The sequence below is a fragment of the Galendromus occidentalis genome, unplaced genomic scaffold (assembly GCF_000255335.2).
Source record: "Galendromus occidentalis unplaced genomic scaffold, Mocc_1.1 scf7180000075894, whole genome shotgun sequence".
Classification (NCBI taxonomy): domain Eukaryota; kingdom Metazoa; phylum Arthropoda; class Arachnida; order Mesostigmata; family Phytoseiidae; genus Galendromus; species Galendromus occidentalis.
In genome coordinates this window covers 28,622-99,574 of record NW_003803884.1, presented here as the reverse complement: position 1 = coordinate 99,574, position 70,953 = coordinate 28,622, and the positions used below count along the sequence as shown (strand labels likewise).

The window sequence follows — 70,953 nt, the reverse complement described above, 5'->3', positions numbered from 1 at the left end:
AACTTTTGCGGCTCGGAGACAGCGACGTCCGCGTTGACGAGCATTGACAACGGAAAACAAGCCATCGATGGCTTTTTCTACCCTCGGAGCTTGGAGGTTCCGAGAAAAAAAGTCCGCCGCAGTCGAAGCCGCGATTCTAGTACCGTCTTACTGAATCTGTTCGAACGGGAATCGTCCACCAATTCATAGCGCCATCCAATCAGAAATGCACAGCCTAGCGTAATGGACGTGTTCCGGAAATCTCCAGATGGCAGCTCGCGTGTCTCGGATGCAGAGACGGAATTCGCGACTCGATCCGACAACACTTCTTTCCGTTTGTCACTTGCGGAGCGCTCGACATCTTCACATCATGCGGGTGAGTTTCCGTGCTCCCACTTATTTCGAGACCAGTTCTCGACAAGTTCGTGGGAAGACTCGATGGCAGGCGCTGCCATTCCTCCTTCGCTATCACGTTCTGTCCTGAGCTTAGATCCTGGTCTCTTCATGGGGTCTCGCTGCCGTACGATACCCGCGGACGATCTTTTCTCTTCTTACGATTTTCGCAGATTCACAGGGGGAACGAACAGCATCGATATGCACCGTATGAAATTCTACTCTGGATCCGAATCGTCCTCATTTATCCGACGAAGGCTCTCTAGTCCAAGAATGGTATCGCGCGCAGCTTGATATGTTGCCGGGAAAAACGATTGATGGAGGATTCCCTCTATGTGAATGAGATATCACAATCAGCCAGTATTCTTGGATGAACCCACATGCGGGCTCTCTCTCTCTCTTGGTCTAGTCCGGCGTGGACGACGCGGGCACCGGCTGTCTCATGAAGGGGGTTCTCCGGGTGTTTGCTTTGTTTCTTCTTTCTGCGCTCCGTCTGATGGTCATTCAGACCGGTCTGCTGCCGTATCTCGACGTCCTTATCTGGCAGTTCCTTCATTATCGTCGCATCACGGGAAGTCGCCCTGTATCTCCCCAGATTGGAATCTCTTCGGACAAGTATTTTACGAGGCCATCCGGGCGGTTCGGATCGAGCTCTGTCGGAGTCTGTGAGTTTTTCGGCAATTCCAAGGGGCGCATTCGGGGAGCTGCGAGGATTGCCACAGTGGGCTCAAGTCCAAAACTGCGGAGGAGCAGCGAGAAAAACGAGCATCGAAGAACGAGCTCCATCTAGGGATGCCCGATCGACATGGTTTTCTCCCCAAGTTGCGTCAACTATCTGAGAAGCATCTGCGATCATCGATTGTGCAATTAGAATTCTAAATACCTACCCAGTCCCTGAGCGCGAGCGAAGTCCCAAGAGCTCGGGTTCGACATCGAAAACGAAATTGTCGCGATCGCTCAGACGCCCTCAGTCATAATGATTCACACAAATTGTGCTCCCGAGCTGTTCTCGATGGTCGCGCCGACCGAATTCGTCTTTCGTCCAAAGCGACTCTCGTCGCCTCGTCCACACAAGGGGAGGCAAGAAACGTATCCTGCATTGAAAGAAAAAACTCCGAAACATGGAGGTTCGCGGATGCGGAAATCTGCGACCATTTCTTTCCCGTGAAGAATTTCTCATGCTTCAGATGTTGCACACAGCGAATCGTTCAGAGGAAAAAGCACGACTTCAAAATCACGTCGGTCGGACCGTTTTGGATCGGTCCCCCACCATTCGAACAAGATCGTAAACAACATCGTTTATGCAGCTTGCGTATGATTGAAGACAGCGTATGGCGTCAATAGAACCCAATTGTACGTTCAAGACAGCAATTTTTTAGGGTTCGGGGAGCGGGAAATTCTCGATCGGTTGTGGAGCCTGCGAGTCAGATCGTGGTTTACGATGGCTTTGATAGAAAGCCTCCGCTCGATATATCATTCTAGTCGATGACACTGCGTTCGGCAGTTCATTCATCAAGAAAATCGAATTTGTGGAATGATATCATGGTCAACTCCCTTGCTACTGAGTGGACAGCTTGCCACCGAGTCTGATTAAACATCATGGCGATAGCGTACCAGTGAGAAATCTCATATAAACGATAAGAGAGCACTATGTCGGGTCAGCTCTATGCTGTGCGTATCACCGCGCGGCGCCGGCCAAGGCACGAACATCATTTGCTTAAGGACGTGTCGGAGCCACGGTGGGGTGCGTGCGAGTCTGCCTACCGGCCAACCCGGTATCTTTGCTTCATCCTCCTCTCATACATCCAGGATAGGTCGGTTGATTTCAATCGAGACTTACACTGAATATTCCTCAGGATGGGCCCTAACTCGGGAGAACGTCTGGTTGCGACGGACACGATCATATATTCGTGTTAGCGACGTCGGCTTCCATTTCTTAGGACCACGACGGAGAGATGACACCCGGGACCTATCGGTTCTGATGATTTCTCCATTTTGAGGGAAGACTCCATCGACGTGATGGGTGGATTCATCCTCGAGCTCCGAGTGGGGGTAGCAGGAGATCATCCCGTGGTCCCTCGCTGTAGATATTATGATTGGGTAGGAAATCCGGGTGGGATCTCGTTCTGCTTGGGATTTCGGTCGTCCCGAAGACGTGATGTAGGGATGCGTATTTTCGATGGAGCAGTGGACTACGTGCCACTCGGCGATATGAACTCCACTTTCGGCATCTCCACCAAAAACAAGAAAGTGATACGAAACTCAGAGTTTGAAGCCTCTTCCGCGAAGCGAAAACCGCAAAGAGCTTGGATTGCAAGCGCTCAAGATGCTCGTCACGATTTACTCATGAGGCAAACTTTCTCGGTCGTTCTCTTCAGCGCAGGCATCAAATTATGGTCTGGGAGCCTGGAGTCACTGGAAGCCTCCCACCAGTCGCTACATTGAATCCGTCTGCGCGAGAGATGTACATAACGTACGTACATTGAGCGCCAGTCGACTTTCGCGGGGAAGTGCTGTCCCGCTCCTCGAGCGCTCTCTGCATGGAATCTCATTTGTCAACTTCCACGGCCTCTTCTGTGGGGATGAAGCGTCAATCGTAGCGCAGTTTACTTCTCGTCGACAGCCGGTAGAGGTTGTGGGTTGCGGACTTGCTAAACGGAATTCTCACGTTGGACGCACGAACTGAAGAACGAGCGCCGGATAGCCGGATCAGTTAAGCCCTCGCTCGAGCGGAAAAGTCCGATGGAGAGGATCACCAGTCCAGCGATATGTCGGCGTCCCCAGCCGAGGCTCGTTCCACGGTCAACACGCACGTTGGTCGAAGGATAGGCTCGTTTGCCCGGGTTCAACCCCGGTCGGTGTCCTTCGCGAGTCAGAAGATCCGATTCCTCAAATTAAATCAGTCAATCAGCTTTCTCAGTGACTTCTGATTCCGCTGTTCTGCTCGGAGCATAAGTCGACGTGGTACTCAAATCGCATTTTACGGGAGAACTCTCTCTCGCAGCTGTGCGAGAGTTTCCAAGTCCGTTGCGAAACCAGGCGCTGCCGAGATCGTCGGACAGGCAGTCCTGGAAGCTGGCTCTGGACAAAGTCGAGAAATGAGAATCCTTTTTTTATCGACAACGAGCTTGAATGTCGTAATTCTCCACACGGCCGACAGCTTTCTTCTTCGAGTTGAGTTCCGCTCCCACTAATCCGGTCGCCAGACTGGGACACAAATGAGTCGAGGTCTAGACGTCGGATCGAATCGAGTTTCCTATTTCATCCGACGAAGCTTTCACCGAACGAAAGATCGAACGAGAAAGTAAAAATTTGCTCTCGTGGCAGCTAAGGGAGTCATCGAATCCACCCGAATTAAATTCAAGAGTTTAGGAAGCGACTTTATTCGACTGTCGCTACTTGCTGCCTCCGAGACTGCGGCCTTGCACAGAGTAAGTATCTTCCGAAAAGCACAGGAACTGCATCACGATAACTCAAATATTCGGAACCGAAACGCGCCAAGTAAGTGGTCCAATGGGAACCGTTTATGACGTAAGCCCACCACAAAACTTATCCTGTGGGAACGCGTAAACTCACATCGAGCACGACCAGCGAATTGTTGACGATCCCCTCAGGAGGGTAGACTCGTGTATCTGGAACGATTCCCACAATTTCACCGAAACCGAGGGCCAATGCCCCGCGATAACGAACTTGCTGATGAGAGCATACGCCGGTTAATAAGTCCTGAACACGACCGACAGTACAGTAATTAGGGAACTTCAGGATGAGCGAAGTGCGAAACATCTGCGAAAAAAAGGCAAGGGATCGAGGGAGCCAATATCGGGAATTTGACGCGCTGGAAATTTCCAAAGGCGACCCGGAGCTGCCCGCGGAAGACTCATTGTGGTCCTGCGAGATCCCTACCTTGCATCAAAACCGAATCACCGGTCGTCAGCCTCGTCCGTCGAAAACTGATCACGGATTCCAGGGAACAACATGCAGGAATCGAAGCCGGATTCCGGGTTTTCTGGATTTAGGGTTTTCGAGATTCAGGGTTCTCGGGATTCCGGGTTTTCGAGATTTAGGGTTTTCGAGATTCAGGGTTTTCGGGATTCCGGGTCTTCGGGATTCCGGGTTTTCGGGATTCAGGGTGCACACCTCGAGAATCACCAAAGACCGAGACTCTTAACAGAAGCATGTTGAAAGCGTACGAAAACTCCATTCACTGTTCATCTGTACTACCTAGCACAGCCATTCTCTTGAGATTCTAAGGTGGATACCAATCGATAACCGATGTCTTTTTTTTTGTTTTGCGGAAGGCTTGCAAAGGGGTGACCCTATAGTTCTCAATAGATATTGTGAGTGCGGAAAGGGGGAGGGGACTGAGGAGAAGGTAGGAGGAAGAGTTAAAGTAGCCATAGGGAAAGAATGCACGGACGCACTACCCAGATGTGTGGGATATTCAAATGCAGTGTGGGTTCCATGTTAATGATACCCCCAAAAAAAAGGCTTCTTTGAAGGCCTCTCTTTCTGTAGGGAAAGAGCGGATAGTATTGGATTTGGAGAGTTCAGGATCATACGTTGAACCGAAGACATGAGGGAGGGGGAAGGGCATTCCACGAACGAGATGTGGGGGGTGAATAGGTGTAGGCGAAATGAGCAGTACGATTGGAAAAAAAATGGTCAGAAGTCAGAATAGGGGTGCTGCTTGGTACTCTTCCTGGTTACACGGGCGGGGCCCGAAAAGGCAGGGTCGGAGGAAGAGATTTCATCTGAGCATTTTCCATGGAACTGTCGATGAAATAGGCAGAGTTCGGTAACTTTACGACGAGAGAATGAAGATTCGAGACAAGAGGATATGGCCGAATTAGGATATCAGGATATGGCCAAAGAGACGGATAGCACGTTTTCGAATAGAGTCCAGGCTAGAGAGGGATGAAGCACTATGTCATTGTGCATTTTAAGATTTTGTGAAAGGCACACGCCCAAAATAGAAATTTTCGGTAAAGGAGGTATCGTGTCGCTGTCGAAAGAGATGGTTAGAGTAGAGGATCTGGTTTTCTTCGTGAAAAGAGAACGTTGCGTGTTCAGTGAGCTGACCAGGATTAAATTAGTTGAGCTCCATTCCAGAATCTTCCGGAGATCGCAATCGATGGAGGACAGCAAGGTGCTTCGGGAGGAATTTGTTTGGGTGGAGGTCGGCTGCGTCTCGAAGGAGTAGCCAGTATGGGGTGTACTGTCGTCGGCGAAGCTGTGGATGGGATTTGAGGTGGAGGCGAGAAGATCATTGGTGTGCAACGGAAGGAAGTTGAAGTGAGTACCGGTTCAGGGGTACACCTGCGTTCATTGAGGAAGATCTGGAGAGAGCGCCATCGGCTATAATCTTAATAGACCGGTGACTGAGGGAGCTTGAAATCCAGTTGCAGAGATGACGGCTTTTCCCATAGCCTGGATAGATGGGGACGAGTCAAATGGGACGATAATTGGAAGGCGGCGACTCGTCGACTTCTTTGGGGACGAGTTGGGAGAGGACAAACTTTCAGCAATCAGGGAATACGCCCGACTCGAAGGAGAGGAAAAAGTCTACGGAGTACAGAGGTGAGTTCAGTCCCCCACATAAGCCGATCTCAATGTTCCTCGCGGGGAGTCGCATTGGAGCGCAACGGGGACGCTAGCGTATAGTATAGTTTCTCAGATATCACGCTGAGGTCTCGACATTTTTCTCGCCCTTATCAGATCTGGGCGAGAGTAAAAGTAAGTGAAGTCCCGCCTCTGAGGGACTTTCCGGATGAAGGCTCTTGCATTGGTGTCTTTGGGGAATGAACCCCCTTCTAAAATGGGGCGTGTTGGAAACACAGGCCTTCATAGACGGGACTTCAAAGTATATGTGGCGGAAATGGGTAAGACTCGATATTATGTATCGTTCAGAGTTTTCCGACGGGTGAAGGCTCTCTCGTAGAATCCTCTGAAGTGGCTGGGCATCGAGGTCATTAACGACCGTCGAGTTTCCGCCTCCGTGTTCAGATCGAGGTCTCGAGAAAGTTTTTCCGCCTTGGGTAGTTCCCCCGCTCGCATGAGCCCATGTCTCCGGAAAACGATGTACCTAATTACTCAGTGAAATAGAAGAGGCTCCGGCTCCGCGGAGACGGTTCTATTGAGAAGAATAAGCTCTCAGAGGGTCCGGACCTCCATCGAGAATCCATTCCAGCATTCCGGCTTATTCACAAATGACCACCCTCGATCCTCCACATGGACTGACTCCGGGAGCGGTACTTATCTCGCTATTCAACGATCCTAACGTTCGTCGCAGGAAAAGGAATATCATGATGAGTTTCATAGGCGGTCGACCTCTCCCACGGAAACGGAGCGGAGCGACTAATGCTTGAGAAATTCCCGCGACCCTTACCAATGGCTCCCGAGGGGACCTCGAAACACATAGGTACATATATAGAAGCTTGTTCGAGGATCTCAGGTGATACATGCTGGCAGAAGTTCGCACGACAGTGACAGCATGCCAAGGCATGCTTAATGCTTCATTAACGCGGAGCGAGCTCAAATGGATGGGCATCTCCTCGAGGCCGGAAGGCTTGATCTATCTGCTCGGCTAACCCCCCCCCCCCGAGTTCCGGAGCGAATTCTTGAACGAGAGATGCGTTCACTTCAAATAGTTCAGATCTTCGTTCGTTCGGCCGTGAGTGTTCGTAGGTTGTTGAAACTTTTCCTCATAAGTCGGAACAGGAGAACTTCCATGATTGTTTGGAACGGAAGAACGCTCTTCGCCGGAAAGCCAGCTATTCGTTCAACTGTGAAGGAACGTCAAAAAGTCAACGACGACGAGTCCTTTGTTCGGTGACCTCGTTCGCCGAGTGGATCGTGCTTCCTCGCGCTTCTTGGGACAGAGTTGCGACACTCAGTTGCTTGATGGAATCTCCTAGAGTTGGCGGCGGCGGCGGCGGCGGGGGAACTGGGAGCCTCACAGGTGTACGAGGGTTTGAAGTCGGGAACCAATCAGGGAGCGCCATCAACCGGGCGCGTACGCATCACCTTAGTAGAGGGTCACCAGGGCTCGGAATAGAACTCGTGTGGAACGCTCTCTTTGAGCGACTTCTGCCGGTTCCGGAAAACTTCGCTGTTGGTGCTCTGGCGTCCAGCGTGAGAGCGAGAGTAAGCACCGACCTCGGGTCTCGGGATGCCGTACTGTGAGTGCTTGTACCACAGGTGGCAACGACGACAAAGGGGAGCATCGAAACTCAAGAGAGCACCTAGCGCAGCGTCAAGTTTCCATCAAGTTCGCTCTGGACTCAGCGAGAACCCGCAAATTCACCGAACATCTTTCAGCAGGAATTCGTGTTCACTCTCGTCCCCGCTATGCAAACAACGCGGCGACGAAAGACGATTTTCGCTTGGTGAACCCCGAACGCGCAGACGTGGAAAACTGCGGCCTTCGGGAGGGGGCGGTGTATGGCGAATCGAGAACTCTCGCCGACCATGTTTACATGGACTTATCTCATTTCCTACAATGTTGCGCGAAGTTTTGTTGGAAACAGGGTGACCACAAAAAAAGCTCCGAATACTCGGACCGCGAGGAGATCACTTCACTCGTTCCAATTAGACTTAAGAATTTCGGAGGCGGTCTGGTGGAAAGCGAGTCTCGTGTTTTCGAAATGAGGCTTCTACATAGAATCAAATATCCCGAGTGCTTCAGCGAATTAGCTATAGGGAAAAGCGGCGTGCCCTGGGGAAGGGGGGGGAAGTGGGAGGGCGAGAAAATGCCCCTCCTTTCCTCGAAAAGAAATCCTGGGCACGCGCTTGATAGCAAGGGTTGGAGCTTCGGAGAGCTCCGACGGCGTTTGCAGAGCTACTGATGTGGGATCTCGTTTGATACCCAGGTTTCCCTGTAAGGTCTACCATCACAAGCGGGTATTCCTGTGAGCCCTTCAGCGAGCCTACAGGAAAACATCGAGGTGGGCGGAGAGATATTCGCCTCGCAGAGTGTGGCATGATCTGTCCGGGGGATCGCCATGATTGACGGTCTTCTTCAGATTTGTATCGAACGGTGAATCCTGACAGACTGAGCCGATCGGGCCGTTCGGACATTTATTTGTCTCTACAACCAACGAGACGCTCTGAGCGTAGGCCCCGAGGAAACTTTCCCATCTACCACTGCGATTATTCACTAGACAAGCTCGCCCCGCTTCCGCGAATCCTTTCGCTGAAAGACCTTCCGGGCGCCATCGGGAGACCGAACTACGCGGAATTCAGCGCGGACGCGAGGGAATACTCAACAATGCTACGAAGAGATACAAGAAGAACACCGCAGAGAGATCGCGATCCGAAACTGCAGCATCAGGTCTAGGAGTCCGACGACATTGTTCCTGATTCTCGGGAATCGCTGAATAGAGTTTTGGGCTGTCGCCTGGGAGGCGCGTTTGACATGGAAATTCAAGGTCTTCAGAAGCGAGAGGGCACTGCTCCCGGGATCTACTCTTTCCCTTGACCCCCGAATTACGGAGCCCCGATGGGCCGTCTTCATCTGATAAGCGCTTCGAGCAAAGCGACTAATCAACTGACCGGGCAGATAAGGGGGGCGGTGGCTGGACGGTTGTGAGAGGAAGCCTGTTCGTGTCACGCGACGAGCATGCCGCACGTTCTGCTAATCGTTAATTAAAAGAATCTTTTCAAAAGAAAGACAGCGAATACTCTCTTTGAGTGTGCTAGTCGACTGGATGTCTAGCTTGCTGCTCGCTTGGTAGACGACCGGCCCTGAGCAGAAGAGGACAGAAAATCTCTCCTTTTCTATCACCCCTCGCTCAATCGCTTGCCGCTCTTTCTGCTTGCTCTTCAGCCAGAGAGAAGACCGACGAAGACGATAAACGGAGACCGCTCACTTGCCCACACTGTCGTTTGGTTTTGCGGCGGGCGGGCGGCAGCGACAGCGGAAAAAGGAGCTGAGCTTAGTGCAAACGAGAGCGAACCCGCGAGTCTCTGAGTTACTAAGTGAGTGAGCGAGCAGAATAGGGTTTTCTTCCCCTGAAGGGCCGCCGCGACATTGTGCCGAGAATCGCTATCTACATATGCGACACGGAGTTGACAGCAACAACAGGAGCTAAATTACCGAGCTACCTACGGAGGATCCGCTGTAGGACGAAGGAGGCGGCGAAGACCGACCGATGCAGATGGGGACGGATTCAGAAAACCGGAAGAGGACTAGGAGAACATGCCGATTATTCAAAAAGCTCCATCTGAGGCCAACAGGAACGACCTCAGCAGCCGCATAGCAGATAGCAACAACTGGAATGGGCGAAAAAAAAAACAACAACGAGGAAAAGAGCAACGCATGGAAAATTAGGGTTGTTCTACCCTTATCCGGGTTCGGCATCGGGAGAAGGCTCTCTTTTCCGAACTCTCATGAATATAGAGAGGCGATGGTTTTTCTCCCGCCGGATCGCTGTGGTTGTTCGGGTTGACTCTCGTTCTCTGGTGCTCGCGGATTCTGTTGAACTTTTTCGTCTGAGGGCGTCTCGGCGCTCGGAGTCGCGCTCGGCAAGCGGCCGGCTATGGCGCGCGATATGGAGCCAAATCCCCGAAGTTACATAAAATGTTGACATGGTGAATTAAGCAACAGATCGGTGGAACGAGCTCGCTGCAGAGGGGTCGAACTGCCGGAAGTAACTCGTGAGATATGTGGACGATGCGATATAGAGACAACGGTTTTTTGGGTATCTCTCAGAATGTGCAGCGCGAAGACAATAGGAACGCGCTGAGTACTCGTATGAAAATCCTGACTGAGAGACTCATTGCTACAGCAGAAGACTCGTTTATCGGAAAACGCTCAATATGCAAAGCGAAAAACCGAGTGAGATGACAAAAAAAAGCGTATCAGGTCTCCATCGCCGATGGTCTTGTGTGTGTGTTCGGCGAGCGCTTAGTGCTTTCTCCCGATGAATCAGAATCGATGGTCTCTCGTCTAAAGCGCTGAATTCAACTTGACAGCCGGGAAAGTTTTTCAAGCTTGGGACATTCGACTTCAAGTCCCGCTCGGGAACAGCCAGAGCCGAGACGCGGAGCCGGGGAAGGAGCGACGTAATGGGAAAATGAAGGCGTGTACCGAGAAATTAGGGCGACCAGAAGATGTCCGTCCAGGTACGCCCGACGGATTGGACGGAAGACGAATGGAAACAAAATTGGAACTTGAAAAACCTGCCAGAATTCGACATCGTCGAATGGGAGCCGTCCGGCTTTACGATCTCGGATTCCCAATCGGTCGAGGAAAGACGCTGGGACATCGGCGTCCAGTCGCCGAGATCGTTGAATTTTTCCTCGTTGACGAAGTACCCCTTCCGGATGCCGGTGACCAGCAGCCGAATCAGGGGGGCGGGGAGGGGCGGAAAAGGGGCGAGGGGTACTACCCCTGCCGGTGACTGGCGTCGCAGTTTCCGATGAAGTCTCAGGGGATAAACGATCGAAGAGACGACGACGTCAACGAACGACATTCGTGCGCGGGTGGAGACGGACGATGGTGTTGGAGGAACATCGGGTGGGCGAAGCGGTCAATATCAGTAATGATGCCGCCTACGGTTCTTCCCCTGCTTGGCTTCCTCCTGTTCTCTCTCCGTTCATGCGTTGGTCCGTCGAAAAGTATCAGCTGCCGTTCCCTTCCCGACAGGCGAGAAGCAGGCGGACGGTCCGTTGCGTCTTGCGTCTTCGGTTACCGACGTCGTTCCCCAAAGTTGTGCGGGGAGTCGGCTCTACAAGTCCGAACACCATCTGTCTTTGGCTTCCTCTGTTGGAGAACCTCTGGGCGCGCCTGACAACGATCAGGGCATTCCACTTGCTGCATCCATGCGGAGAGGAATAGATTCCTACTGCTCAGAGAGAAATGTCTCACTTTAGTCCCGTAGCATTTGTTCCATAACTTTTCTCCTTCACTCCATGGAGTTGCGGCACTCACGCTCAAAGATCCAGGTAGACCCGCCGCTGTCGTGGCCTTTTTCTGCAAGGGCTCTTCTGGTGTTCGAAACTATCGTGGGGTTCAGCTGGGCTGGTCAAATGAGACCTTCCATAAATCAGATTCACGGCTTTCCCTCGCCAGTCGTGTGGTCGTGGTGGGGAACTCGGACCGAAAAACTACGATACGAGAGATAGAGACGAAAGAAAGTTTTCCGAGCGGGTCGGAACTCCGGAGCCGCGCCCCCCACATCGCACTCACTCGGATCGAGTTCGATAATGATCGCTTGGTCGGCGGCGCGGCGCGTTGTTCTACGTTCAGTTGATTGGCTTAGCTGGTCTTGCTTGAGGACGTCCGAAACTCCCTCGGGAGGAGGAAAGACCGTATCTCTTGACGAAGCGGATAAAATCCGAAAACGACGGGAAGACGCAAGGAAATTACTTTGGAGGAACGGTACCTACGTTCGAACGACATTCGCATCCGTGTTAATCAGAGGTATTATCGAAATCCCAAGAAAGATATCCGATCGACTGTAGATCGGTCTGTTCTCGATTTTCCCCACCGATTCGTCCCAACTCCCTCTAAATTCCCGCCCGGAAGCGAGACGCTGCTCCGTTCCATTTTCAGCGTATTATTAGCGGTGTTCAGAAGAATTATTATCGATGACAATTATTCTCTCCGATCTTCCCGCCTCCTTCGTCCGATCCGCGATTCGAACAGATCTTCGGACATTCGATGATAAGATCTTGCAGAATACTCGATGGTAAATCTTGCAGGAACGAAGGCTCCAAAGCAAGCCTTGTCGAATTCAGCAACGGAGCGCTGCACGGTACGGGGAATGAAAATCTTATTTTATTAGATTCGCGTCGCCGAGGAGTTTAAAAGCTTGGCATCGAATGTTTATTTCAAATGCGCGGTTCTCTCGCAAGTCTCGAGGGAGTTCGCGTTTCGTTCAGTCGCCCAGAAAAGTTATGTCTTCTCTGAGGACTTATGCCGCGTCTCTAAGACTCGGAACTAAGAAGAAGACAGTCTATTCCCTTATACCCTGATGGTTTTGGCTTTCCAGCTCTCGAGAAACGACATACGACCTTGCCGCTGTCCGCTGACGCGTCATCCGATCCGGGTGGATAACACGAAAACAGAGTTTGAGCGCTCGGACTCGCTCCGAGTCCGAAAGGGGTCATAAGTGAGTTAGTGAATGAGTTTGGCTTAGGCGGGACGAGCCTTGCAGGTCCGATCTCCAAGGGTCCTCGGTACGGGCGAAACCCTCGCTGATACAATGTGGTGTAATTCAATCCAATTCTGTCAGAGAATCGTAATCGAATAAACAAACCGGAATTCTGAATTGTCGTTCTGCGCGGATTTCCCGCATTTTCTGATAGCTCCGTTCCCAAAGCTTGACGACGGAAGACCGGAACTCATCTATTTGTCCTAGGGCCCGCGACGTGGCGGCGACTGGGGTGGGATCTGGCCCGGTGATTGCTTGGGCCCATCGTTTCACGGAGGTTTCTGAGTCCTCCACTCCGAAGCTGCTCGATCGAGGTATACATAGATGTCTCGGCCATTGCTCACGTCGTAGAGTTCGGAGAATTAGATTTTCGCTCGAATGGACACCCAGAGGGAGAACGATGATCTGGATATTTTTTCTTTCTAGAGAGTTCGTGCTCAATCGTTTCTTGGAGTTCCCAGAGCTTCGCGCACCGGGCCAGCAGGCGGGTTCGGAACATCGCGCCGCAAACTATACGTGAGGCCGCGACTTCAACTTTTCCGAATCAAAGCGGATGAACCGCGGAGGAAGGAGGAATCCGAACGAGCTCGAGTCGATCAAGAAACGTCGATCCGTACCGTCTTCTTTAGCGGGATATGGGACACCTTAATTTTCGGTAGCATTCCCTGCTATAATCGAATTTAGCTGGAGTGCCCGCCATCCCAAGTGTTCCGCGATCCCTGACACCAAGCACTCGGAAGATGGTTTTGGATGAGTTGTTACAGAAGTTTTAGATCTTCTTCATATGCTCATATTTGTTTGATGGTGTTTTCTCTCTGAAAAAGAATCAGGGGTGAATCGATCAGAACTTTCGATGTCTCGAGCCAGCGACGTCGTCCCGCAGCTGCCTTTCAATGGCGAGGCAGGGCAAAACTTTCTTAACTTTTTCGGCCGGCTTCCAATGCCTTAAGAGCGATAAGTATCGGTTCCTCGATTTTTGAAATGATGGATGCCGTTGACGTTGCACGGAAAAATAGCTTCATTCATACGAGTCATCGATTAGCTAAACGTGATTTGTATTCGAGAGACGCAGCTTAACTTTTTCGGCCGGCTCCCAGAGCTTCTACAGCGATAAGGACACGTTTCTCAATTTCGAGATGATGGATCTCGCGGACGGTGCGCGGATAGATAGCCTCATTCATACGAGTCATCGATTGGCTCGACATGATTTGTACTCGACCGAACCGATCGGAGTCATTATCTATGAAGTTGAGCTAGGAGCCAGTCTGAGGAGATGGGGTACGGAGTAATTTCTCACAATGCCAGAATCGCCTCGCATCTCACCGCCGCTGGGGAACGCCAACGCAGCCGCGATGAGTGAAAAGATAGAATCTCTCAGAATCCACGCTCCTTTCGAAGAGAAGCAATTAAGGTTTCCGCATCGCCCACCGTCACCTGAGAGCTCGGAGATCCATCGGGCTCTGGTCTGAAGTTACGCTACTTCGGCGGATCTTCGTAGCGGAAAGCGGGGAGGCTAAGTGGGAGCTTTTTAGTTCCTGACACTTCAGGCTCGCGCCCATAGATCGACACGGTATCAATGAGATGAAAGGGATGATGTCGAGGCGACAAGGGTCCCTTGAGTGTGAGGAAGCGAGCGAAGGCAATGGTGTGAAAGAGAGAGTCGTTCTTGAAAGCGCCACGACAAGGTCTGGTCGAACATAATGGCGCGGAAGTCAGGGACCTTAATTGCCTGTTGAGTTCTTTGGCTGTTCAGCGAGCCGATCAGCTACTAACCAAACCTGGTTTAACGAGCGCAAAAAAACAGCGACCCCCAACGGGCGAGTCTCATATTATTGGTCCCGTGTTCTCGTTTTTTAATTTCGAGCGACACGGGTTCTCCGCGAGAAAAAAAAATGAAGAGGTTATTGGCTTCGGTGTTCTCGGTCGGAGCGGGGAAATTTTACGGGGAGAAACGCGAACGATCTCAGCGACAGGGAGAGCTGAAATCGAGCGGGATGTCCCGACACGGCTCCAAGCCAGGGTTTATTACGATCGTATTGGGGAGATCCCTAAGGGGATGTGTCGTCCGGTATTTTCATTCCGCTAGAGGGAACCCCCGGTATCTTGACTTCGCCTTCGAGACGACTTCAGGGGATTTTAGATTTGAGAATCGAGGATCGCATATTCTTCCATGAAGCTTCCCAGGCCAACCAGCGAATTCACTAGCCGAAGACGTGAGGACCTCTAATTGCATGAAGTGCACATATGTACATATTTCTTATCCATGATGGGGGTGGGGGTCGGGAGTACCCGATATCCGCAGAGAATTGGGACCGAATCGTCCTCAGAGTTCTCTAACCCCGGGAGTGCCATTTTTCTTCGAGGAGTTCGTCGGGAAGTTCAAAGTTCAGACATGGCTCGACAACGTGCCCGGATTAGTTCACGCTCAACTAGAGACTGCGGAGCGATATCAGTGACAGATACTCATATGCTTTCTCATCACGTCCCAGTCGTTCTTTCCGCAAGCCACTCGCAATACGTCAAAGCAGAAAAACATCTGTCAGGAGGCAAGCTGCTCGCTGTTTCCTCCCCCGTGTTCGCCGCGTTTCTGATGCGGCTGAGGCTCGTATCGAGAAAAGTTTGCAGAGAACCCGCGGAGCAGAACACTCTTGATTCCGATTCTCAACCTTGTATGCACCTTCTCACCATCGATTGATGGAGAATTTCTACAATCTTGTATCTTCTTTCTCGTATAACTTGTTAGAAAGATCATATTCCAATTTATTCTTGGGGACTTAGCCAGATGGACAGAGGAATTTCAATAGGTAGTTAGCCACTCAGGAGCGCGAGCTCGTTGAGGGCGATACTCGGAGGTAGACCACCTGATAACATCCTAGCATTGCCGCGTTGGACCTCAACAGAGATACGCTGCCTTATGAAAGACATCGCTCGGCTATCGCCTCCCCTGGCGACTATGCGCTTGCCGATCTCTTCTATCATCTTGAGGGCGTCCTCGCCCCATACCCCCGCGGTGTCAATGACGAATGGAGAGAGACTGTATTCAAGAAAGACTGTATTAGAAAGATTGGGTCAATGACGATGATTGTTAGGGTCGTTTCGGCAATCACCACCACGATACGCTCTCGACCCAATTTCAGCAAACATTGTCCCGATATAGAAACGAGGCTTCAAATCGTAACGACGTCATGTCGGCAGCAGAATGGGATGCCTGTGAGATTACTCGCTCCAGAATAGCCTATTCCTCGAGGCTTGCTGCATCTACTGCACTGTGGATCGTTTCCTAAAGGACCTGATTCGGCGATGCGTCCAGAGCGTCCCATGATGATGTGCCTCAAACGCTAACGAGCCACCACGCAGTGTAATCGCTCGGAGTCTTGGACTTTATTAGAACTCTGATAGGGAATAAATCTGCTCCGTTTCGAGGAATAAATAGAGGGATAATCCTCCTGCCATCATTGCTCAGCATGCCTCGTTGACCTTCTCCGAGTGCATCCGAGATCTCAAATGAACGCGACCACGAGGATACAGATCTATTTCTGCGGGTATTTGGATCGTTCCTCGCCCGTCTCGTTCACCTCTCTCGTGATAGAGCACCCGACGGCATTGATTCTCCGTGATCCTATTTGTCAGGGAAGATGATCGAGTGGACGCTCCGAACCTATTGTCGGGGGACTTTCTACCGTCGATCCGTTCCAGCCTCAGATGCTCCTCCGCTGCGATAACTCGATTGCACAGCAGCGTTTGAATGAGAAGAAGAGTGTTTGTGTAGCTCACCAAGAGAGATACACCGGAGATGCGAATGGGTGCCACTGCATCCAACGGCGTGAAGGTAACGGATAAACTTCGATCTATGGGGAGCGCATCGACCCATTCGTCGATAGAGACGAAGAAATGAGGTGGCGGAAAAGCTGGAGGGTATCTCCAGTTCCCGTCCTCCCCGGGAAATGAATCGGCAACGCATGGATGCGCGAATGAGGAACTGTAGATTCAAAACGATTAGGGTATCGTGTTGGGAAACGCATTGGGCCGAAAGAGGGATCAATTTCTCTACGAACTTTGATCAAGTGGACTCGTATCTCCGGCGCCCGGGGCGCCTCCAGGATGTTTGCCGGGAGACAGGCGACGACGCGTCTATTCTCCTTGGAGATTGCCGGAGATCGGCGATCAATGGGCAAGAGAGGATTACGACCTTTTGTGAACCTCGTCCCGCTTGCTTCCAGAACCTCACTCAAGCCATTTTTCCGTTCTTCTCCCGACGGAAATATCGGCCGTTCCGATCTACTCCCAGCCACGTCACGGGAGAACCTCCGAAGAATTTACTTGGCCTCCGAGTCGATCCCGACTCTGCGTTATTTTCACGCCTTGGACCTCCCTGAAGACACCTGACGAGTTCACAAAGTCCCCGGGCCAGAAAAGGGGCCGTGGTCGCGAGATATACCGTTCGACCGATGCTCGTCTATCGCGGAGAGACTCAGAATCGATCTCTAGCGAAGGCCGTCGAGGCGCTGCAGAGTTTCTGGAACCGTTTTCATCGGTGTATTGACACGAGCGAGGTCATTCTAATACTATCCTCCTCTTATCTAAGTCGCATGCCTCTGCTAGTTTTTTCCGGCCCGCTGTGTTCAAGCAATCCATCGACTCTAGCATGAATATACGCATTCTGATATCGCTTCCCGCCACGAGAACGGGGCACTGAGCGCAGAGCGGGCACAGATTCGTCCCCAAAAAACTTCGTTGATTATTCTGTGATTTTTTGACACCGTCGCACTCTAGATTCCGCGGAACGGAAGAGACTTTCAGCAGAGAGACACTAAAAGATGTCGGAAGACGAGTCGAGATTGTTCAGGAAATTAGCGCGTTCGTGGAGCGGACACGACTCACATTAGGACTCTTCTCCAGCTCCATTCGGCCTTGCCCGCGTTGGACTTTCGCGTCGTCGTGGCACTGACATTCGCCCGAGCCCCTATGGGTAGAAACGGTCGACGCCGACGTAACACGTGACGAATCCAACATGCCGGTTTTCGACGACCGTTTTGAATTCCGAGAAAATCAATGATCAGATTCTCAGAAGTTCGGAGATGAATATTCATCGGTCACACTGGGATTACCTATGAGTTTCGACGCGATTCCAGCCACAGTTACTGTGAAATACACATACTCCGATTTGATGGCAGGCGTATAGTGCAATCCATGCAGACGGAGCTCATTCCAGCGCTCAGCAGCAAACTTTCCTTATCAAAATATTTTTGGCGGCCTCGGGGAAGATTAGGCAAAAGCAAACCAACACCAGCGGTCGCCAGAGGGAGGCGGCGGACGCAGATGTTTGCTGGCTTCTTGCTCGCTCGCCCACTGGCCTGCTTCATCTATGCGTTGCTCGTCTCCCGGCGGACCAAATACATAGTTAACGAGCAAGTGTTTCGTGCCTCTCCAGGTTCAAGCTCAAAGCTCATTTCCGCTAACATGCCCCCCCTTGGTGTTCTCGAGGAAATCACCAAACACCGAATCGGCAGTCTCTTCTCCTGTGTCTGCGAGCCAGCCTCTTCGTTCGACGAAGGAATACCGATCGTCGGAGGGTATCTTGTGAATCCGATCGTATCGAGTTCTCTGTTTGTCGAGACACATCGAACTCGTTCGTCGACTCCGTCTTCCGGGCTTCCTAGTCACGAAGATCCCTAACGCTTCGCGACGACAAAATGAAAGCGGTTCCTAACTCAACACTCAACCGATCGGCCGCGGACTCGAGAAGATCAAAAGGCTAAATAAGGAGCAGGGCTCCGCAAGGGACCCGGGGAGGAACTTCCGCTCTCAGAGTATTCGGCTGAACGTCAGCCTCAGAGCTGACAGGCTCCGAGAATGCTTCCGTAGATTGCGACGTTCCTCGGATGAGCACGTGCCCTGCCGGGAGTCTTCTATGCAGGCCAGTCATTCGAGTAAGCGCAGGAAGAACAACACCTGGTATTTGCATGTTATTGGACCTCGACGGGAGGCATTCTTTTTTTACTACTTTTTTATTCCATGCGACTCAATGACAGATTCAGTTTGGGTGTAGTCAGCAATCGGTCCCCTGAAGATTCAGCTCCGCATCGGGGAGAACGCACACACATGAGATCGCGCGACGGCACCGCGCTCATTGCGATTCAACGCACCGAAATTCCCTCTTCTCCCGCCTCCGATCATTAAGCGATTTCCGCGGGGAAAATACGGCGAGGACAGGAATTGAGATGGAGCCGACTGGCAACGGAGAAGACTTGATTGAGATATGAGCCATCCGGGGAATGGCAGCCGGGAGAGTAGAAGGCAAAATGCGACGAACGGAAATTCGCTAAGCTGAGTATGCATCCGAAAACGCGTTCCGATCAGGCAACTTGTGCCCGAAAACTTAACGAGTCATTCCAGCCGTTTTTTCACCTGCGGTCCCGCGCAGGAATCTGCATCGAATTCCTGAACCAACCCGCGAATATTTGTAGTCGTCGACAGCTCCCACCAGAGTCGGAGCTGCACATACGATACGAGATATGCGAACTGGAAAACATCGAAAAGAAACGTGATATGAGAGGAGGGCAGAATCGATAATGGAGACGGACTTCCTCTTTTTTGTGTTTCCGCAACGGCGATGTTTTCCTCTCGGGTTGAGACAAAGTTGTCGTTCCGGAGCTTCGTGCATCTTTCTCCATTTCCGCTCCGACATCCTTGAGGAATTATGCCCCCCGATCGAGAAAGTTCATTTAGGAAATTGAGCGGCTGGGCGAGACTGCAATATTTCGCGGCTAACACTCGGCCATTCGAACAAAGAGGCTCGGAAGATTCCAGAGTTTCCCGTCGAAGTACGATGATCCGGCGGGTAGACAGACACGTCATAGTCGGAATTTCCCGGATCCTTTTTCGGCAGGAGGGAACATCCGCTCCGAGGATCAGACGACCAATTTTCCAGCCAATTTGACCAAACGAAACAACAACAGTCCTCCTTCATACCCAGCTGCACGGATGGTCCGGAAGCTTCGGCGCTCCCGACCGCGCTCGTTTCCTCGAGATTCGACTGCGTCCCGACTTCGCTCGAAATTTGAGGGTCGAATCAAAGTTTTCATCGTCTGCGCATCGGGACCTTCCTGAATCTGTGACGACAATTTCCGAAGCTCGACAAAACTGTATTGTTCAATAGCGCTGAAGAACGCTTTCCGCTTCCTCCCGCGGCTTTATCGGCGGCCAGAATTCAGCGTCCGTGTTCGGAAAGTTCTCCCTGATCTGATTTGATTCCGGGAAGAATCCGAATGGATTCCGAACCTTCCGGCGAGGGTGAGTACCCAGAGAAAGTCACGAGCGATGGGCCGGCCATCGCTCGCTTAGGGACTCACATATTCTGCATCGCCACAAACACCTCGCTGTTCCGAGTCCACAAGCCGTACTGATGGCAATGGCCAGAAGCATTGAACCGCGTCTCATGAAGTCCGGAGGGGATTCACATTCTCGATGCGCGAGGCTGGTGATCGCAAGAGTTTCCCGCACCTCGACCCCTGGGCGTTCTCCGCATACACTCCCATGAATTTTGAATAATTCATCAGCAATGCGACTGAATTTATAAATATCCAGAAATAGCGCACTCTCAAAGAAAACCTTTCTCTGAATGCGGTAGGATCCCAGAATGTCGAGTGGTTTCCGTCCCGCACGGCTCGATTTGTCGGTAGTCTATGGAAAGAAAACCATTGCGGTCGAACTGAAGCACGCGGAAATTCAGTTTCTCAAATCAGAACGACGAATTACTTGATCGACATCGATCAGCAAAGTCGACATGTCGGAGGGACGCCCTAGAGGTCACACTCAATTCAGATCACGCGCCTTCACCGCCATTTCGCGAACCTCGCAATCGCGAGCAACAGTCGACTGGCCTGATACGTGTTGGGCATGAGGAAATTAATGAGATCCTTCGCCCGCGGTTGCCCAGGGGGTTTTTCGTTGTTTCTGTCGCTTGGGGAGTTCCTCAAACGACTAGGTCCTCCACTGCGTTCTTGGTATCTCACAGCCTCTGCGGTTGCGAATCGTCACGTCGTCTAAGCGCTGAGCGATGCGACACGAGTCGCGATCGAAAATCTCTGGGAAGATTTTTTTTTCTCAAGATCGCTTCATTCTCCGAGACTGGGACTCGTTGAGACATAGACCTAATGAAGGAGTTTCTTCGGTTGCGGGTTGCGGGTCGCGGTGGATTCCGCGAATCTGCATCTCATCGCTTTCCCCTCGATGAATTATTCCCTCTCATCGGATCAGCCGCATACGAGGGGTCAGACAGAATATTGCAAGAGCATCTTGTCGTTCATCTATAGCCTGACGGTCTGGCTACTTTTGGTTTCTGCCAAGAGTCGCGAGCGAAACCACTCGCAGCGGGTGACTTGTTGACCAATGCAGGTCTTCTGATGCCCAATCAAAGCCCTCGGAGAAGACATGTTCGGTCGGGGAACTCTGTCCTCGCGCTGGGAGCGAATCTATACATGGAAGTGGAATCTCTCGAGCCGCTCGAGGTCATGACTCATGGCCGAGCTGCTAACGACCAGAATATGAATCGAACCGGACGAAATTTCTCTACTCGACGACCTGTCAATGGCACTGATTGCAACGCTCTTGCATGACATACGACTCTAAGTGTCGTAGTTGTCGTCGTCGGTACTACTATCTTGATTGCAATGGTATGGCATTCTTGCGGAAGCCGTCAGGAGTCGAGAGCGGCCAACGTGTTTGCCTTCATGTCATCGGAGCAGCGAATTTTCCTAGACAGGGGATTAGGACAAACGGGGCGTTGATGCCGAGATGCAGTCAGTCAGGCGACAATTCTCTCTCGGTTGCCAGACTGTAGTCTGTTAAAGCTGTTATTCCGCCACGAGAAGTCCAGATAGAGTTTTTCCGATGGCGGGAAAAAAAAACAGGAACCCGCTGAATTGCGATCAGGACGAGCAGATGGAAACTCGTTCCTGCCGGAGAAAGGTTTACGAGCGCTTCTCCCGTCCCGGAATTTGATCCACACCCGACGTAAAACCGACAGAGCTCGCAATCATCCAAGGCGGCGGGAGGATCGTGTTGACGTCCAGATGAATGGGTTATATTCCATTTTTCCCGTGGATGACACGAGTTGGGGATCAGCTCTTCTAGGAGCCAGAAATCAAGCGGTCGACTTGATTTCCCGCAGGGTTCGGCGATGTGTACGACGCTTGAAATTGACCGCATCCGAGAGCAGGGATTGCCGCAGGCCTCTGTTTCGAGGTACGTCGAAATGAGATCGGACGTAAGAGTCATGACGGGTCACGGCAAGATGTTTATTTATCGTAATTCGGAGACTCTTCCGCTGACCAGCTAACTCTGCCGCATCGGTCATGAGACTCGCAATCCCCCCACGACCCCACATTGGGCATCGAGCAATCAGCAACGTTCTGGGGACGAGGGAAAAGGCTAGAGAATCGCAGGAAAAACGTAAACGGATTTTCCTTTCCAGCGCCGCCGAGGGACGATGCGAGCAAGTCGCTCCCGGGCGGCCGCGTCGCACGCGGATGCCGCTGCCAAATAGGAGACTCGTTTAGGAACAAAACCAGCGGAACCAATATATTTGGTCCGAGCAGACGCTATATCGGTGACTCGATAAATTATTCATCGCTGCTGAGCGGATAATGTCGATATCCCTGCGTGTCCAGCGGCGAGGAGGGCGCTGCCTGTATTCCTGTGGTATAATGTCTACAGAAATCGAGTGATCCATGACCATTTTTTCCATCGAGTCGAAGTCTTCCCGTGCACACGTCAGGCGGAATTGGGTAAGCTCTCTGATATGAAGCCTCTTTCGAGGCCCGAAAAACGATACGTCCGTCTGCCTCCTTCGCTGTCCGACTGAACAAGCGCGCCGACAAAAGTACGATTCGAACTGTCAGGCCGTCTGGCTGACGAGTCTCCGTGTTCAAGACGCCTGAATTCAAACTTGTAGCCTCTCGGTCCCTGGAGAGTGGTGATGAAATAAGATTTGAACAGCATGGGAAGCAGCAGGAACACTCGCATCGCGTCGCGCCGGGCCGAGCAGTCCGTGCGTTCGTCGACCAAGTCCTCGCGGGAAGCAGCAAATCTGCCACGTTGACGAGGGGCGCTCGCTGGTACATCTACGCCGAAGAATGGTCGAGTAGGCCTTCCGGGATTGCTCTCGCAGAGAGAAATGCTGCAGAGAGTCCCTAATGAAATGTTTGTTCCTGAACTCGACAAGGTTCGTCCCGCTCCCTTATGCAATTTATGTTGCGAAAGGCTCGTGTTGAGAGCTACGAGAGAGAAAAAACATCGGCTCCGAAATATAGATAGACGATGATTCTCAAACCCCCAGCCGAGTGCGCTCGTGTCGATGGCCGCATGACTTCGCGGAACGCGATCAGAATCCCTCAAAGGGAATTTCCGTGTTGCTGGGCTCTGTGTCTCGATCGGAGAACCTCCTGCCCAACAGATCGCACGTAAGATTTCGCTGAAACCTTGTCGGAAATGTTTGAGAAGCAAAAGGTCGATCAGATTCCTCGTAGGTCACTCGATTGCTCACTCCTCTCATTCAGCGACCGTGGCGGATGCACTGGTGATATCGCCGTCTCTCTGACTCGGCTCCGAGCGTCTAGCGACGTGCTCGGGACACATCCTTCCGCCGGACATCAGCCATACACTGGGGGAGATTGCTTACGCGCTCAAGCATCCGAGGAGCGACCTTCTCTCCTCGTCGATTAGTCGAGTTCATGGTCGAGAGTGGTGTGTCCCGGCAAAATCTATATTCTTCGTCGGAACGAGACCGTTCAGCGAGCTCGTAGTCGGTACCTGAATCTGCGACGCGAACCCGATACGCTTTCTCGGACAGAGGAAGGATTAAGGAATCCGTTGCTTTCGGAAGCCGCAGGAGCCGACCGCTACAATCGTGGCGGGTGATGAATAAATGACCCAGACAAGCTTATGTAGATGCGGACTCGACGGGAGGGTCTGCGCTACCGGAATAAACGTATAAACACTGTACTTCGACTGTGTTCCTTGGACCCTGAACTACGCAGAGCGGTCGAGGAGCCCGTTGACCTTGAAGAGCGAGACGGCTCTTCCGAGCCCGATATCGTCTCAGGAAAGTGGGGGCCGCACCGATAGATACATCGAGAGATTAGAAGCCTTCGGTGTATTTAATGTAAGCCTAAAACCTCTTTTCCGTTCGAATGAACGTCACGGGTCTGGGGGAATCGAAACGATTGAAATTCGACGAATTCGCTGGACAGAATCGTTCTCGGTGAGCTCTCGAGGTCCTTCCGCCAGACTCAAGACCCGTGTAGTCCTCGAGAATCGTCGGTGCCAGCAGACGAGAGTATACCGAGCCGAGGTTGACGAGAACAAGTGCATGTTAAAATTTTACCTGCGTCTCGATTGGCTGCCATCGAATTCCCACCGCAGTCGTGGGAGCCGGTTCCCAGAAGGAGAAATGGACTCCCGTCAATCGAGCGGAACACCCGCTAGAAGTGGAGCTTAGTTCGTTACCCACAGGACGAACGAGCAGGGCTACACTGCAAAAATAACATCAGCAGAGGAGCACAGTCATGGCAAGCAAGCACGAACCGGAAACGAACCTAATCATGTCAAAGGCCTATAATATGTCAGGAGGTCACAGCGAGAGCCTTTCGGATCTTTCTGAGCTAAAAAGCTTTCTCGAATGTTCGAGTTCCTGAAATGAGAACCGTTCCCTGTCGTGTTAAGGGAGACCACTCTATTCGTATCTCTCGTTCACGAATTCCGAACGACTCCCTCTAAAAGCAGGAAGCTAAGCGAGACTCGGTTGAAGTTCGTGGAGTTCTAGCGATGAACCGGTCGTGGGCGAGTCGACTCCGTCGCAGACAACGGAGACCTTGAACATTGAAGTCCTCGCGGAAATTCGGTTTGACCACTGGGTTTTCGGGATGAATCGACGAAGGAACGCTACCGAAACAGATTATCCCCGTGCGGTTCAGGAAACCCCGACGAGACGCGGGCTAACCCAAAATGTCGGGAGGATATATTGAGCCAGGAGGGGGAACCGGAGAAGTTCCTGACCGCAAAGGGAAACACGACACGAGATGATTTCATCTTGGGATATTCTCGAAGAGGAAGCAAGGAACAACATCAACAACATCTCATGAGGCGATGATGATATTAACCCCGGATCGAATGGTCGTCCACGGACAACCACGGGTAGGGGGAGGGCAATGCAGTAGAGAGGGTCCATCGTCAGATGCTTTTGTCTGAAGTTGCCTCCTCTTCAGTCCTCGCGCTGCACAAGTGAACCATTTATTCTCATTCTCCTTGAAGATCTCTCCCATTGTCAGTTGAAGTTGGCTCATTAGCCTCCCTCGGAATGCGGACGTACGCTTGACCACGCAGAAACACAAGAGACACATCTATTCGGTGACACCTGGTGGTAGAGACGGTACAGCATCTGGTTCGGTAATTCTCACTGGAGGACTCCGCACCTGACTACGCAGAACACAAATGCGTAGCAATCGTTTCGAGAAGAGCGAATAGAGAGCGCAACGTGTTCCCAGGATCGCGTCTGAGCTTAGGGAAGTATTCTTATCAGTGCGTGAGCGCTCCGCTTCGAGGCCCTGCGCCACTCCGCTCGCATAACATTCATGGGGTCGACCAGAGTCGAGCGTCGGACTTTTGTCCTGAGTCTCGAACGCTGTCTTCCGAGGAAATTGATGCAATCTCGGGGAAAATTTCGAACGCTCCAGGGGTCGATCGGCCTTTGAAGAGCCTTCAGTGGTGAGACAACTAATGCGACGAACGCCGCACCGCCGCGACCGATCCCCGTTTTCGTCAAGTTACGTAACGTCGGGGGGGTGCTGGGTAGGGAGGGGTGCTCATCATCGAGGGAATCGGCCCTGGAAGGGTTTCATTCGGACCATTGATCGGTGACTTGCAGTATTCGCGGCTCATGAGGGAGATCCTCGAATCTCTAGATAGGGCCCTCCGGGAATCGCTCGGAGCCGTTGATCGACACGCAGAATCCGACAGGACAGCGCAACATCCGAGCTGAGACTCCTTATGGAAAAATGAACACGGGCTGTCGAGATACTTCTATCGCAGCGGAAAGGGAGACGACTACCCAAATCTCGATTCATGTCATGTTCAGCTCTGCGTCTCCTTGGAGGGATCTGACGTCTTGCGAGGTTTCGGTTTGTCGGCTGGGAAGAACCGTTTGCCACTCCTCTCAGCCGAAGTCTTCCTTCCCGCGCGGATCGTTCCCTCCCTGGGGAAAATCGGGGATAGATTCATCGGAATGCTTCGCGGTATGGAAGTTCATCGCGAAACTCCTTGCATCAATTATTGGAACTATTCCTCGGAGGAGGGAGCCCGCTCCTCTCATTTCATCAAAGCAGAATTTTTTCGACATCGGGCCCTCGATTCTCCACCTTCCGCAAGCGATTCTCCGCGCGGAAATTCCCAGGGAGTTTCAAGCAGTGTTCAACGAAGTTTGGGAACGAAGGCTTCGATTAATGTGTGTGAGAGTTTCGGATGGCGGAAAACGGGCGGTCGGTTGGGTCCAGGCGATATGTAACTAGATACATTCATTTCGAGTTGATTCGCGTTTGATCCCTCTCTCTGAAGGCCTGATTTATGAATGGAAACGGGGTATGAAGAGCGGTGAAAGCGATTCTCTCCGTTCCCTGAAGCAGCTCCCTCAACGATTCATTGACCATCGGTAGCAGGCTCGGGGTTTCTTTTAGAGAGATCCCTTTCTGCCCGTCGTGAGCTTTGGCTTCGATGCTGGGTTCCGCTCAAGTTCGAATCCGAGTGATTGGTTCCAGTGTGGTCTGCTAGAGCGAGCTACCGGGCATGATTTTCAAGTGAGCGTACTTCATTGATCTCGGAAGAGCAGGAGGAAAGGAGTAGGAGACTTCGTGCCGACTGCTGGATCGATCTCACCCCTACCGTCATCAATATCCGCGCGTTGCTCTGGTGCTACTTCCCTATGACTACATATGCGACTACTGAGTGAGTGAGTACCTATTTTCTTTCGCCCTGCCACGAAGCTCAGGAATATACGAGGACCTCGCATTCTCACCGGATTCACATGCCTCTCGCCTGTTGCCGAACAATTGAACTTGCCTCTGAGCATCTCCTTATCAACAGGATGAGGATCAGCGACCGAGAAGCTGCGAACCTCTCTTCCAGACGAGCTGGCCGGGGATTCTCGTGTTTAATTTAGCGAGATTGCGAACATGCAAATAGCCTCGACTTCGAGAATTTTTTCTCTTTCTCGAATCACTGCGGGGCCAAGCCTCGGGGCCTCGATAAGATAAGGTTGTTCGTCATCAAATCCGAAAGGAGCCGTGCGCTCCCAACTGACTCCGGAAAGCACTTCCTGCCCGCAACACAAAACAGCTTTTCATTATTATGCACCCTGATTGATCCTCGTCATGTGGTCGAGCTATCTTGCCGTCATTTCCGACAAGTGAACCCTATTCTCGGCTCATTTCCTAAAACTTTCTTCCACCGCCGGTGTACATCATTGAGGCAAATGAGTCAACGCCTCGAATTTCTCTGCAACAAGCGAGCGATCGGCTCCGATAGCAGAAATTCCCATGAGCTCATTCCATCGATGCGGTCCGATCTTCTCCGAGCGAGACCGGAGCGATCGAGCCAATCCGACTCCCATCGGGCGCGTATTCATGGGAGATATCGATTGAGAGGGAACTCAACCCGCTCCGACGCATGCTGGCTTTTCCGCGTGGTAATAATCGGAGAATCATCCGAATCGCAATTAGCGAAACCCCTCAGCCACAAGACTGGCATCGGTCACAATGCCCCCTTGCGGCAATGGTTCCGAATCTTCCGAAGGTCCGAGTTTTTTCCGATCCTTGAATTTCGGTTCTCGATCTCGTATTCTCAAAGGAATGCGGGGTTGCCTTGACCGTTTGCTCGCTGTCTCCGCATTTACTGGAAAACAGCTTCGTGTTTTTTTCTCCATTGCGCTTCCTCCTGCTTTGTGAATCCGCCGCCCGTTGCTCCCTTCCCTTGTTCGTCTGCTCTCGTGTGTGCGTTCGTGTCTGAGTGAGTGGCTGAGCCGACTCGTCCGTTTTTTTTTACCTACTGGGCAAATGTTTGCAAACAAAAGCAGCTTCATCAAGCGCTCGACTCCTGAAAGCTGAGAGAGTCGAAAGTCAGATTCCAAAAGCGGATGAATCTGTTTCCTCCAAACCGCGGAACCGAACAATGGTCATAATCATCACAATCCAGATAATGAATAGTATCAAAGTCCGTTGTGACTCCGCCGCGTCGAGGAGCTCGTGGCTTCCTGAAATAACAAAAGGAGCGGACGAACGGCTGACCTCTCTTCCAGCGACGGATGCATCACTCTCGAAAGGAAGCAAATCCGAGTTGAAGGAACTCGACGGGAATCTGTCCTGATCGAGCTCGGGTCCGCACGCGGCAGCGAAAACACCGAGCTCGAGTGGCGCAAAAAATCGACGTCCTGCAACGCGAACCCTAATACCTGGCAGTGTAATTAAGCAATTGATGCCTCATTACGACGCGGAGAAAAAACTCGATCCGTCGCGATTGGGCCCACTTACTGCTCCTGGCATTTACCAGCTCTCGCATCGCGGGCATCTTTCATCTATCCAATGTGACGCAGAACACAGCCTGCCCCCGAAGCTGGGCTCGTGGAATGCCTTCGAGCCGAACGAGTGCGCGCGTCGTAAAAGTGGCCTCGGAAAAACGTGTGACCGTAGCCGCAATTACAGCTCGTTCCGCATCGTTCTCCCGAAGTCCCGTTGGAACAGCTAGAAATGCCCAAATCCTCGTGTGTGTGCGTTGGCAATTCTAGTCGGCTCGAGCCGGGACGTTGTATGTAGTTGTGCGTTCGCTGCCCACTTGGAAGCTCATCGCCAAGTCCACTTTCACGCGGGTGATTCTGGGAACTTCGCTCCGATATTGCTCGCTGATTGGGTCGTGACGTAGTTAGGTTGTATCCTAATTACCGGAAATCTTTAATTTCGTCCCCAGGTGATTCTCGTCAATCGTCACTGAGGACCTCATAATACTTCGCAGTCGTTCGTAGGTCGCCGTGCTTATTCTGAGCTCTGAAACAAGCAAAACACTTGATGAGCGGCGATCGCGGTAACTTCTCCCTATCGAGAATGGACTGGGCATGTTTGGAATGTCTGACTGAGAGTCCATCGATGTCGATGAATGGAGCGCCCTATTCCCTTTTGGAGCGGCCGGTGGACCCACCACCGGTGGTCTTGCACATCCCTTAGGGGAGCTGTCGCGGACGTCCGCCGCTTAGGATTCACGTGGTCCCGTATTAAACTGTCTCTCGTTTATCATGTGTTCATGGCACTCCGCGGCGTAAGTCCATGAATGTTCAATGGCGAGCTCAGAAGGAGAGAGTGATCGCAACTTGTGGAGGGGAGCCGACTGTGACACGCTGAATTGGCTGCTGTCGATGACGGTACATGGAAAATTCTTTCGCATCACGAGCCCTAAATCCCGAAAATTTATCATAGGCAACACGTTATAGAGGCCAGCAGAGGAGGCCGGAGAGTACAATGTCCAAGTATAGAGCATGGTGATTTACGACCCGGGAGCTTTGTGGAAAGTGATCCCATGGGCTGCAGGCGCCCTGTTTCGCGTCGAGTTCCCGATTTCGCAATCAATGCTATGTTCCAGAGAGGAAACTCAGCGCAATACGACCTCCCTAGCGTTCGCTGGGGCATCCTGGCGTCGGACCCTGGGGCACTCCGCTCCAGCAGTTCAGAGGCGCGAATGCGGAACTTTCGAATTCAAACGCTCCCAATCGCCCTCAATCCTAGGACGCAGTCTGACGAACCAGCACGCACTCGTTTACTGAGGAAGTGAGATATGGAGGAAATTCGGCTAGTTCATTCTTCCTGCCGGCAGGAAACACGTCATTAGATGTATTGTGCCAGATCTCGAGGTCCTTTCCCGTCAAGTTTTTCATCTCATTACTGCTGCTCGGTTCAGATCCGGTGATCCTGTTATCGGTAATCCTTGATTCTCACCTATTCCTCTCCGAGTGATCTCGCAGCGAAAAAGGGTGCGATGTTTTAATCCCCTTCTCGATTCGGGCGGGAATCGCAACTCGAGTGTTCGGGGTCGACATCGAAACTTCCGGCAATTTTAATGAGAGATGTCATAATTACCCCGTGTGTTTGCTGAGCTTCTCGGTAAAAGTCTGGGATATTCGGAGATCGGCGGGCTCCTCCCATTTATCCGCCTTCGGCTGTATCATATCTGTGGGAGACAACAGTGATTCGATGAGTTCCCTGCAGTTTGAATATAAATGCCTAAACTGGAATGGATCAGTTCCTGGCAAAATTTCCTCGAGCTTTTCGCTTCCGTTCCGACCCTTGGGCTATTCTCCGCGGAATCGGTAGAGCACAATGGGGACGATGCTCGAAGAAAATCATCCTCCATCTGATCCAATCAGGCTGAGTCAACGAACGAGACCGAATAGGAGATTGTTTTTCATGGACACGCCAGAGGGCGTGAACGCATAACATCTACTGGGGGCCAGAACAGCTCCCTGGTTCGATTCTGTGCCTTCAGCGGTCTCTGAGGCAGGTGCAGAAGTCCTCAACGTGAACGCGCGAGCAGAGACGAACGAGTGCCGTCTCCCATGCCGACCCGGGCCCACACCGAAAACGCTCACTCGAGTTGGCCCCCGACTCCGATGAATTTCGGCTTAAGAGATCACCACTGGTAATCGGCCCTTCGGTGCCCTTTACGGATGGATCAGATCAGAATCGACTCGAAGCAAGGAAGCTTTGGGAGAGAAGAGGTCCCCGCGGACGCATTCATATCACACCTTGACGGATACCCCACTGTTCGCAGGAGCGTCAGAGTGACCGGATGCAGTAGTCATCGGTGCTCCTGAACTACAGTGACCGTTCTAGAAGTGAGCGGGCTTCGGGCCTCCCCTCTGGCAGCCGGTCGGGCCGTACGAGGCCGTGCCTCGAAGACTTGTGACTTCTAACTCGTAGTTGATGAATGACCTCAGTCCTCTCTGACTCCCTACGTCGGATTCCTCTGCATGTTTTCGTCATCGAATCCGAATATCCCGTGTGAAGGATTGAGCGATGTCTGAAGCAGCTGCAAGTCTGCGCAATGAAGAACGTTCGATCGATTGTGAGCTCCTCGAAGTTTTGATAGGGTCTTCTCTAGCGCAAGGAAATCACGCAAGTGAATTTGTCCACTGATGGAATAAATAGAGAGAGTCTTCAATTCCCACTCCCGATTTGGACGAATGAGAATCTCATCCCGCAGCTGATCATCTCATCGATCAATCAGCGCAACAACATCGAGGAAACGTCTCTGCTCGCTCGCGGTAGGGAGTCAACAAGCGATCAAGGAGATGAGTTTGGCGTCAATGTTCGGTTCGGATTCCAAGACGCTCGAGACTCCGTCACTAAACTTCGATTCCCCCGAGATTAAATCGCGGCTCAATATTCGAAGCGCGGAGGACGTCCCAGCTCCGAGCACGAGGATGTTCCGGGAAATCGGAGCCCTTCAAACGGAAAGCTCCTGCTGCTCGAGACCTATTGAGTGTTTCGCACAGTTCTGCCAAGACAGATGCGTTCTCTCCTCGGGCTTCTATAGAAACGATGGATAACGAGCCAATTTCGCGACTGGATGCGCCCATACAAGGCGGACTCTATCCGAAAACTCCATGGAAAACCTCATTCAGACTCCTTCTCGGGCCCATCCCAGATTGGAAATTCTTTTTAATTGTATCGTTCTGCGTCGAGGGGTCCGTCATCACAATTCCAACGTCCGATAGGGAGAGCGCTTGCCATTGAGTCCGGCCTGAAACATCGGCTTATCACGCAGCACATTCTCTGGGAGGCATCTTCTCAGGACGATTCGTAGAACGAGAGTTCCTCTGCGTTCCCATGCGCTAGTTCCTCTATTCGTCTCTCCGGAGAGGACTTTCCATGAGAATCGCGCTTTTTTGTCTCGCGAGCAACTTCGAAGCTGCAGACATACGGGCCATTTGGCACCGTGGGGACGTCCCACGCATCGCTCGCTCCTCTTTTTGGAAATTTTTCCCCTGGGTTTCGAACGCTCCAACGAACCCTCGCGATTAACTCCCCGCCGGACTTCGAACTCAACCTCCGAGCTCCCATGTATTCGAGCCGATTGTTGCTCTCATCTGATCGACAACTCGCGGTAGGCATTTAGGTTGCTTGCTTAGTCGCCTGCCCCAGTTCCACACTGGTGATTATCAATGACGACTGTTCGAAATTTACGTTCCATTCAGAAATCATCGGGTCTGATGCTGCATAGTCTGGGAAGTCGAATTCCAGGAAGCGAGAGGATATCCTCGGTACGGAGGCGCGCTAATTTAGGGACGAGTCACCCCAGTTTTCCCTCTAAACATCTCGAGGAGAAAATATGAAATAAAATCGAGAATTTTCTCTGTAGGTATAAGTTCTTGCTTTTCGAAGAGGGGGCTCTAGCTGTTCATCCAAATACGAGCTTGCAGGTGAGCGATAGGACCCCCTGAGATTCTTTCGAGGGTTGCACTGAGCGCGCCGTCCAACAGGAGAGATCAGCCCGTGAGAGCGCGCGAAGGCTCCCTCCTGAGGGTAAATCGACTGCTGCCGCATGAGAATTTCGCCGATGGCGTACGGCGAAAGAGAAAACACATCGACGAATCGGTGAATTCCAGCGAGCTTCGCGTCAAACGCCGAGAGCTCGCAAAACAGCAGAAAAGCAATAGAAGAGGAGCTCATTGTGTATTGACAGATAATGTCGCGTAAGCTGACACATCCATACGTCGTGGGCAGACGAGAGATAGCAGATAAGAGAGCTTGACGTAGGAAGTATCTGAAACGCAATCCTTTTAGCGTAGCCGTTATTGTTGTAACGACAGTTGACGTGGGCCAGTCACCATCGATCCCCCCCGAGCGACTCACGGATAATTCTGCTTTTCCGATTCGGAATCAATCCACTCTCCACTCCGTTCGCGAACTCAGTCGAATCGCCAGTCAGTCGTCGTGGGAGTTATGCATCGAGCTCCATAGTAATTCGCGCCTCTGCTGCTGACAAGGGCAAGTGGCTTCACATCTGTTCTCGTCGATGACAAGCGATGGGACGACCAGATGACGAAGATCAGATGGAGGAAGCATCGCCTCGGTCCGGGACAGAAACAAGACACCTCATTCGAGATGGATAGCATCTCTCGTATTCCTTGCGGGATATTGCGACTCCCCGCCACTGTACACACCTGAAGAGTGCCGCTGTTCCGCGACAAGATATTCGGGAAGATTCATAATGCGACACCGCCTGATCGTCGCCAAGTGACATTTCCGGCCTGGGGAGAACCCTCGAAATATATTGGTCGGAGCGGAACTTACCAGAGCGGCTTTTGTCCGCTGTCGTGTAAAGGGCAGCAAACACTTCGGGACATCATATTTGAGTCGCCTGAGAAACCGCGTACGATTCTCCCGGAATTTCCTTAGCATTCGTCGCTCGACTCCTCTTCGTCGTCTGAAAACTTCCTGAGGAGAGCTTCAGTCACCGAGAGAAGTTTTTCTCCGATGAGTTTCACCGTTTGCGGAAACATGGATTCGAAAATCTCGATCAATATCCTTCGATACTTAACGTAGTGAGGTCGAGTCGCGAAGAGCTGTGGGTCCTGCTGTCAGTCCGTGGAGCGTATTGCTGGACAAACTGGACAAGATCAGCCCTGCGAACGAGTGCGGAGCATCTTCGAAAATACATGCCCGGGCCGCGGGCTGGACCGAAGCACTTCATAAGAAGTTTGTCAGTTATTCACTTGATGTCCAGCTCATCCCGATAGCCCCGTGTGGTACGGAGCATCGGGGCTCCTAGAAGTTCAATCATCCCGAGGCAGGCAATCCATGTCGCGAGCCGCCTCCCTCGGCTTCATTGTGTCGGTGGCTTCTCAAGAAAATCCTGACAGCCTGACAATGACACAGCGACCGAGCCCGAACGCCTCGGACATGTCCGCTCTGAGCACAAGCAACAGCGTGATTCGGTGGAAGCTATCGAAGTGAATCAATCTTCGGTCGGAAACCCGTTCCGCCGGGAGAAGCAACTCGATGCTAGCGCAAGCCGGCCCAGAATTTGTTAAGTCAGCGAGAAACGGATAGCCACTTTCCTGTCGGCACCTTCATTATTTTGTCTCTAACATCAAAAATGGTGGGCAGCCGACTCAATTGAATCCCATCATGGCAGCATCATGGGCTCTGCGCGGCTCTCTCGGGCAGGTCCTGTCTCCTTCACTTAAGGTCCTGTGTGTTCCCGTCTTGCAGGCCCCCGTTTTCGAGCTCCCTCCAATCCTCAAGTGCCAAAACGCTCAGCAATGAGGATAGCCGAGAACTCGCCGCTAATCTCACAAGAAGTCATTCATGAAGAGAATTCACCATGGGCGACAGATTCGAATTCGACGTGGTTTGTTGAAGAGCATCTGAGCGGCTCGTCTCGTCCGTCCGAGGGTAAGGGGACAGAATTACGATTCCGCGGAAGATCGCGCAGCATATCGAGGATTTTTGCACCCTTAAAGGCCCTAAGCTCTTTGTCAGAGACTTCTCTGGAAGTCGCGGAACCACTCTCGTCTTTTCAAGGATCAAAATTCCTCCTGGATGCCGCTCGAGAGAGAAAGCTCAAACGATCGGCCGTCTTTCAAGTGGAGCTCTTCTGGAATCTGAGGCAGTTTCTTTCAATCAGCGTGAATCGAGTCCTGAAAGGCGCAAAGTCTTTGCGTGAGGAAAGAAGTCCAAGAATCCGCATGCAGCTCGCGATATCTCAGATTTTCCCTCATTCGCTCGGGCTCGCCCAGATTTTCCCGCCGAGGTCGAAAGGGAAGCTGTCCGCTTCTTGGATCACGGCTTATGGTCAAACTGAGGAGATAGTGATATTTTCCCCGAGAGATTGCTGGCCGCCAGGGTTTTGTTCGGGATATCGGGAACAAGACACATCGCCGTGGTGCAGGGCGTCGATCGAATCGCACCGTCGGTCGGTTCGAGCAACGGATTGAATCGTTGCTCTGGCGTGCGTGTAGATCATGTGAATCGGCGAGATTCAGGCGGAGACGCCGGGGATGCGGAAAAAAATGTGAGGCCCTCGATGATCGAAAGCACTTTGCATGCAATTCCTCAAGCAGCCCTCGAGTTCAAGGAGGCTCGCTCCGAACAAAGAATTGTTTTCGTTGGGCCGCTCGTGAGAAAAGAAGGATGCATGAGCCTCTTCCCAATCGATGACGAGCGTCGGAGCACACATTGATCGACTGGTAGGCTGATACAGATTCTGATTAACCTCTCCAGTCGTATCGATTCAGAAGGGCTCGGATTTTCATGCGGCACCGTCAACGACTGACCCAGAAGAGACGCCCAAAAATTCTTCAGATGCGGCATCGCCGAATTTTCTTAGTCGGAACTCACCGACCGAATCTGGATCTGTCGTCGTGGTCCGTTTCCGCATACGCGAATAAAGAATAGAGAATAGACATAAAGAACTTCTCCCCGACCTGAAGTCATAGACGGAAACAGAACCGGCTTCACGGTCCTTGGTTAGCGAATCTCGAGCGCACCAGAGACATCATACGCGAAGACCAGCTACTACTATCGATCGGATTCGTATCACTCGCTTGGTGAGTCAGTCAAGACGGTTGTCACCTAGAAACGATGGATGCGGGTCGCTCGGCTCCCCTCGGATGCGGCTGGAAATTTGCATCATGCCTTCTTGGTATTCCCGCTCACGTGATTCCATTTGCACTCTTCCCTCTCTGAGATGTTACTCTCTCAAGAAAAGTCCCATGGAAAAGGATTCCGGATCGCACGATTCTCACTCCGACTGAAATCATAGTGATTCGACTACAACTCGAAGCATGTTGAGTCTAGCCGCCGTTGTGCTCCTTCTGTCCGTCAGTGATTTCAGCTCTGTGAGTGCACAATCTAGCAGACCGCAGCTGGGATACTTCACTTTCCTCCGGTGAGTTCGGGGACTGCTCAGCGCTCCAGCCCTTGTTCGTGCTCGACGTTCGCGACGAGCTTCAGTGTCGAATGGAACCTTTGTTTCGGGCTTTAAAATCATAATCTGCTCCGAGGGATTCTCGCGCATGGCATGGAGACGAAAGCTTTCCCGTTCCGAGCTCATTTCGAACTTTCCAGGTACCGCAACCAGGAATGCGAGGGCAAACTCGGTCAGAACGGAACTTGTGTGACGCAGGCGGACTGCGATGCCAAACAAGGAACTGATGTCGGCTCGTGTGCCGAAGGTTACGGAGTTTGCTGCAGAGGTTAGCCGACGAATGAGGAGAACTCGCGATAGAGTTCGTCTGCGCGATCATTATCTGTTCGCTGTCGACTCTCAAACCATGGTCGGGAATCAATGAGTCCACGGTCGTTCTCTATAATCTCTCGAATGACTGCCTTGCGTTTTCAGTCTCCTTCACTTGCAAAATGACGAACAAGAAGAACGAAACCGAATTTTTGAATCCATCACATCCCGCGGGAGAAACAGGTTAGATATTCGTTCCCCGCTCTGCGGCGCTTCACATGCCGCGAGCGATATTTTTTCTCCCTCCGGATCGATAAGAAAATTCACTCTCAGAATCCCAGCTTTGACGACACGGAGGAGCCGACTGAATAATTCAAGAGTTTTACACGGCGTTCGGCGACACAAAGGCTTGTTTTCTCTTGTTGTTGCAGGAACGTCGACGTGCGATGTCACCCTGGAGAAAACTCCGGACATTTGTCAGATTCGTCTCGACTTTATCGAATTCTCTCTCGCTCAACCCGACGAGAAGGTCGGTTGGCCAGCCCTACTCCCGAAGATTTTTCCGAGGATTCTCCTGCATGCCTCATAATATAATAATATTATAGTATAATGACATAATAATAATATTCTCTGTCCCATCTTATCCGTCCGATGGATATTTTTCCTATTTCTATAGGGGGTTTGTTCGAGAGACGCCTTCATGGTGCGGAACACTGTCGGAGAGAAATTGCCCATTCTCTGTGGAGAGAACAGCGGACAACACGGTGAGCACCGAATATCAGAGAGCAAGGAATCCCCTTCCGGAGATCCATCGGAATACGCACCTGCTAACGAGAAGCGGGCCGAACATCGATACGGACTTCCACGAGCGTTCCGCCGACCAGTTTCGGAATGGAATCATCGGGACTAGTGGGTTCTGTTTCGAATTCCGTTTCCATCTGGCGAAAATTTCCTCTCTCTTCTTCCCTCATGTCGGCGACAATCGGCTTAGGGATCCCATTATCCTGTTAAAGTATGGACGGCGGCTGAATAGTGAGGAGGAATCCTTGCCGGTGGAACTCTCCGCACGATTATATTGGAGATTCCGATGGGGAACTTCGCTCGCAGAGCTGTCGGTGTACCCTGAACGGAGGCAACAATACAAACGTATTCATTTGATTCGGCCTTTTCCCCGCTAGAATGACAATCACCATCTCATATGCCTCTCGCAATCGAAGGGGAGTAGCTGCACAAGAGACTCTCGGAAATCTACTTCCATATCACATAATCGATTTCTAGTAGAAGGTCCTAGCTGGGTAGAGTTTTTTTCCGCTGCTCCCGACGAGGACACCATTCGCCATTCAATTCGAGCGGAGATCCGCGGAAGCAGTGCTCTCGATGATATCTGCGAAAGTAATCGAGACGCATATACTTACGAGAGAATCGCATTGTCCTCCCGAACTCAATAAGCGACCGCGTTAGATCACATATATGTACTCATGGCTTCTTCTACGCAACAGCTGGCGCGCCGAAGATCATCACGGCTCACTCATATGTCGCGCATTTTCAGTTTATGTTGACGTTGGACGTCAATCTGGGAATCCCGTGGTCCTCAGTGTCGTGTCGACCGGGGCCTTGAGCCACAGCAGGAAGTGGCGGATCAAGGTTTCGATGATCCCTTGCGGGAGCCTGGACATCGGTCAGTTCGGATAGAAGAGTTCGGGGAGAATCAGGAATCGCCACGGGAGCCCGTGAGAAAATTTCTCATCATTGCCGTCATCAATTGACTATCCTCCTAAATTACAGTTCCGCCCGGCTGTCTTCAGTACTTCCGTTCGCCGTCATCGATTGTTCGCTCTTTCAATTTCGGAAAGTCGACCGGAACCTCGGTGCGATATTTCAGCAGCACTCGCTACTCTATTTGCCTTAGGGTCGAGGAGAACTTCTGCTCTATCAAATGGGAAACTGAGACCAATAACTCGTTCAGCTTCGGAAGGTAGGACACCGTGGAGTGGTATCGATTCTTTATTCAGTGAGAAGTTCCTCCGAACTCGGGCCGCGGTAAATTAGCGCTAATCAGACGGTGTGAGGACGAGCGCTCCGGAATCAGCCAAGAGAGGATCCGACCCCCGAGATCGCTATCGGGAGGGCTCTTCTCTCCCGAGCGGGCAACAAGAGTCTTCCGCTCACCTATCTTTTCCGTTGAGGAAGGCCTCGGATAGCCGTCGGAAAGGCAGAAAACCAAACGAACGAATACGGAGTTTATTCCCCAACCACCCCTTCTCCGGAAATCCACTCCCGAGGGAATGACCAATCCCGTTCATGTGGAAATAGATATCCGACCGAGCTCTTCTTGTATTCTCCTCGAGTATTCTTCTCTTGTATTCACCTCCTGACCATAACCTGAGCTCCGGAACATATTCAAAGGCGAGGGGGATTCTTTCTGCTTCTCGGCACATACCTTGACCCCGTTGACGGCTTGGCATCCGACTATTTCTGCTCTGTGTTCGCGTCTGATTGTCCTCTCCCGGGGATGTTGGCGATCTCACTCACCTTGGTTGCCCCGTGTTGGGAATGTCATCAGTTGCTATGAGCTTTCTTGTTGAGGAATTTCAATTTTGGCCATTCCAATTTCTTAAGAGGATGGGAGACAGCTCTTGTCTAATGGTGGAACAGGGCCAGAACCAATGAATTGGCTTTAATTATTCGCGTCGGCTGATGTTGTCTTGCTTCAACATTCATCTCTGTCCGTCCCTTCCAAGACCTTACGACAGCGGAACTTCTGGCGCCGATTGCGAGGACGATTTCGTCACCATAGATCAAGGTTCCACTTACGGCATGGGACCAGGAGAAGATCGTTTCTGCGGGAATCGACTCCACGAGAAGAACGTCCTCATTTGTGAGTGCATAATAGCCAGAGCGTATAAATAGAATATGCCCGTAATACATATTTCGGTTTTCCTCCATGCGGGGGAAAAACCATCAGTTGAACGATTTCCCGTAAGCTCAGAGGGATTCCGCTGGACTATTTCTCGACTCCGCAGCCCACAGTAAGCCGTTCATTATGCGTGTGACATCGAATTCGGACGCCCTCGGAAACTCGATGGAAGGTCAGGCCGGATTTTCGCTACGCTATACTCAGCTGCCCTGCGTGGACTGACTAGAGCAGGACTACCTCTTCGAGAAGAGCCAACAGGAGAATCAAAGGCAAAACGAGCAGGTAAGACGAACTAACCAGTAAAAAACGAAAGCTCTCTACTCAGCGCTTCCTCACATCCCAGTTCAAGCCAGCGACGGGTCATACAAGCACCTCCGTCTCCGGTGGTGGAGGTGCTGCTGCTGCTGCCGCCGCCGCTTATTAGCTCATTAGCGACCTCCATTCAGCTGTGCGCCGCTATTTTGTCTCACAAGCTCATACGATATTTCTTATTTACGGATTTTTGCTTTGGAAGATTTTTCTCGCTTGCCCTTTCATCTTAACGAGTGAGTGCCGCTGTTGCTGTCGAGAGCTCAGATTGAGTCGCGAGGCCCGTCCTCGGACCGGGAATCTCTCTTAGAATTCATCAGAACCAATTTCTGCGATAGGAGGCACTCTCATAAAGAAAGCTCTGCTCCAATGGGCTTTTGAAACTCGTGTTCTCCGCTGATTCGAAACATCGACGGAGGCCCCGACGAAGGCAGGGAACAATGTTGATGGTAGATTAGTCCCCAGGCTTGTAAAGGACTTTTTCCTTCATGGGGGCAGGACGACTATTGTCATGAATGAAAAGCAGGGACTATAAGGTCTTCTCCCGTTGTGGCCGAACTGCTGCTCCTGATTTGCGAAATATAAATCACTTTCCGAGGACTCGTCATTCTTCTGATTGCGAGGCTTCCTGATCAGGAGCAGGAAAACGGGAATTCATTCCGCAGATCGTTTTTTCCCGGCGAACTGCCCCAGCAGGCGAGAACGATGTAAGAGTCTCATTTAGTCACAAGCCGATCTTTTCAAAACTTCAAGTGCATTATTAACGGATCGCGAAACTTCGTCGATCAGCGAATACCCGCAACTCTCTTCCTTGGCAGTGTTTTTCCCGGCTCTGATCTCACCTCGCTTACGCGATTTTTCCCCGATCGATGAGTCCGACGTCACTGCTGTCCGCTATTAAAATTGAGTCCGTTTCCAGATTTTCTAGGTACGTGGAAACTTCTAAGAGGATCAAGGAGCACTTTGCGGAAGTCTCCCCTCGGGTCGCCACGGACAGATCGAAGCGAGGGGCAAAAAGCGGATAAGAAGAACAGGAGAGGAAGTCTTGAATGCAGTCTGCAGACCGGGGTTTGTCGTGGCCGGAGCTTAGCGGGAACACTTGCGTGTCTGCGCGTTCTTTCGAGCAACTCCTGCCGGGCCTCCGTGGCTTGAGGAGCGTACTCTGAATTTTCCAGATCTGGCTCCCGGCCGACTGAGCTGCCGACTCACTCACGCAGATCTTTTAATGATGCGTCGTTTATTCACGCTCATATCGTCCCGCCGTCCGACGCCCAGATGAAGCCCTACTCTTAAACTGCCTCACATCGCTTGAAAGTACATCACCCATTACAGGAGGTTCCCGCAAGCGCTCGACGTTAGCTTGAACATTTCCTTCTTGTTGGTTCACGCTGTGTTTTCTCGTCTGCTTCCCGCTCAAAAAATCCATCAAGCCGCTGTCATCCGCTCGCGGAGCCGGTTTTCTCAGAGTGTGTAGTCCGATTGCTTATCTCTCATCATCCTGCGAGCCTTTCGATTGAGGGGCCGAGGAATGATCAGATGGACAGATATCCTCCGGGACACGTGCGTTCCGAAGTCTATAATCATTCAATTATTGTGGCAATCTCTAGCCTGTAGGTAGGGTAGGAACTTAGCTTAGTTAGGTATGCTCGGATAAACGTCTCGAGCAGCGCATTTGGTGGAGGGATCTCGATGCTACCCGAGCCGATAATTTCGCTAACTATCGGGATTTTGGAATAAAATGAAATCGCAGCTCTCAGACGCGAGATTATCTCGTTCTCGTTGCTTTTCGAACACACTCTCCACAATGCGACTCTTGTCTTCATTCACGTCGCCGACTCGGAAGGGGATTCCGTCTAAAAAGTGAATCTCTCCATGCTCAGCCATGTTCATCGCAGTATGAGATCGAGAACTTCAGACATGTATCTCCTTCCTGGAACTTTATTAGACGCATTCATTTCGCTTTGCGAAGGAGTCTCTCGGCGAGGAGTTCAGCCGAGTAAGACTTCAATCTCTGGAGCAATGTTTCGGAACGTTTTGGAAGTCGACGATGTTTCGAAGCTTCTGCTCCATTTGCTCGAAGTCTGGGCGAGTGTACGGCAAACACTCGTGAGCAAAGAATGTTGAACAGCCCTTCGAGGTGTTATATGAGGTGGAGAAGCGTCGGGCGGTCCCTCAGCTACGGGCTGTCGAAAATTCGTCGACGAATAGAGTGCTTAATTTAAATGCTCCGAAGTCGCCAAGGACAAATGAGAGTGTAATTTAGGCAAATCAGAGCAGAGAGAACACTCCAGTAACGACCGACGTGTTCCCTAATCTGAGGGAGGCCGCTCGGAGCAGCAGCCCGCCTTCACCTCGTTCGACCTTTGTTAGAGGGAGCGAAACGAGCGGAAACGCTGTCACTTCACAATTCTCAATCAGACTCATTTACGTGGCGATAATGTGATGTACGTTTCCCGCAATTCTTCAGGGAGGCGCGAGCGATTTGAACAAGGAGAAAATACACACATACAATCAGAAATACGGATCAAGCTCTCTCAACGATCCCTCAATGTGTCCCCTTGTAATCAATGCAGGGCTTCCTTGCGCGGAACCCCGTCCAGATACCTGTCCTTTACCTGATATTAATCCGAGGATATCCGAGAGACGGATCCGTTTATCTGTCGCTGTCATCAGGGTACCTCGCAGTAGGGTCGAGTGGAGGACCATTCATTTGCGGAGAATGGGCTCGTCAGGGAAGAATCATCGGTGCGGCGAATTTCCCAACAGATGACTCCGGGGCTGTATTCGGTGATTACCCAGGCCGTAAACTATCGCACGACTCACGACTCACTCCGGAAGCCTCATTAATAGATCAGCTCAATCAGAGGTCTGAAAACTCTCCAGAGGCACCGACGATTTTTTCCCCATCTGAGGAAACGTATTCCTGCGTAGCGTAGTCCTACGCGCCCGGAGCACAGGGACCGAAAGCGAGGCACGCGCTGTACCAGTCAGCGGAAGCGACTATGCGCGTTTACTACGGCACCCGAATCGCCCTGCATGCAGAATTGAGTTAGAAGGTGAGTCCATACATGCGACTCGTTAGCGACAGTCACCGCATTCCTCACGCAAGATTAATGCAAATAGAGCCAACTGCATTGTTGACTCCAGCGGCCGGGCTGCGTCTACGTGGCTGATTCAGGACACAAAAGATCCAGTTTTTCCCCGCCGCTGGCAGGACAGTCGGTCGTAGACGCAATCATTGAAAGAACCTGAAGGGGATTCTGGACACGAACGGCGCAGGTTCGATAGTGCTTTCCTGAAGGAGAGTGGATCTCGATAACGAAGCCGGGGGTCGCATCGCCGCTAAAAGGCTCGACTGCGACCCGCGATGAATATCGTTCGAAAGCGTTCCACGCAGGGACTCCGGTGAGAGTCAGGCTCGAGATGGCACCAGAACATCCGCTAGCTACGAGCTGCTGTGAATTCGAAACGTTCCCCTCAGCGTGAGTAATTCTCCACTCAGTCGAGGGCGTGCCATTCGTACGGACGTTGGCGTTTTATGGGCTCATTCATCCCTTGAGATCGGAAGAATTGTGACAAACTTGAATCACGTCCCCGAACAAGGACAGTGGACAGCGCGTCCGGCTGAAGAATGCGTACATCGTCCCGGATTCGGACATACCCCGGTTTCCTCATATTAAAAAGTGGTTCTCGGAAGCACTCGGAGCGGTCGGAAGTTCAACGGTAGAATAAATGCATATTAAATTCTTCGAAACCCTAAGCTCCGGCTAGAATTGCCCGATGTCTCTCTATCTCTCTTCTGTTCTTCAAGTGGTGAGGGGGAACGAGCTCCGCTTGGTTTTTCTCGACTCGATTAAGATATGCGTCACTCTCCTTCTCCTCCGTGGAATTTGATGATGCTTGTCGCTTGAAAATATTTGCGAGTCTCAATAATGAGGATGTTGTCGGGAAATATTGATCTCAAACGAACAGGGTCGTCGACCGAGTATAAAGACTAGATGAGGGCTCGAGAGAATGCGCCGGAGAGAAAATGCGGAATGATCAGAATGAACGATGCGAGCAGTGTCGCGAATCGCGGCCAGGGCCGACCCGCTTCCCGATTTATTTTCCGACTTCTCGAGCAACTGGAGCTCACGAGGGAGGAGGAACTCCCCATTTTCTCTGGAAAACGACTCCCATTCCGACCTCCTCGTATCTTTTCCTCTAGTAACGAGGGGCGGCAGGGGCTTCATCGGAACGAATGCGATTCGAACGCTCAGAAATGTGGTCTAAAGCCTAAAGCCTAACAAACTCTTGTCGTAGGTACTTGAAATGGGGAAAATACGCCATCCCTTTCCCCAGGCTGCTGAGCTGGTCCGCGAGGGGCTTAATACTGCGCCACTGGTGGGAACGAGAGCCGTCGGGACTGGAGCCCGTCGGTCTTTTGCTCTTAGGACTTCGCTCACGTCCTTCCAGAACGACCTCGACTGAAACTACAGAAGTCGGATAATCGATGGTATTGCCTCTGTCGACTCAGATCGGCGTCATTCCCTATTGCCGCCGATTACTACCACCGTTCTCGGAAGGAGATTTTGGCTGGAGGTCACACTCGGACCTCTGGCAGAGGTGGCGATAAATTCTCTGCTCGATCCCGGATATAATTTCCGAGAATGAACTCCGGCTCTCTAAACAGCGTTCTTCCGCAAGCGCCGCAGCAGCGGAACTGTCAATCAACGTAATTAATGCGAATGATCGTGCATCAAGTGTCAGATCTCGGAACTACGATCGACAAAACGCGTAGGAAGACCTTCGTTTCCCGGTGCAGATTCCCAACTCGGGAAAAACTAAGCACTGACGGGAACGTTTGACGAAAGTTGATAGCCGGGAGAATCGGTCGGCTTGGAATTTGATATTGCTGAGCTCGACCTCATGAAACGAGATTTGCCCAAGACGCTGGGAATCCTGCGCTATTGTCATGCCGCTTGAGCTCAGCTCAGTCAGAAGTTCTAGATTTCCTGGTGTCTCATCTGCTGACATCAAACGGAGTGAAATATCCCCGGTGAGGTCGCTCAACGGGCATTCGGTCACGCTCATCAGAAACTCTCAATCGGTACAAAGGACGTCATGACCGGAGCGAATCGATGTCTGCCATTGGCATGCGCTTGTTTGACTACGGCTCTTGTGCAATATCGTAGTTCCAACCTCGGTAAGATCGAACGGACCGCCAGCGACTGCGGCTTATACTCCGCTCAGCGACGTACGTGGAGCGGGTAGTGGTGAGTCGAGATCTTCCCGACGGAAAGAGGGAGACACTATTCTCTTTGGGACAAAAAACGGAAGCCTATTGACTTTCCCGCTGCTATCGGTCCACAAATCCGTTGTTCGTGAGCGAGTGCACTCTGGGCATTACTAAGAGGAGCTACTGAATATTTACGAGGCGAGATCTGATGCGAGCAGCTCTGAACCTCAAGTGGGCGTTTTGCTACCATGAAATCTGCCTGGAGGCTCCGTCCAATGGTGATTTCCGTGGTTCGTGCTGGGGAAAGATTGCCTTGTCGAAGGCTTATGGACTAAGGATACACCGGGTGCTCTCCTGAGGTCCCAAACAATTCGTTCCATTGGCCGCGAATAACGCTGCCTGACAACGAAGAGGTGGGACCATGAATTCTAAGCGTTGGCGGACGCAGCAATGACTTGTTGCAGGGTAGTCCAGTGCTGAGTCGGCACGACGGAACCACCTTCGGAAATTCCGGATGAGAGCAAGCACAATAGGAGGGGAGCAACGATTTGCGAAGCTCGACGCAGTCTGCTCTCAGGAGCAGAAGTTCCGTCGGGATTCTCGTTGACGTGGCGCGTGCACAGGATTCGAACGACTCGTTCTCCATCACAGAGAGCTCCGAGAGCCGGATAAATGAAAGTTGTGAGTTTCCGGTATAATCTGTGCCTTCGCAGAAAATCTCTGAAGTCCAATGCGAGAAGAAGAAACATGGGTTTTTGAATGGCGGCAGAGTAGCGGAAGGGCGCCGACAGATGTTATTCAAATAAGGGTCGGTGACGGCGTTAGTTCGCTGTCTGTCTTCGCTTCCCTGTCGGACTATTCACGTTTGAAGTCCACGAGAATTGCTCCTTCCCTTCCGCTGCGTTCTTTGCTCCGAATCACCAGGAAGCACCCTCCTCGTTTTGGCCGGGCCGCGCGTTTCCTGCCCTCGTTCTGAGACGATACCGATGCCGACGACAAGTTCCGGGGAGAGGAACTACGTGATCAGTGTTTTTCCAAACACGTCCCCACCGGCAGGCAATGAGTGAATCGAGTCACGCTTTTAATGAGTTCTTCCCTGACCCAGGTAACAAACAAGCGGCAAAGTCATCGATGTGAACGGAGCTCGTGCTTGTCCTTGTTGGGAAAGAGCAGACGCAGCAGCAGATTCAACTGGTCATGAGAAAAAACCGCGTCATCCCTCGCAAGAATTTCGACTTAGGCTAAAGTGACAGCTGACGCAAGCACTCCTGCCCATCCGACGAACAGAAAACATTACCACCTGTACGCGACTCGCTCGAAGGGAGCGAACGGATGGGTGGCCTGTTTTTGTTCGTTGTGTGCCTTCGGCATGTATACATACATGACTCCGTCCTGGCTGGACGGCAGAGAGCCCACCACACGATTCAATCGCAGAGTGCTCGTTCCTTTCTGAGGGCTGCGTCTGGAAGGTGGCGGAGTGAGATGCACTTCGATGTTGGCGATCCGGGACAAGCGACAGAGTATATCTATCCGTTCCTTTGTGGTGTCTGCTGTGTGCTCCTCGTCGTGCTCGGGACTATTGTGGCGTGACGTTCCACAATTTTATCCAGAGCAAAACCATCGAACAAAAAGCAGCTTGCGGCACAAGGCTCCGATGGAAACGGTGATACGCGCGAATTGCACCGTCAAACCTCATTCGCGAACTGAAGTTGCGATCACCGACTACGATAAATTGCAATTCGATACCTCCGATTGATAATCCCGGGGACGTTCCCGATGTTTCCGCTCACGGAACTTCTATGCCGAGCCTAAAGGGCAGCGGCATCGGCAGCGCTCTCGCTCAATATCCCATCAGATTCTTGCATTTGGCCGAGAGTCTGGTGGTGAGCATCGAAGCCGACTCGTTCATCGGTCTGGAGCAAATGGAAACTCTCATAATGAACGACAACCCGTTGCGGCGATTCACCCGGAAGCCTTCGCGCGGACCAGAAACCTTCCGTTTGTGTCACGCGAACGCTCCCACATAGGTCAACTGAGCTCGATCGAACCGGCGCTGTCTCGATTACCTCGACTGGGATTCCTCGATGCAAGCTCCCCGTCGATTTCGTCGATCACGGGGGAAGACTCGAGATCCGCCGACGAGAAGTCGACGCTCAAGGACATCAGATTTGACTTTTTCGACATCGATAGACCTGCTGGCCGACAGTCAGCTCCGAAACCGGGCGGGACTCAGCTCGGCAGACAATACGGAATCGATTGGGGACGGGAAGAGCTCCGAAAAAAATGCGATCAGGAATCAGGAAAAAGTCGAGCGTTGCTCGAGTTTTTGGATCTGAAGCTCTTCTACCCTCTTGGCGTCAGTCGGCGACTGAACGCACGAGTTGCGAAATTCGGAATATTCAACGGATTTTCCCTTCCTCCGGAACGGAGGAAATCGCAACCCCCTTGAGCCCAAAAATGAAAAACACAATCAAGACAGGTGATCTCGACCTCTTCTCCGCTTCACCTGGAGTGTCTCCGGGTCCCTTGTCTCCGGAAATTTTTGTGGAGGGCTCGCTCGTTCAGCTCGCGCAGGTTGACATATACGGTTTCAGGAGTCGACAGCAGATTCTGACAATGAAGTCGCCGGGTGTTTTCGGAGGCATGTCCAACCTCAGAAAATTAATTCTACGCCACCGAAGGATACCCAGCCTCAGCGTTGACACTTTCGACGGCTTGACAGACCTGATGGAATTGGACTTGTCTCTCTGTCGTATCTTCTATCTCCCAGAGGGCGGCTTTGGCTCATTGATGGAATTGGAGAGTCTTGATCTCACCGGAAACGCTATCTTCACACCGACCAGTGACCCGGAGCGAATTCTCGCGTCTCTCGCTCAGCTGAAATGCCTTTTCTCGACGGGAACAGGAGCGGCCTGACACGCTGCGAAAACTTTCCCCCACCCAGGTAGTTTCACCCGAGGAACTTCAGCTCGACACGAGTAATCTACTCTTCATTCCGGATCTCAGAGCAAATATGAAATCGTACTCCCTGGGCCCTCCACCTAATGAGAGTCTGGATGTCCCCCTTGATGAGATCTCGCACAGGGCACGAACACTTGCCAGCACAAACACCGCTACTTGAATTTGAGCAACAATCCGCATCGTTCGAATGTGCGATTCAGCCCTTGCTTAGCATACTGAGCGAAGCGAAAATAGAAGTTTTCAAGCGACAGTTCGCGAGGGCTCACGGATTCGCGAAGCTGGAGAGCTTACGAGGTGTGCACATTCTGTCTGTTTCGGAGAGGCTGGAGATGCACTGTCAACCTTTTCTTATGGTGGCCGTTTCGTTCCTGTCGTTCGCGGTTGCGATTGCGGCAATTGCTATGATAGCGGGTCTGGTGTGCAGACAACGCCTCGAGAAGTGGCTCGAAAATTACACACTTGATGGCAGCCGGCAGTCGGTCAGAGGCGGGAGAGCAATACGTAAATTCCTATCCGATGCATTCGTGTCATACAGCACGCACGACGTGCATTTCGTCCTGCGTGATTTGATGCCTCGTTTGGAGAGCTTTGGGGAGCTCAAGCATCGCCTTTACGACGGGGATTTCCTCGCCGAGCATAACACACTGTGTCTTGGACAGCATGAGACAATCGAGGAAAATAATTATCGTGCTGTCCAATCATTTTCCCCCAGTCCCTCCTACAATTTCCAAACAGACCTCGCGTAATACACGATGCTCGAAGGCAACAGGAACGCCGTAATTATTCTGAAAATTGTCCTTTTTTGATAAAAAACCAGGCTGACCTAGCGCCCAGCGCCTACCTTGCTTGTTGAAAAGTCGGTCTATCTCGACTATTGTACAACACCCAGGCATTCGTTCTCCGATAAATCGGGTGACGCTGTCAGAGAAAAGTGTCCGAGCTACCAGGGGCTCCGCCGGAACCTCACGGCATTCTTCAAGCTTGGGGAGCGGGAAAAATATCTACCTATAGCCGAGTGGCGCCGGACTGAACGCAGCTGCGAATCGCCATCCTCAAATTCGGAAAGCAGGCACACCGGGAGTCTGTGGAACGGGGCGTCAGAACCCTTGTTCTAGCCACCAATCCGATTGAGATGTCGCTCCTCATCACGGGATATCTCCAGGAATCGTTCCGATGGAAGGGGGGATTCGATCACTACAATACAAGGAGGTTACGTAGTTTTCGGACTCCGCGACTCGCCGTATGTGGATGGGAAATTCGGTCTCCGCGAAAAGTGGGGAGGTTCGGTCTCCTTATACCTCACGTTATCCATTCATTCGAGAAAATTTAGTCGCTTGACGATTCTCCGATATCGGAACCCCCCGAATGGATGAATTCACCTAATTGATTTTTTCAGTTCCCTATCGGATCTTTCGAAGGTCGCACTAATTCATTCTATCAGCTGGTAGACGATGCGCAATCCGTAAACAGCTCTCACGCTGCGCGAGCGAGCGAGTGCCCTTCGAGCGGTCGAAATCTGTTCAAACGATACGTCTGTGGCGATAAGAACGACTTGTCATGCAGGACGTATACTAACTCTGAAGTTTCGGTATCACTCTGGTTGCTTCAGCGCGGAAGACGCTTGATTAATGCGGGCCCGGCCCCGAGAACGGGAAATGACTTCCGGACTTCGTTTCTCTGCATGCGTTATGCCCGCTCGGCTCGCCGGTTTGTTACAGCTGGATGGGAATTTGTACGAAACGCTGGACGTTCGGCTCCAGTTGTTTCCAGGAGAACACCGTCCTTCTCTGTCAGTGACTTGTCGTCGCTGACCGAGAGCTTGCGGTGAATTTGCAAATGAGAACACTGAATCGCCTCTGGTTTCCGACCCAACAACTGTATATTGCAATTATTTTCGAACTATTCGTTTCGACCCCTTATCGGAGTCTCTGTTGAAAACCCAGAAAACAAACGGAGCAAGCTCCGAGTTTTTTCTCGTCTGACAAGCTTCCTCCTCCCGGGTAGTTGGAAGTATGAGCAAGTTCTCGAATACATTCTGAAAGCTTGCCGCGTCCTTTTGACATATGAACGTTTCAGACTCCGCCGAAGCATCGGAACAGCGTGAATAATTTATGTGCTACCTAGAACAACACGAATATCAACATATCAACACGAATGAATCACGACGCTTATGAATGAACACGGTTCTGTCGTCTGTGCTCCTACTGACGGTACTCGACCGCAGTACCGACGTCAAGGCCTCCGCCATTGGAGACCCTGTCGAACAATCTCACCCCGAGGCATTTTCGTTGATTATGTTCACCCAAAACAAGATCGTATGAATTCCTTCGCGAGGATCATGCCTCCCAGGGGGACAAACGCACAGAATTCCTTCAACAACAGCTATTTCTCGAGTTTGAAAGGTAATTATTCCTATGAGGCCGTCATGCTGGCGCTTCGTCATGTGTCCCTCTAAGGGGAATATCCTTAGTCTCAGATGGGTATTTACAGATATGCGACATTCACAGGCGAGCCGACCCGCTTCCCACAATGCCTCCTATGCATGAAAACATTTTCTGGTCACCTAAGATCAGAACGTTGAACAACTCAGGAACTTCGACTTCTGCGGAATTTCTTCTTTCGGAGAGGTATTTGAGAACCTTCGAGAATACAAGACTAGTGATGGCTCCTCTGCTGAGAGTTGTGCCGGCGACCGTGCTCGACACAGCGACAACGGCTGGTCGCGCAGTTTTGAACCACAAACTGAGCTTACTTTCCAGCAGAGCAACCAGCTGCTCAAACGGGGAGCTTGCTCCCGCCGGGTGTCGCGTCCGGTACAACGAGTTCGTCTTCTGACTGAGTTTCCGGCTCGGATACGCCTCCGATGTCCTCGTTCGGACCGAAAGGCTTCTTGTCTTCGTCCTCCTTCTTCATCTCTCTCCCGAAACCCCCGGTGTTCATCTTCTCGATGGCTTTCCGGAGCTGCCGACGACAAGAGTTCGATATCATTATTCGATGCGAGCGGCTCGTTGTGTGTGAAAAAACGGCTCGGTTGGTGACTCTAACCCGAACCGAGTCCCGATTGGGAAACAGAACTCTAATCAGAGCTGGAGCGAAAGCTTGTACGAACCTCCTTCAGGGAAACTACCCCGATGAGTCTTCCGATCGCCGTCACATAGGCGTGCTGCAGGCCCAACATCGAGAAGATGGAATGTACCTGCGATGGAAGTTTGGATTCGTGTGAGATGAATTCCAAGCGCACTACGACCCGAAGCAACTCGCACGGATCGAGATTTCGTTCCTCGCGAACTCACGTAAACATTGATTTCGATTCATCTCCATAAGAGCTACGCATTCAATGCAACAAGTCCTCTATCATGAGAACGCTCCATGAAGGAGCGAATCTCGCCCACGCTCGGCACCGACAGTCCTAGTTGCCGTGGCGTGCGCGCGGCTGGCACTGACCAAAGCAAGAACCCCTGCGCATTCCCATGAGGAGGAAATCGCATTTCGACGGCGTGCGCACGTAACACAGCACGCGAGTCAGACCGCGTACGAGACCGATTCCTACTGACCCCCAGGATCTCCCAACACTGCTGGTAGACATGAGCAGGTGGCGGAAGTCTTTGCTGCGGTATTTCCATCTGAATCAGACCAGACGGATCATCGCAGCCGTTTTCTCCGAATGGAAGTCCCTAGCAACGGTGCACTCGCGGGAGGGCGGCTTGCTTCCACATTTTTTTCCACCCACCACACGGACCGAAAACAATGCGGGGACGGCACAGATTGTATGAGCAGGCTTCTGAGCGCCTACCTTGATGAGAGTCGTTCTCTCCACGAGCTGGAATGGCGCTGGGTCGATATGACACTCTGCATAGTTGACGGCCTGGGACAACTGTTCTTCTTCCCATGCTAGCTGCTCCTCGGGAGACATATCGATAACACGTTCGCGGGGCTGTAACAACATCAACATTGGTAATGAGAAATCGATGGGACATGAGGTAGCGGAGACGATTGCTTTCAATTCACACAAATGGCATCGAGAGACGGTGACCATCGACATCATATCTTAACCTGGACCTGCGGAAGCAGAAAAGTGACGGGTGATAACAGACTACTGAAAAGACCATTAATTCGTTGGGCGAAACATACCCCTCTAATAATGTCTCTGTATCGTGTTCAAGGAATCTTGCGACTTAAGTTCTACCATGAGAAAAAGACGGAGCGAGAGTCCGAGCAGAGCTCTCCTTTCACGCGATTCGCGCATTCTCGGAGTCGGGGGAATAAAGACTCATCTGGACGAGGAACGGACCAGTTCTGCCAGCAGACAGACAACACATCGGAAGAAAGGGCCCGCATCCAGTCAGAAAAGGCTCCCCGCTTGCCTGTTTAAATCTAGACGAATCCTGGCTCTTCCCGAGCGACAGTATTCACGCTGTCGTTGACCGTTCTTTTTCGAAGGACGGTTGTCCGGAGAGCAGGCCGACTGGAGACTGGCAGTATTCAAACAGTACTTGAGCGATTCGAGCCACACGCAAGCAATGAGGAGGCTCCTCCTTATTCTCGCTTATATCTCGCCGTTTCCTATTTTATCATGCTTTATCTGTTCCTTTTTCCCGTCTTTCCCGATGCAGCTCTCTCGCTTAGCTCCCAGCAAGTCAGCTGCACGACAGGGAGTCATGGAGTCACAAAGGCAAGACGAATGCCCGCCCGAGGTCAGGAGCTCGCACATAGAGTGGTCGTTGTGAGATGAAATATTCGGCCATGCATCAGAAAGGAAGAAGAGACGCTCCCTCGCTGACTCAAGATGGTGTTAAGAAGAATGAGCGGACTCTACAAGTACGAATGATGGAGCGATTGCAGGGTCCCTAGGCAGCTCTTCGAAGAAAATAAAAGACGATCGATCCTTCCGAACATCAGCGGGGCTAGTCGCATGACGGAGCGGAGATCGCCAAGTTCGTCAACATCGCTGGGACACGATAGCAGAACCCCTCATTACATTTCACACAGCGATCAAGTCGTGTGGGTAGGCAGTGGCCAACTTCGCCCGTGCAGATGTTTACTTCAGTGCTAGCGACAGACATGAGAACGTCTGGATTATGACGGGTCTCATTTTTCCTGTTTATGTCGTTGATTGCATCATAGCGAACAACTTCATCAGATCGTCCGTTTGTACGATCGACCATGTGCCACGGGTATCGGCAGTATTTGTAGTGACAGAATAATGTTTTCCTTTCTGGTTCCCCCGGCGAGGAATCAATGGGGCAAATGGGATTGGCAATAAGCGAAGCCGGCTGACTCTCACGACTCCTCCCTTTCCGCGGCGGAGCCGCCGAGAGGATAATTATTTTTTTTATTGTTTCGGCTCCATTGTTAGCTCAGCAGCGGAGTTCTAATCGATCGCTTTCCTTGTCCCCGACGCGCTCTGGAGCTAGTGCACGAGAATGCTCACTCGTACTCACCAGTTGAACTCTCTTGACCTGTGGAGTGGCTGGATTACTATCACCATCGGAAGGGTTCGCGTCCGGGAGTGTGAGGAGTTTTCTCGAAATAACTTCGAACGCCTGTCTCAAACGGGAATCTGGAATTTGCGGTTTCAAACTAAGGCTACGCGATGATACAGCAAATGATAGCTCCGCTGGAATCGGATCATATCCGGGTGTCGAGCCCGGATATGATCAGTTTCGAGGCCTCCACCGTTCGAGGGGGAACAATTCGGGAGTACCGATCCGAAGGCGTCCGAGACTCGTCAATCGCTCAAGATTCCTCCACGCCTCGTATATCAAACGTGAAATGTGAACATGTCCGAAGCACTTACCGTAGGACGTCACGGTTGCGTAGGGCGATTGGTAGTCTCGGTTCCCGTATATGGTCAGACCGTGATCCTTCAGTATAGATTTTTTTGGCACTCGCGGCGTCATGGGTGGGGATGGTGGCGGTGAAGACTTCGGAGACGGCTGAAATCAAGATCGTCTTCTGCTCACTAAAATATTCTTTCCAGCTCTCCCATACTTCCATCGTCGGTACGTCTGCTGATTCCGAGAGCTGGACGAACGAAAAACAGATAAATCTGAAGAAGAACACCTTGCTCCGCGCTCAGTGAATACCAGACATTCGTAGAGCGCCAGCGGGGCTTCTCAGCTTGAAACCCCCGACATTGCCCACCCCCTCCCCGCCTCTTCCAGGAAGGACCTCGATGGAATTATTCTCAAATTCATTGCCTACGCGGGAGGAATCCTAAAACAGAGACCGCTGGCACAGTCCACGTGGTATTTGGGGGAGATATTCACTCGGGAGCATAGACCTTAGAAACATTTCCACCGCAGCGAGCATTACCTGTGTTTGGCTCTTGTTGAATATTTGCTGAAATGAAACGAAGTCCCTGAAGGATCTCAACTAAGCTTTACAGGACAGGCGACGAGGCGAGGGAAATCATCATGCTGTGATGGTTTCCGAAAAGCATTGGGAGAGATTTCTCGATGCTGGACGATGTCAATTTTCAGCTCCGATTTTCCCATTCAGGTCAACGAATTCGAGCTACCGCGCTAGGTTCTTCTTCGGAAACATGCTGTTGGGAAGATTCCTCGATAGCAGCATTCCAGAGCGAGGTCTCACTGGTCAGTCAGACTCAATTATCTAATTGGGAATCGTTCTTTCCGAGCGTCAAGGGTGCCCCCGGCACTTATTTGTATGGAATATTTTGGGTGCATGGTCGGTGGGGGCTCGGGTTCAAGAACGAACACGATGTCAGAGTTGTGTTACGGTGATGCTGATCTTGCGGAGCCTGATCGAGCTCAGAATGCTAAGCTTCGAAAGTGAGCAGCCGAAACTTGAAATAACGGTCATCATACCCGGAATTTTGTTGAAGCTCTTCTAGTCAGCGGCTGCAAAATCAGATTTCCAGACTTTATATCGAGCTAAACGATCGTGGGAGACGGGCCCGAGAGGAAATTGGGTCGGAGAGCGGAAGAGCCTATGGGTTGCCAACCGATGCGCTGCGGGAGTGACGACTCAACAAGTCGGAACTCTTCCAGTAGTACTCTTCAACAAAACCGCTGACGAAAGTGGATGTGAGGGAGTTCGCGAGAGTTCGCTCAAGAGATCATTAGCCGAAACTTATCCGGAGCGGCCTGTTTGTTCACCATACAAGCACCTTATGCCTGATCAATGCCAGAAGTCGTCCCGCTGACGCTCGTTTTCGTTCCTTTAGTCTCTTCAGATCACACGCGCTCGTCTTCGACTTTCGTATGCGAGCTCGACTCTGACATTAAGGAGTCAAACTGATGTGCGACTACTTTTACATGAGCGTCAAGCTTGTCAGACTGTCACAGACGCTTTGATCTCTTGTTCTATTCGTGTACTCGATTTTTCCGTCCTTTCGGAAAGGGAACCTCGAACAGATCCCGACTCCCTGCGAGAGAGCTCTGGCTCCGAAAGGAGAAGTCGGGACTCAAATTCGACTTTTTGGAGCCTAGCGAGGAAGCAGTCGGCGCGTTAGCGTTTGTAAGCCACAGACGCCCACGGCTCCGCTTCAAAGAACCTCAAGCCCACGCGTGTCCGGAGCTCCGATCCGAAACTCGGAGACTTCTTCGGAGCATGGCTTCGGACTTGACGACTCTTCACGAATAGATGCTTTTTTACTGACGAAGGTATACCTTGGCACTGTTCGTCGTCACAGGAGAAACTACGAATCGGGACATCCTCCGTCGATCCCCTCTGGGACTCCGTCCCGAGACGTCCTGTGACCGTCGTCTGGCTACTTCCTCAAGGCGACGGAACCTGGACAAAGAGGAACGTAGGTTCTACCTTAGCAACCGAGAGATAGGCCGCTAATGCAATTACTTATTATATATCACCGTAACAACGGGCAATCGGGCCGGCGCCGATACCGTTGCTGGTGGAACGTAGGAGAGAGACAAAGTTAACCTAGAGATTATACGAACCTCCCCAGTTGCATTTCGAGCAATCGGAGCAATTCCACTCGTGGAATGGAGCCGAGTAGGATCATTGATTCTGCAACAGAATGTCACCAGCTGAACGGAGCAGAGGACAACACCAACGTGAACTCGGTCGAGATCAAACTTAGTTCCGTCTCAGGGGATCGGCTGCATAATCAAGCGCAAGCGCAGATGATCGTCGTTCTTCTTGGAACCTAGGAGTCTCGTGGTCCGGGCCAGATGGGGAACCGAGAGAGGATGGCGGACCGAGAGAGGATTTGTTATCATTGAGGAAACGAGCCGACTACTCACGAGGTGATTCGACAAACGGGAAGCACATCAAACGTTTGTTCTCCTTCAGAAGCTGTTTGAGATCGCGGTAGGTGGCGCCTTGCCAAATGAACTTTACATCTCTCACCATGATATCTTCTACATAGATCGTGTGGGCATGCGACGACGTTGAGAGAATCGGGGGAAGATAAGGCAGCTTTTTCAAGGTTATAATCAAATCATACACAGACGGTTGCAGCATTTGTGAGACCGCATTAGCAATGAGAACGGCTATCTGCAAAACAAAATCAAAGCGTTTCAGAGCCAAGCCTAGTCATTCGAAGCGAGTATCGCCGGCAACGAATGTCGCAGATTGAGCGGAAGTCTCTCAAGGTTCTCGGCTCGTACCATGACTGGCAGAATATGTGACATTTGACCTGTCATCTCAAAAGCAATGACACAAGTCGATATCGTCCGGGTTGCAGCTCCAGCCATGGCCGCGGCTCCAGCCACGGCATACCCTCCTGGGATAACTAGATTGTGACCGCTGTCTAAGGTTGAATCCACCCGAATACCCTGTGGGCAATATTGTGCGATGCTTTCGCCGACGAGACGTCCGAAAGCAGCCCCCATCTTGAACACGGGGATGAAGAGACCTGGAACACATCATGTTTACTTGGTACAGTTATTTGACCAGGGAGAGAGCGAGAGAATAAGTTCAGCCCCGTGGCCGAGTCTGAGTCGGTGCTCCACAATGTCCAATTAGTAAATCAAGTGTTTTCACCGAATAACACTCAGCGTCGAGCCTCCTTGAGTCGCCCATGTTTTAATATCGATCAGTACAGCTAGACATGCTGAATCCGTAAGTTCAATGAGCGACGCGATCTTGAAACCCATCGGGAAACTTTTCGGTCGCTCCCGTCGGCGTTCAAAGCTTAATTTTGGTAACCGATTTCAGGCCGATGCATTTTTGCCGCTCATTGACTGTCTGAATACCTGTTTGAGAGCTTACGCTCTCTAGTTCTTTATCTTCGGGAAGAGCTAGTTGTTACATAAATTTCCCGGACTCCGAGAGCATGGATCTCGGGTCATCCAGTCTCACTCACCTAGAGGTACGGGTATTGTGGCGGCCAACGCAGTCATCCATAGATTCATGATGACGAACATTATGAGGGTGAAATGAAAACTCTCCAGAGGGTTCTCCTGCCATCGTTGAACGACGATCATTTCGTCCACGCCGAGGTCGGTAGAGCCCCAAGTAAAATTAGAGAATAAGTCGTGGATTGCTTCATGGGTAGTTAACTGTCGAGGAGGGAGTTGGTTTGAGTAATAGTTCACATTTGTTCTCTCGACGCCGTCAGGAGCCATCACCCAGATCGCCAGCAGAGGGTTGCGAGACTTTCTGCAAGAGCTCTCATTGACTAGAATTGCGACTGGATCATTTCGCCCCCTCGATAGAAAACTCATTCCGACTAGGCAGAACGTGGGAGCGTAGAGAAGAGGTACGGAAAAACCCGTCAGGACGGCTGAACTTCGCGAGCCCGGCTCCGCGATGCTTGAAAGAGCGAAACGCAAAGGGCGCTGCCTCAGACTCAGAAGAATATTGTGCTTCTGTTCGATATCTTGGAAACCTTAGATGTGCGCCTGTTCTTACGTTAGTCTTTGGCTGACAGACGAATCATTGTTCACCCTATCGAGGGTTGAGATGATATCGAGTTCCGAAGGCATCAAGCAAAATCGCGCGTCGTGAGGAGAATCAAGACTATCTCTCTGCTCTCCAGGATAGGAGTTCCCCTCGGGGCGTCACTCGGAGAGCTACGCTGCGTTCCCGCAGTACTAGCGCGGAGGGAAGAAAACGGCTCCGACAAAAAGTTTCGCTGCACCTGTATCGGGTTGCTCGGCGTCTGATTAATTGCGGAGAATCAAGCTAAGAACTCCGGGCCGAAGAGTCTTACCTCAGCCGCCATGTATTTCCCGAGAAATGGGGGGAACGTGATGGTAGAGATCAACGTCGTTATAATGAGAGGGTAGAGAAAGCGATTCCTCTGCAGGAAGGCTGACATCCGTTTGTGCTTCCGGTTGAATAGGACGATTTTCTTATGCAGGTACACGAACGTAGCACCGAGTACGCCACAAGCCGCCCCCATGGCCGCGTAGACCAACAGCTCAGCCAAATCGAATGGGAAATCCATTCGGAAATTCGTCCGGAAGACAGCGGTGATTGTATCTGCAAAAATTGTTGAGAAGAAGAGGGAAAACCGATTTTTAGTTCGGGTCCGGATCTCATCTGTCACCAGCGAGCGATGCGGTGGAAGAAGCAACAAAATCCCCCCGGTCCAGTGACTGAATGAGCAAGTCGCTCCTTTCGCCAAGCCCTGATATATCGATGGGTGGAAGCAAGTAGGTAATAATATACAGCGTGGGGTTCTGCGGTGCCGCGTGTTCCTATCGCCGATTCGAGGTGATAGTTTTCAGTGCATAGCCCGCTAACTTTTCGCTCGGACAGTGATCGCTTCTTGGTGGCGTTTCAGCTAACTTCGTGAGGGAGGGCATCGGTATCGAATGAGGCATTCTTACGCTTGTGGCGATCTATGAGATAGAGGCGGTCAAGGTCGACGCCTACAAATTTTTTAACTTCTGTTAGACGGGATTTTTTGACCCAATCACGCGGAACCGCGACTTCTTTTACGACAACCCATGAGGCCTCCGGCGGCCCGTGGAAATTGCGACGTCGTCCGCTCGGAATTCGAACGATTCAGCCCTACAAACTCTCACATCCAGATCCGATCGAATGTTTCGCTTCTGAGCAGAATCGCATCTAATTTCGACGGAATTCTCTCCGTGGAGCACATAGATGTAATACTCGTGTGCGGGACATAGTTTCCTGGCTCGAAAAGTTCGTGATTTTACCTTGTTCCCGCAACCACACGCCGAGCAGTTGCCATACGAGAGCTCCGCAAGCCGCCGCGAAAAATCCTCGCCAGTAGTTTCTCACGGCGAAGAAAACTGAAGTTACCTCGATGCTGAATAACACACCTACGGAAGGAATGAACGATGTGCTCAGAGGTCAATATTCCAGCATGAGGACGCTTTGCGCAATTCCAGACGAAGCGCGACTCCTAAATAGTTCTTAGGAAATACACGAATCAGGAGTCTTCGGATGTCCGTTCCGGAAGTCCTAAACGCAATCATCATCCTCATGATATACGGTAACGACAGCGACCTTGTCTTATACATTTTGGGAGCTGCTTGCTCCGGTTTGCTTGAGGAATCGGCGTCACTCGCGAGCACGCGACGCACTCAGTCAGTGGTATTCATGCACTCATGGGAGCAGCACTCGGGACATCGATGTCGGAGATTCGTCTTTTCCATTTGCCGATAGGATAACCGGCTGTCTAGCTCTGTTCGAATGAGTTATGCTCTAGGAGTCCTCGTTCGACTACTTGTACCGCCTCCCCAGTGAAGAGCAAACTGCGGCCCACGAGTTATCCTAATAAAAATGCCCATGTCTGGCGAACAGCCATTATGAGGAGGATGTCCTTCCGCGGTATATGTAAATATCAGCAGACAAGCCGTGCCGGAGACGGTTTCAAGGGATCGTTCCCTTATGAATCTCGATGATAGTCACGGAGGAGACTGTACAAGCCTCGGATGCGTACCTCCCAGAGGCGCAGCGAATGTGCAAGCTACTCCAACGGCACAAGCGGCGGCCAGCATTTCACTTGTTCGAGACTCATTCTGAAATTAAAGACCTGAAGGAGGACTGGAAAATTTCCTGGCTCAGAAAAATACGATCGACACGAGATATACCTGAGCACTTACCTCGTAAATTCCTTTGAAAGAATATATAACTTTGGATAGGACTGTCGCAATAAGAGAAGATATATGAACAAAAGGCCCTTCCTTTCCGAGCGGTAGGCCGCTTCCTAATGTGCATGTTAAACCTATGACCTGCGAACGAGGGAGGCTCCGCATAAGGAATAATGCTCATGGAGAAAGGGTCGACTGCGGTACACTCTGTCCTTATAGCGGCATACGTGATCTTCTTCATGATCTCATCCACCAACCTTGGCTACAAGTGTCTTAAAAGTCAAGTATTCCTTAAGCACGACTCCTCGGAGAATCGTCTTCATCTCGGGGATGCCAGACCCTGGAAAGGTAACCTGTTTCATTGAAAATCCTTCGTCCGCCTCTTCGGACGAGTAGGTATGTATATCGAATTGCCATACTAGACGTAACGACTTCGTTGAGCGATCTCATTAGTGACCCACCGATCGCCTGCGGTGCAACGGTGTGAGCGAAACCGCAGGAGAAAAGGATGAGAAGAACCGGGAAGAAGACCCACGCGATGTACTTCAGCGCCAGATGGGACGCTAGATCATTGTAGAGCCATTGCCGAGCTGGAACACACTTCGAAGTTAACTCAGTGGTGGGACTCTATTCAGAGGAACAGATGTGTCATCGGAGCATCGGGTTGCGCGGCTGGAACTCTGCCCCTTGACTTACTGCGGAGGAATGTCTGAATGCCGTAGTCCATTCCGAATGATATCAGCGACGATATGACGCCCAGGAGCAGTAAGAAAAACCAGTCTTCGCCCCCAATCTTAGAGAATGTATTGTTCCAGCATCGCGATATGAGGTCTGAAAATTTTCATCCAATTAATGACCGAATGTTTGTTTCCGATGCGTACGATCGACCTAATGTCTTCTTCGCTCTCGAGATAATTAGACTACCCTGGCTCCATTGAGCATACGAAAAATCTCTCCACGGTGAGCTTGTGTCATGTGACACGTGGCGGATAACGACGATTCGGGACGTCTGAAGGATCACATTTTCGACCATTCCTTGGTTCGAGCAGGGAAGGGGCCTTTCGACCTTTTCGGGCCAATCTTTCCCGGAGCTTTCCGAAATCGAGAGAATCTGCTGTCTCAGAGGCAAGCTCTAGCTTTGCCTGGAATGCTCGACTTCGATCATTCCACGTCAACATTTCGTTCCGCTTGACTTTTTCCCTCCTCGTCCCTGCGCGGATCCCCATGCAGCGAAATCGGATGGGATCGAATATGTCGACTTCCGATTTTTGAATCCCCCGGGGCCCCGTTGGGTGGGTCGTGTCTTATCGGTGCTCAGTTCGATGGTCGCCGCAGCGGCCTGCTCTCCTATCAGCGGGGAGACAAAGTATCTTCGTTGCTGATAAGATATCTTATTAATTCACGGTTGTTCACGCGCCAACGAAAAGTCTCCTGTCCAGAACAAGTCAGACAGCGTCTTCCCACGCGACCAGGACTCATGGAGGGCTCGGTCTTCCAGGAACGCATACGGGATTCTGTGACATCGAGGACAACGCATTCATTGGATTCGAATCCATCGGCTAGCGGTCCACGAGACTTCATTTCGCAGTATCAGCCGACGATTCCCAGCCCGGAAACATTCAGAACGAAGACAAGCTGAGTACGTGGAGAGTAGAGACGCCTTAGCGGTTCCCTTGCCGATGACTTGCGCTGAAGGCCCTAGTCAGGGATCCGGGAGTTCCTTCCGTGCTTCTTTTGGTTCGGATTTCTGAGCCCGGAAGAAAAACAAGAGTCTGCACGCAGATGCGAAACTTTATGGGAATCGGCTCACGGAGGTCGGGAAGAGCGATAGAAGCCCCGGAAGAATCGAGCTGATAGCTCAGCGACGCGGCTTCGGAGGTGACGGAAGCGCCCCGATAGGGGACGCCGGCCGATGGAGACGCCGGAGATAGAGAATCAGAATTCGGAGCGAGATTGATGTGGGGGGAAGCGAATAAAAAAATGCGACGCCCAAGAGAGTTACTTACTGAAGCACTTCCTCTGCCATTCGCTTTTGTACGGCTTAAGGTCTTTGTTCGTGAGCTTCTCTTCCGTTTTGCGAAGCCGCTCGAGATTTTTGAGGCGGAGAGCCTCGGAACGTGCAAATTCGCCGAGATCCTCCTTGTATTGACCGAACATCTGAAAGAACACACTCATAACCTTGAGAGTTCTGTCCAACGGGAAGTGTGTAGAAATTCCCAGTTTCGGAAAAATATCTCTTAAGCCTTGAATTTCATAGACTCACTTCCTGACAACTTTCCCCCTTAGATAGGGTTGCGTCGGGATCATTTCCTCTTTTGTCGTGTCAGGGGGTGGAATGACATCATACTCATACTATCTACATATGGTCAGTATGCTTGAAACTCACCGTCTAAGCTTTTCGTTGTGAGAAAACAGAATGGAGCATTATGTCTCATAGATTATACGACAATCTGTGTGAATTGTGAATCATACGGATAGTTCCGTCAAACAGCCCCCGCGGAGGTCTACTCAATTTAAGGTTGCATTTCTGACGCTTTCCTGAGCATACAGATCCCGATGGGCCTATTCGGAGCTGTCCGCCTACTTATGGATTGCTGTTCAGATTTTCCCGGTGAACAGATATATTCTCGGTGAACAGATAGAATAGAGATGTATGAGTCGATAGACTTGCTTCTGAAATTCCCTGTGCTCTGATACCTCTCCAGCCTGATAAGAACGAGTTCATCCAGGCAGGCTCCCACCATGCTATTTGCTCCGAACTCAGACCGCTGATCCGATGACGGGAATTCGCGGAACCAGTCGTCGTATATCCAGCGATTTCCGAGAGGGGTTCCTGCTTCGAACGTTGGGTCAATGTGAAATTGAGCGTCAGGGGGTGAGCTAGAGCCCCAATACCGCCGGTCACTCCCATGGACAAGTCGAGCCTATCTCACTCGAGTAAGTAGGCTACTCTTGGATACTCCATCCGATGCCGACACGTCAATAATCAAGCCCGAGAAGGTTAGCCGCTGACGCTACTGCGGAAACTGGAGCTCTGTTGTCTGCTGGCAGATCGCCGCATGAACGAGGAATTACAACTGACAAGAACAGTGGATGCCGCCTGGTCGCCTGCTTCGGTAATCAGCCAGAGCTCGATCGGTCCGCTTCATCCGTTCTCGATTTATCCCATACTAGTACGGTCGATGTAATATCAGACCGCCTAATCGGTCAGAAACTCGCCCAATCGGTCAAAAACTCGCCTAATCGGTCGACTTCGGGCCCCGCGAGGCGCATGCAGGCAGCGAGACTTCGCAATCAAGGCTCTGATGATCCGGGAATGAATATTTATTCGAGACAACATCGTTCGCGTCTCTTGAACGGAACTTATTTGTACCTCAGCAGGCAATGGAGAGTCCTGGGCGCAAGTCTTCCTGGATGTTTCACTTTCCGCGTCGGTTGCTGTCTGAGACCATCTGATGGAAACACTGCCGATTCCCACGCCGCTGTCATTATCTCATGGAGACATTTCTATCCCTCTTGACTCGAATGTATCCAAAGGTATAAGGAAGATGTATTAATTCCCCAAACAGTGGACTCCAGGGAAACGGGAGCCCCGCAACTCTGCTCCGATGACATGAATTACCGCCTGCCGCTGCCACAAATTGGCGACCCTCAGCGATGAAACGTCCATCTGCCATCGTAAATGTCCCCGTTTGATGGCGTCATACGTAAGTAGTCTCGCAAACTGTTATGCTTCGTAGCGGGTTCGACTTGAGATTCGAGGGGCAGGATCTCGGCAAACGAGTTTTGAATTCCCCGAGATCCATAACGTGAAGCGGAATGATTTATAAGCTACGTCGTGATAGAGTTATTCGGTCCGTTCGGCTTCCGATAATCGGTCGTCGATCATCTTTGATGAATACTATGACACATTAGCCGAGGCTGTCACCCGGAATCACATGAGCCTCGAATGGATTCATCGGGTCCGTGGTGATGTGCTGGCATCGACAGCCGCTACCAGAGCCAATAGGTATTTCGTAGGCATAGCGATGTGTTCCCCCAGGAGCGGATACCGAGAGGAGTCAGCCGCTTTGCCTCGGATCGATTCGAGCGGCAGAACCACAGCCGATCAGTGGACGGACTTGATTGTTTTATGGTTTCCCTTCGCTCAAAATGAAGTGTCACTTTGATCGACTGTTGTCCACACAGTCTGACGAAATCCTCCAGTCACCACCAGCATCATTAATTAACGGCGAAAGCCGGTCTCCACGCGCACTCTGTTTCATCGGCATCCATCGCTGTGGCTTGTTTTAAACTCAATCATGATTCCTCTCGTGCATGATTGCGCGAGCCAAGAACGAATTCGATTCCGTAACCTTTCCTCGATCAGAGAGCACTCGAACTTAGAGGGGTCGGGTCGCCTTCTTTAAGTGCGGGAAAAATTGTTCGCCGAATTCGGCACCCTAATGCAGACTATAGTGGATTGGATGCAAGAGAAATCTCGCTCCCCCTCGTCATTCGAACATGCCGTCGGTCAGTCCGCAAGCATCCTCTCCCACTGGAATGAGATTGAGACTTCTCGCCGAAGTAGCCGTGAGAGGGCCATTCTCGCTTACTAGACTCGAGATCTTCAGCCTAGCATGGACTCCCCGGATTCGCTGACGTCACCGCAGAGATCCCAGAAATCGCGGTCAAGCTTATGATTTCCCTTCCAACCCGAACAGCTCGTTACTCCGTCGACTACCTTTCAAACGACACTGCTTCTGACGTTTGCACAGCCGTCCGTGAGGCGAACGAGCTTTGATGCGAAGACCGCAACGTCGACCGATCGTCAATCCATCGATACAAGAAAAAAGTAACATGCGACTGCTGATGGCGACTCGTCATGTCTTTGGGCCATTGTGGTCGTTGGGTACGATTGGCGCAAAACTCGCATTGCCGTGGGTGACATGACCGCTTGAGATCCTGTTCTGGGGCTCCAGAAGAAAACAGATCCATTCATGAAAAATGGCGAGTGCATTTTAGGGCTCTATATCTCCTTCTGGTGGAAATTACATATGTTCAGACAAAACACTCTGAAGGGGTAGGAAGTGGCGTAAACTCGGCGCTTATACTGTTCGAACTCGGGTTCACAATCGCCCGGGAAGCGAACAGGCTCTAGGTTCCCGAACCCTGCGTCTCCGATTTTCTCTCTATAATTTCAATTACCCATCGATTCCCTACTCCGATGGCGATATGAGCGAGACTATGTCTTCGAGCATGATAGCGCAGAAGATGCAGCTTGCCAAATACAAGTTGTCGTCGCTGATATGACAAGAGCCGGAAAACATTCTCGCTGGAGCGCCTCGATAATTTTCTTCATGAGCTAAGTCAACTGCAGGCGGCGCGACAGCTCAACAGTCAGAAATAGTCGAACGAATGTCGATTGGACGGTGGCGTGATCGTTGTTCCGTAACCTAAAATGCTTTCGTACGTTGCCGATGCCGTTGTTGGTGCTTTTTTTGCTGCTCCTGTCGTCGCGGCACCCGACATTGTCAATGCTATTTGGCCGTCTACCAATTCGGTACGGGAAAAAGGATCAGAATTTTCCGGAGGGAAAGAACGCATTTATGCTGACGCTCTGGGTGCAGCCTCTAAGCCGATCCTAGGGCGTCTCCCGGACCATGAGGGAAACACTTCTCAGCTGAGGCAAGATCTCCACGGTTCTCCTTCAATAGCGCTTTGTCGCATCATCTTCTCTGTTGATGATTCGATGAGACGAGGCATGAATCCGTAATGAATCAAGAAGGGCTGCAGAAGAGCCCGTGGGGACAATCAAAAGATATTTCCCAGAGGGCAAAGTTTGCATCAAGTCCATCGAATGTTCACTTGTTGACAGCGCGCGTAAACGAGCCGGCTGAACTTTTCTTTCGCGATATCGCTGCGCCTCTCGAGAAGAATATCAGCGCTTCGAGACTCTTTTAGGCGAATATCGATATGAGTAACTCGTTGAAGCTGGCTGCTCGAGCGACACAGCTGATTAGATCGAGCGAATGGCATTCTCTCATGATTTATTTAGAGGACGGATCCGATGGAGCACAATTTGTTGTGAAATACATACAATCCTCCCGGCGGAAATCACTCCGAGAGCGCACGGTGGATCGTCATGCGCGTCTTTTTTAGAATTTCTGCGCTCTTGACGGGGAATAGCATCCGATTGTTTTGGAATCCGAGTAGAAGGTAGCAGCAGATGCGATCATTCTGTGCTTAAACAGTGTCTGAGGCGAAAAAAGAAGACCGTCGATCAGCCGATGATCACAGCCGTTCCGATTGCGACGAAGCGCAATAATGGCTGGTTGGGCTGAAGCAGGGATCGGGCGCTCTCGAGATTCGTCTTAGTGACGTCACGAGGGACATCCTTCGGCAATAACTTTTCAAAGAGACAATATTGTCTTTGGTTCGGTCTCCGATATTTCTTCCGCTCATCACGCTCGGTGATCGAGGCCAGCGGGCCGGGCTCGGCGGTCAATCGTCTCATCTCCGTATTTCTTTTTAGATCGATATTATCCGCGGAGCGAAGTTTGGAAAAAAAACACAGCAGGAAAAGAAAACTGTTGCCGCGAAACCGATAATCAAAATAATATTCAAATTCAGAGCCGCGGATCCCGTACATGCTTCGAGTGCAATCGGTGGATTGATCAGACGACCCATCATCGGATAGAATATGCGCCCGGTCCTTCTATGAGGTGATTCGCACATCGCAAATCGAAGACGAATCGAGGCCGAACCTCTACATGCTCGAGGAGATATGGTGTATCTCGGAATCGGAGCCCCAGTCGAGCTTTCGTTCCTATTCGGAGCAACATCCCTTTCCGCCCTGGAGTTCGGAAGTGATTTTCTCGGTAATTATCTCGCCGCTGAGAATCGTTCAAGGTTGGATCCTCCTCCGTCTAACTCAGCTCCCGCCGGCGCGAAGCTCCTCTGGATATGATACGAAAGAGGGAAGTTCTCCGGTCGGAGATCATGCGACTTCCCGCCCAAATCAGACATGTGTCCCAGCGGCCGGCTCTCCACCGACTGGCTCTAAATCAGATCCCAAAAATCTTTGCCGAAATTATCACGATCAGAGTATAATTTGTCAAATCGAAGGCGGAGAAAATCACGAGCCGTCACAAGATTCCGACCCAGAGTATTTTCCCGGGAAATATCGTGGGAGCTCTGAGTATGGTTCACCTCGTGGAACGTGGGACGTGGGACTACACATTAATGCAAATGTACTTCATGAAGGGGATGCGTCGTAAGATATCGACAAATAACCGATGAGCAGAGACAGTTTTCCGTGCATTACGTCGCTTCACCGAACAAGAATAAGCAAGGGACTATCCCGAGTCTCTCTATCGAGAGCTTCCTGACGATGGGGATTGAGAAGAAAAAAATCGAAAGAAATTCTTCAACTAGAAGTATGCATCTACTAACCAACGTGTGTTCGAAGCCAAGCGTCCTCCTCCCATTGAGGAGCCTCTCCTCGGCGAAAAAGTCATCCGTCTTCATCCTGAGTTCTTTTTCTCACACTGGCACGTTTGCCGAACGGGAGAATCCCGCGTTTCAACTTGATGACACCGTCGAACACTGTTTTCGGAGATCTGCGTATCCTGTCAATCTGCAGAAAGTTTCTGTGAATTTTCCGTGGTTCATCACACAAAGCGTAGAAGATCTATAGAATCCGGCGGTGGCAGTCTTCATGAGGAACGGTGTCAACACAATCATCGTCACCATTGAGCATTTTGCGGCGGCTCGAGTTAGAATGAATGTCACGAACGCTGAAGGCTCCCCCCAAAAACTCGTTCGGCCCGATGGTATTTTGTAACTGTAACATGACGCTGCAATCCATGCTTCGCGTCTCAGAGCTCACCACGAATGGGCTGATCTATCTCACTCGCGCGAAATGCCGGGTGAGTTTCGAAACCGTGCAACAGACTCGCGAATACTATTGCACGTATGTGCAATAGTATTCGACGGCACTCGGAGCTTCGGCAGCGGTACTCACTGAATTATGTGTCCATAATAGGGCCGGCTCATGCTAATAAAGTGAATCTGAAGTTTCGTTCGAACAAGGGGAAGTCGTTCCTCTTCTCACAATCTGGGAGTGAATTCGAATATCGAAAAATGTTAAAAACCGCAAGAATGCCTGCCTCAGACCGCGGAGGAGCAGTGGTCAGAGGGATATGCCTAACCGATGGCGGCTAAGGTATCGTTAGGATTCATTGTTGAATCAAAGCGTTCGTTTGTACTGCTGAACGACCGACCGACTGACCGATAAACTACCGAATCGTAGACGGAAGTTTGATCGCTCGAACTTCGAGTCCGATTCGAAGGACTGAATCGTTGTCGTCAGATGCCGCGAGTATGAGCTATTTTACGGTTTCTCATTCCCGCGAGAGCTCCGTCATTCCGGATCGCTCGATGAATGCCGAAGAGCAGCATCGCGACTCATCAATTCATCGTGCCTTCACTTATTCCCGGCATGAGCTTGCTTATTGTGTGGCTTGCTCGTCATCATGATTAAGAAACCACACGTTCGCGAATAACAATGACGAATTCTAGAATTCCGTTTCCGAGAGCCGGCTTCGATCAGATGCCCTTGCGCAGCACTAAGTGTGGAACTTCGGTCAATGAATAGCGTCATTCTCGGAGGGAAAACTTCCAGTTCCGGCGTTGTATTCACATCGGTCTGTCCGTTCGACCGTCTATCAGACGATGACCGACCTAGCGACCGACAGATTGGTCGACTGAACGACCGAGCGTCCGAGAGACGGTCTGACTTGCTGACTCCTACAACAACCATGTGGGTCATTCACAATATACTCCTCCGACACAAAAACACTTCCTTTTCACTCGGCGTCACCGCAAGCATCGTTCCGACTAGGAGTTTCCGGTCGATCGGGACCAGTCTTCAGCGTTCGTGATCATTCTTTGTCACCCTCGGAGCACTGCCTCTAAGAATTCGTGATGATGCTAACTTGCTGACCACTGTCCACAAGAAGTTGTCGCCGTGTCCAATCCGTGTCGGTTTTTTACCTTGATCAAAACTACACCACAGCACTAGAGACCTCACCGAACGCCCGAACGCTGCTGCCATGAGGCAGGCTACAGAAAAGAAAACTCTTCACCGCCACAAGTGAGCAACGATCGATAACACCACCGAACGCACAGAGCTGACGGGACTCGCTGGAAACTGACGGTCGCGCTGCAGCCGCAGGTAGCTAGGCCACTTCTGCCGGCGAGCAGCGCGGAAAGGGGCTCATTCCGCTTTCCGTTCCAGCAATCCAACAACGAGTCAACCTTCTCTATGACTACGACGCGCTGCTACTCGCTGGCTGAGCGCCACATTCAGGGACCACAACATGGCGGAAGTACGCTTCATAGGTCATGAGCGAATCCAAGATATGAAAATTCAAATTGACTTGACGGCGCGGCGTCTCAACTCTCTATGAACGAGAGGACAGAGAGGTCTGGAGACGTCCCGGCCCCAACGAGCCTGCATCGTGCCGTTTCGTACCACACTAGTCGTCGGCATGCTCCTCGGATTTTGAGTACCATACATTTCATCTCTAATCACGCCCATCGCTCTTGTTTTTTGATAGGAGTCAGTCACTATCCCCGCTCCTCGAGGGGCCATTTGAGGAGGAGAAATGTTTGTCGCCACTCTCGCAATCATTGCATCGATTACAGCGAAAAAAATGGAATTTCTATACATTCGTCCGCATGCTTGTATTGAGACTCCCGCCGAGGACACATTCGACGAGTTTCTCGGACGGCTCGTATGAGGACGCACCGAAGGTCGACTCGGATCTGGCGAAGTCGTAACGCCGAGAGCGACAAGGGCCCACCCAATCACATCCAGCAGCGTTGAAATTCAATCATCCCATGATTATTCTTAAAATCGTGAGAACTGTGGCTATCGAAGACGAAGTCGTCGTCCTGGAGCACATCGGTCTCGAGCCATGACAGAATATGGATGCGATATCCGAAGCATCTATCATATAATTCGAATTTCAAACCTCCGATAGCCCGGCGCTCTTCAAAAGTTAACTGACCACAGAGCAGCAAAGCTCGTTCCGATGTCTTCGCCGGATAGGCCGGGGAAATCATTTGGTCTAAAATATCCGCCTCGAATACCGAATAATTCGTGAAGTTCCATCAATGAGGCCGCATGCCCTATTCCACGACTGTAGGTTTGAAGTGCCATTCTCCGTGGAGCGCTGCCCTCTGAGATCCCTCATCTATCGAGCGGAACGATTAGAATCCGAGACCCAGCGAGCAGATCAAGATTGTTTCGTTGATCAACAGCGAGAATAAGGACCCCAGACCGATCCTGGTTGCGCGCTCGCTTGCTAGCTCTATCAGAGAGGTAGAGAGATCAGTCACTCGGGAGAAACTTTTGTCAGTTAAGCGTACCACTGCGGAGCTATGAAAGTCTTACCTTCCTACGAGACCTGCTATTCGGGGACGATTCTCTGGAACGGGTCTGGAGTTCATCGTCCCCTCAGATGATCTCTTTTGAGACTTGAAACTCCGCTTACTCCGAATTTATTGGTCTACGTGGAATGGTGCTCCACTCCTTATGCCGGAAGGATCCTCGGGATATATTTTACGTTCATGGATTTGTTCACCATTCTATCGGATCCCAGATATGGAGCTTCGCTCCCTCAGATAGCCCCTTCATTTTAGTGCAGGCTTCGCCATTTGTTCTTCAATGAAAGATCCCGAAGAACAAATCCGCTTGAACCGTACCCGATCGGTTCAATTCCAATATTCCATAATCATCCATCTCGCTGTAGTCTAGTGGCGAGAGATTTTAGAGGTGTCAACAAAGCCGCGAAAAGAATCGAGCCTTGGCCATGATAACATCATTGTACGCAATACAACATAGCCGTAATTTTCCGAGTTCTCCATTCACGCGAGGGACCGTGTCGACCATACCGCATGTTGGCTAGATCAGGATCGATTTTCGCTCGCGCTCGATGAATCTGGACTGGATCCTGAGCTATCGGGAGAGCGTTCAGAGAGAATATAAAGGACGAGCTTCGGGGCATTGCGAATCGTATGACTTTTCCGCGAAGGCGACGGATACTCAAGAGTTCACTTTCAAAGATGTTTTCAGCGGAAGCGGCGACTCCGCTACGCTAAGAGGAAGATTGGCGTCAAGTGGAAGAAGCTCAATTTTCACGGTCCGACTCGAGATTTCAAGTGATGTCGTCACGAGCCGGGGTCTGTGATGTTTACAGACCGACAGAGGAAGGGATAAAAGCCCGCTAAGGACACCAAGTGATTCCGAACGTAATCAACCCTGAACGTCTCCCCAGCCACGTTCAGTTCAGGCTGGCAGGCAGTCTGGACAGGCTCCCAGACAGGTTAGGCGTGCGAGTTTAGGAGCTCCGTACCCGGAGATAAAGCGATAATCTACCGCTGCCGTAAGCTGTACCCGCTGGGCGTCGGATCCTCACCTGAGAGAAAACATTCTGGTTTTCGAAGAAGCCGCTGTCCTTGCGACGGACCGTTAGCGGCGCGTGTTCCTCATTAAGTTCATTGATCGTAAAAAGCGAGATCGGCACGAGGGACCGAGATCTTTTTCGGAACCGAGGGTGTACATGCGGTGGATCCTCCATCCCCTCGCCGCCGCCACCGCTCGCTTGCGGACCAGGTTCTATCTCGGCGGATGTTGATCGGTTTCGTACAATATACCAATTCAGGTGTGACTTTCGCCTTTCGCGGTGGTCGTCTCTCGGAATT

At 51.4% G+C, this 70,953-nt stretch overlaps 2 protein-coding genes across 2 annotated transcripts; one reads left to right on the top strand and one right to left on the bottom strand.

The window, feature by feature from the left end:
• The first annotated feature begins 35,409 nt into the window (after window positions 1-35,409).
• Window positions 35,410-38,940, top strand: LOC100901145 (uncharacterized). The gene is made up of 9 exons (XM_003738333.1): window positions 35,410-35,513; window positions 35,693-35,820; window positions 35,967-36,044; window positions 36,233-36,330; window positions 36,478-36,565; window positions 37,351-37,479; window positions 37,587-37,776; window positions 38,543-38,679; window positions 38,825-38,940. The coding sequence occupies exons 1-9, from the start codon at window positions 35,410-35,412 to the stop codon at window positions 38,938-38,940; spliced, it is 1,068 nt and encodes a 355-aa protein (XP_003738381.1).
• A 10,247-nt stretch (window positions 38,941-49,187) lies between these two features.
• Window positions 49,188-66,717, bottom strand: ClC-a (chloride channel protein 2). The gene is made up of 19 exons (XM_018641639.2): window positions 66,637-66,717; window positions 61,209-61,359; window positions 59,899-60,033; window positions 59,664-59,792; window positions 59,460-59,542; window positions 59,215-59,343; window positions 59,052-59,130; window positions 58,303-58,428; window positions 57,348-57,619; window positions 56,499-56,694; window positions 55,801-56,048; window positions 55,435-55,687; window positions 55,129-55,198; window positions 54,841-54,964; window positions 53,004-53,142; window positions 52,648-52,766; window positions 51,000-51,140; window positions 50,316-50,402; window positions 49,188-50,167 (listed from the first exon to the last, which is right to left on the bottom strand). Exons 1-19 carry the CDS (start codon window positions 66,709-66,711, stop codon window positions 49,982-49,984), a joined length of 2,742 nt encoding a protein of 913 aa, XP_018497155.1. The 5' UTR covers window positions 66,712-66,717; the 3' UTR covers window positions 49,188-49,981.
• Window positions 66,718-70,953: the final 4,236 nt, after the last annotated feature.

What these genes read in the sequence shown, in the direction of transcription:
- LOC100901145 (XM_003738333.1), top strand. Translation starts at nt 35,410, where the DNA reads ATGTTGAGTCTAGCCGCCGTTGTGCTCCTTCTGTCCGTCAGTGATTTC. An exon ending in AACTCGTTCAGCTTCGGAAG is followed by an intron (nt 37,777 to 38,542) that starts GTAGGACACCGT and finishes GTCCCTTCCAAG; the next exon opens with ACCTTACGACAGCGGAACTT. An exon ending in CGAGAAGAACGTCCTCATTT is followed by an intron (nt 38,680 to 38,824) that starts GTGAGTGCATAA and finishes TCGACTCCGCAG; the next exon opens with CCCACAGTAAGCCGTTCATT.
- ClC-a (XM_018641639.2), bottom strand. Translation starts at nt 66,711, where the DNA reads ATGAAGACGGATGACTTTTTCGCCGAGGAGAGGCTCCTCAATGGGAGG. An exon ending in CCCGTTTGTCGAATCACCTC is followed by an intron (nt 55,199 to 55,434) that starts GTGAGTAGTCGG and finishes ATTCTGTTGCAG; the next exon opens with AATCAATGATCCTACTCGGC. An exon ending in GGGTAGTTTCCCTGAAGGAG is followed by an intron (nt 50,168 to 50,315) that starts GTTCGTACAAGC and finishes TGTCGTCGGCAG; the next exon opens with CTCCGGAAAGCCATCGAGAA.